This window comes from Molossus molossus, unplaced genomic scaffold, assembly GCF_014108415.1.
Source record: "Molossus molossus isolate mMolMol1 unplaced genomic scaffold, mMolMol1.p scaffold_m16_p_15, whole genome shotgun sequence".
Classification (NCBI taxonomy): Eukaryota; Metazoa; Chordata; class Mammalia; order Chiroptera; family Molossidae; genus Molossus; species Molossus molossus.
Window position 1 is genome coordinate 70,509,772 of NW_023425350.1, and position 71,894 is coordinate 70,581,665.

General features: G+C 43.4%; 2 protein-coding genes across 5 annotated transcripts; one reads left to right on the forward strand and one right to left on the reverse strand.

The window, feature by feature from the left end:
* Positions 1–765: 765 nt before the first annotated feature.
* Positions 766–34,523, reverse strand: MRPS5 (mitochondrial ribosomal protein S5). 3 transcript variants are annotated; one of them, XR_004959736.1, is made up of 13 exons: positions 34,466–34,523; positions 32,467–32,547; positions 27,556–27,693; positions 23,203–23,328; positions 21,549–21,782; positions 19,846–19,880; positions 18,161–18,251; positions 15,105–15,151; positions 14,598–14,655; positions 14,235–14,297; positions 3,864–4,000; positions 1,390–1,497; positions 987–1,103 (listed from the first exon to the last, which is right to left on the reverse strand). XR_004959736.1 is itself a non-coding variant. In XM_036263475.1 (12 exons), exons 1-12 carry the CDS (start codon positions 34,521–34,523, stop codon positions 879–881), a joined length of 1,293 nt encoding a protein of 430 aa, XP_036119368.1. In that variant the 3' UTR covers positions 766–878. The 3 variants fall into 3 exon arrangements, 2 of the variants coding, with proteins under 2 accessions (XP_036119368.1, XP_036119369.1); XM_036263475.1 differs by lacking the exon at positions 1,390–1,497 and having other exon boundaries at positions 766–1,103; XM_036263476.1 differs by lacking the exons at positions 1,390–1,497; positions 32,467–32,547; positions 34,466–34,523 and adding an exon at positions 28,165–28,217 and having other exon boundaries at positions 767–1,103.
* A 24,009-nt stretch (positions 34,524–58,532) lies between these two features.
* ZNF2 (zinc finger protein 2) lies at positions 58,533–70,992 on the forward strand. 2 transcript variants are annotated; one of them, XM_036263183.1, is made up of 5 exons: positions 58,533–58,579; positions 63,562–63,633; positions 66,504–66,630; positions 68,535–68,648; positions 69,360–70,986. In XM_036263183.1, exons 2-5 carry the CDS (start codon positions 63,580–63,582, stop codon positions 70,448–70,450), a joined length of 1,386 nt encoding a protein of 461 aa, XP_036119076.1. In that variant the 5' UTR covers positions 58,533–58,579; positions 63,562–63,579; the 3' UTR covers positions 70,451–70,986. The 2 variants fall into 2 exon arrangements, with proteins under 2 accessions (XP_036119076.1, XP_036119077.1); XM_036263184.1 differs by lacking the exons at positions 58,533–58,579; positions 63,562–63,633 and adding an exon at positions 68,094–68,136 and having other exon boundaries at positions 66,517–66,630; positions 69,360–70,992.
* Positions 70,993–71,894: the final 902 nt, after the last annotated feature.

Genomic DNA, 71,894 nt, shown 5'->3' on the forward strand with positions numbered 1-71,894 from the left:
AAATCAATGGGAAAATATCCTCAGGTGAGGATTAACAACAAAAAAGTGTTGTGAGCGTGACAGTAGTGACAGTAAAGGAGAAATACAAAACTGGTTTTTTATCTTACTCAAAATGATCAAAGGACTCCTGGAATAACAAGAGGAAAGGAAGAGCAATTGAAAGGGTGAAACTATGAGTAAATACGATGGGCTTTGTTTCTTCTTGAGTTTTCTGTATTATATCTGATGCTTGAAGCAGGAATATCACACTGTGTACAGTTTTCAATGCAGGCACAGGGAATTTTAAATTCCGTCAGAAACAGGGAGGGTGAAGGGGTTTAAAGGGAGGTAAGGTTCCCATACATCACTGGACTGGTAAAAAGGCAGCATCAGGAGACCGGTGAGAAAGTGACACATGTACAATGTCATACCTGCAGCAGCCACTGGAATATCTCTACAAGGAGGCTGAATAAAAATAAAATTTCTAGGCGGAAAGAACAAGGCCCGCCCGCTTCCCCACTTCCCGCTGTGTGACCACAGTCCAGTGCTACCAACCGACTGCGCATCACTTCTGCGTGGGGCCGACGGTAGGCCCCACCTCCCTCACTCTTCTCATTCTTTTATTTCTCCTAGTTTCATGAGTATTGCAAGTAGTCTTAAACAAAGATATTATGTAAAGTTCCTATCATGGTAACTGATATACAACATGTGCTCAGTAAGTTAAAACTGTAATTATTTATTATTTGTAAATAAAGAAATTAAGATTGGTCTTTCCTTTTAAAAAAACAACAACAACAAAAAAACCCCAAAAAACAAAAAACCCTGACGTTCCAAGGTGTGCGCTGTGTCTCCTCCAGGTGCTGACCTGATCACATGTGGTGGACGAGGCCGAGGGCAGCTCAGGTAGCAGCTCTCTTTAACCCTGACCACACGGAGCGCTTCATTCCCTGGGCTGCCTTCACCTCCTCCCAGTCCAGCTTGATGTCTGGAACCTCATCTTCAGGCTCTGGATCCTTTCTCAAGGCTCCCTGGGGCGAGGCGACCACGATGGGCAGAGGGCCGCATTCCTCCCGGAACTCCACAACATGGAGACCCTTCTTATCAGCCAGCTGTTGGTGGGTTTCCTGGGCAAGACCGAATGGAGAACAGCAGTTAGGTCTGTGAGGCACAGCTACAATTCAAAAGCAGGAACTGTCTTCAGCCAGAGGTAAGTCAGCAGTGACAACACTGTACCACTTAGGGGACTTAAATACCCTTTCAGTTGATCCTGGGGTGACCTGCTATAGGTGGAATCATCTCAATCCCACCTCCCCACCCCCAACTGGGATAGAGGCAGGGGCCTTGGCCCCTGGCCTTCTAAGCCCTGCCAATCATGTGCCATGCTGTGCCCAAAATCAATCTGAATCTCACCAAGCCCCAGTCTAGCTCCCAATTCACAGGACATGAAGGGAGAGAAGCTGTGAAGGACCCACAGACACATCATCAGCACTGGGGAACCACAGGACCAACTGGTCTCTTCTACAAAACAAACGCAAGGAAGAACAGGGGGGCCTACTCATTAAAAGTGAGGGAGAAGACAACAAAAACTTACAATGTACTGACCCATCTGCAACCTGATCCAAACAAACTACACAATTTTTAAAAATCTGACAAATGGACATTCCCATGAACACTGATGAGATGTGTGATAATACTAAATTCCTACTAATTCTTTGGGTAAGATAATAAATAATATTGTGAGGTACTTTCAAATCCTTATCTTTCAGAGATACATTTTTATGGGTGAAATAAAATGATGTCTGAGCGTTGGTTCAAAATAACTGAAGCTGTCTGGGGTGGTGCCAAGAAATAAACTGACCACAAGCTGCTGCCCATGGATGTGGACAAGAGCCAGGGGGTTCATGACAGAAAGCCATCCAAGTCTCGAAACAGGCAAATACACTTAGTGGATGGTTTAGAGATGGTTTATTAAAATACTGGATATGTTCCATCTCATGTTTCCAGACTCTGTCCACCTCGTAGTATTCTAATTCTACACAACTGAAATTAGAAAAGAGATGAACCATCTCATAAAAACAAAATCACTTAGCCCTGGCCGGTTTGGCTCAGCGGTTAGAGCATCCGCCTGCGGTCTGGAGAGACCCGGGTTCGGTTCCCGCTAAGGGCATGTACCTCGGTTGCAGTTTGTCCCCGGCCCTGGTTGGTCGTGCGGGTGGCAGCCACTCGATGTGTCCCTTTCACATCGATGTTTCCCTCTCTCTCTCTTCCTCTCTCTCCCTCCCACTCTATCTGTACAAAAAATGGAAAAATGTCCTCGGGTGAGGAAAAAAAAAATAAAAAAAAACAAAAATCACTTAAATTGGTGTCTTATTATCAACAGCACTTTATTTAACTTGGTGGCACATTAAATAATGCAACTCTTTTTTTTTTTAAATCCTCACCCGACGATATTTTCCTATTTGTTGTCAGATAGAGTGCGAGGGACAAAGAGAAACATCGACATGAGAGGGACACATCCACTGGCTGCCTCCCACACAATCCCGACCAGGGTCAATGACAACTGCAACCAAGGTAGGTGCCCTTGACCAGAATCAAACCCAGGACTCATTGGTCCAGGACTCAGCGCTCTAACCGCTGAGCAAACTGGCTGGGCAATAATGCAACTCTTTTAGAGCTGATGGCATCTGAGGTGCTTTGTATGCTACACAGTAATTACATCAGAAGATTCAAAATATAACAAAACAAAAATATCATACCAGTGAACACGTGTACTCGATCACACATATGACCTATCTAAAACCAACCTTAGTCACCCAAAACAACCTCTAACAATGAATTTAAATTGAGAAGTACTTTTGAAGGATGTTTTCCATAGCACGCCCCCCCACACACACAGCTCTTCAAAAAAGATCCTTTAACAAAGCTTTTTCTTTTAATTAATTTTCCTATTTTATTTATTTTTTATTAATTTATTTTTGTTACAGATGTTTCTCCTTTTTTCTTCCCATTGACACCTTCCTCCCCATCCCCCTGACCCTGTCCCCAGCTTTGTTGTCTGTGTTCATTGGTTATGCTTACATGCATATAAGTTCTGTGGTTTATCTCTTCCCTCCCCCTACCATCCCCTCTTCTGAGATAATTTTCCTATTTTAAACAGAAAGAGCTACAATTATTTCATAGGTCCATTAAACACTCTGTCAGGAAGCCTGTCAAAATCCTCAACAAATGGAGGCCAGAAAAAGGAGCTTCCTGAACCCAGCTGTCTTTTCTGCTCATCCAGCTCTTCGAAGATCTACCCACCCTTTCAAGGGACAGTCAGCCCTTCCTCTCCACTGGAAGCAGAGTGACTGTGAGCCCACCGGGCTGAGGGGGCAGGTGGCAGTGGCCCAGGGATCCCATCTATGTGCAGAGATAACCTGGCATATTAGTGTTCATGGCTCCTCCTAAGTCAGGCATCTGTCTGAGCGACCTATGCAGAGACCGTGAACACTAGCTTCTCCTGAAGAAAGCTCTCACAAATGGCTCGGGGGCCGAGAGGCTTCACCCCAGTCCCAACGGAAAGAACTAAATTAGGAAATGGACTTTCTCTTTTTACTTTCATTTCTATATTGTTGGAGATTCAGAATAAGCATGTATTCTTTCCATAACAAAACACAGACTGTAATTACTGGCTTTTAAAAATGCTTAATTTTGAAAGTTCAAAACACCCATGAAGTATTTTTTTAAAGGTTAATCTTCATGTACTAACTCTTCAGTTGGATGAACTACCTGACTGACGCAAGCACAGAACCTGTGTCCTCAGGTGGCCCCAGGACATGGTGGTCTGAGTACACACAACTGAGATGCAAACCAGAACTCCTGTTTCTGACCCCTGGCATGGTTACCTGGCGAGAGAGTGCATGGAAGAGGCCCCGGGTGAGGTTGAGCATGTTGAGAGACCCTGACACCTTGGCGTACATGTCTTTGATGCCAATGAGACGGCAGATGGTGATGATGGCCCGGTGGCAGTGGAGACCATAGCCTAGAAAAGGGAAGGAATGCAGTCACCCTGCTGGCTTTCACACAGTTTCAGGCTCTGGGTTTAGGAGACTCCATCCAGTTCACAGTCTGGCTTCATCACTTCCCAGCTGGGTGACCCTGAAAAACTTAGGTAACTTCCCTGATGACCCTTATTTAAATGAGACGTTATTCAGATTAAGGGAATAATATAAATTTCTTAAGCACATGGGCAAAACAACAGAGCTGTTATAAAGATTAACTGAGCTGCCTAAAAGTTCTTGGCATCCTGCTGAGGACTCAGGACTGAGGGACATATCTGCTGTCACCCCTTGACTACACTGAGCAGAGATGTCTGCCTTCTCCTCCTGGAAAAACTCTTTGGCTTTGGTATCATATTCTCCCTGATGTTCTCCTGGCCTGTCCTTCTCACCTCCTTGCTGGTCTGCCCTCCAGCCATGTGCCCTACTCATGTTTACTTATAATACCATCTCTAGGAAGAGGCTTATTTATTTATTTATTTAAAATTTTTTTTTTTTCCTTTACTGACTTTTAGAGAGAGGGAGGGAGAGGGAAAAGGAGAAAAAAACACAGACAAGAAAACATCAATTAGTCGCCTCCAGCATGCCCCCCGACTGGGGATTTGGCCCACAACCTGGGCACATGCCCTGACCGGGAATCAAACTGGCAACCTTTTAGCGCATGGGCTGATGCTCAACCACTGAGCCACACCGCCGGGCTCCAGGAAGAGCTTTAAAAACACAAACCACCATAGAAGGTTTAATACCAACAAACTGGAAGATGGCGGCAGGCAGGACTGAAGCAAGGGTGAGTGTGTGAGCGAGTGTGAGAGTGTGAGTGAACATGAGTGTTGACAAGCAACCTTGAGCAGTGCAGAAACATGGGGCAGAGGGTTCCTGTGCTGTGGAGAGAAAGCAGCTGGCTACTGTGGTAAGTGGCTTGTCAGGGACCTTCTCCCTGCACGGCCGGGAGGCCCTGTGTTTTGGAAGATCCCTGGTCTTCTCTGGAAGAAGGCAGTGGGGAGCAGCTAGGGCCAAGTGCTCTGAGTCCATCAGAGCGCTTGCACCATCGGACCAGTGGACCCCACTGTGTTAATGCAGACCAGCGCACAGTAGTGGCATTATTGAGGTGCCTGCTACAGCAGCTGCAACTGGCAGGGAGCTGAGCACCATCCCCCACAGCAGCAGCCTGGTTGGAGCCCAGTACCTTCTCCCACAGCAAAGCCTAACCAGAGCCCAGCACCTTCCCCCACAACAGTATTGAATAGGCAGGAGTGGAGCCCCACCCCCAACAGCAGCTGAGGCTCAGGAGCTGAGACACACCCCCAGCAGCAGAGGCTCGGGAGCAGACATCCATCCCCAGGCAGCAGCAGCATGAATCAGCAACTGAGACCCATCCCCAGCAGCATCAGCAGAGGTTAATCAGGAGCAGTGCCCCAGTCCAAGCAGTGGCAAGACTCGGGCAGCCGAGACCTGCCCCTGACAACTGCAGCAGCGGATTTGGAGTGGAGCCCCTCTCCTGGCAGCAGCAAAGTTCCAGAAGCAGAGCATCCTCAGCCCCCAACAGCAGCAGAGGATTAGGAGCTGACAGAATCCCCTGGCAATAGCAGCAGCAGTAGCAACAGCAGTGCAAACTGGGAGCTGACAATTGCCCCCAGCAGCAACTGATCAGGAGCTGAGCCCCACCAGGCAGCAACAGCATACCACAGCAGCACACCAGTGGGACCCATGCACTCCAAAAGCACACGAGCTGGACCCACGTACCTCAACAGTGCACCAGCGGGACCCATGCACCTCAGCAGTGTACCAGCAGGACCCACGAACCCAGCAGGATACCAGTGGGATCCACGCACCCCAGGCAGCAGCAGCATAGATCAGCAGATGAGACCCATCCCCAGTGGCACAAGCAGAAGCATCCGGTGCCCAAGCTCACGCAGCAGCAAGACACAGGCACTGGAGACCTGCATGACAGACCAATACCGGCCACCAGTTGTTAATCCTACAGGATCCACAGCAGGCAAGAGGCGCCATACACCAAAATAGTCTGGGAGACACAGCAGCTTTATTTGATATATACCAACCTGCCTACACACTCCAACATCCCTCACCAGCCTAGAACTACCAGACTGCTAAAATGGTGAAACAAAGAAACAACACCCACATGAAAGAAAAGGAGAAATCACAAGAAAAGGAACTACAGGAAAAGGAAGAAAGCAATTTGTCAGATAAAGAGTTCAAAGCAATAATTTTAAGGATGCTCAAACAATTTAGTGAGAACCACAAACAACTTAATAAGAGTTATGAAGAGCTCAGTGGGAACTACATCAGCTTAAAACAAGAGGTAGAAGCTATGAATAAAAATCAAGAGGAAATAAAGAATGACATAGCTATTATGAAACATACCTTAGAAGGATTCAATAGCAGATTAGAAGAAGCTGAAGACCAAATCAGTGACTTAGAACACAAGGTAGGAAAAAAACCCAAATAGAGCAGCAAATGGGAAAAAAACATTAAAAACCAGAAGGAGAGTTTAAGGGAGCTTTGGGACAATACAATATGTAACAACATTCACATCATAGGTGTACTGGAAGGAGAAGAATAGAAGAATATGTAACAACATTCACATCATAGGTGTACTGGAAGGAGAAGAATAGAAGAAAGGAACAGAGCATCTATTTGAGAAAAAAATGACAGAAAACTTCCCTAAACAGGTGAAGGAAAAGTCACCCAAGTCCAGGAAACACAGAGAGCCCCAAGCAAGATGAACCCCAAAAGACTCACAGCTAGACATATCATAATAAAAATGGCAAACATTAAAGACAAAGAATCTTAAGGAAAGCAAGAGAGAGACAGAAAGTTACCTACAAGGGAGCTCCTATTAGACTGTCAGCTGATTTCTCAGTAGAAACACTGTAGGCCAGAAGGGAATGGCATGAAGTATACAAAGTAATGAAAGGCAAGGGTCTGAATCCAAAACTACTCTATCCAGCAAGGCTATCATTCCAAATTGAAGGAGAAATAAAGAGCTTCACAAACAAACAAAAAAAAAAGCTAAAGGAATTTACCATCATCAAACCAGCATTGCAAGAAATGCTGAAGGGACTGTTGTAAGAAGAAGAAACAGAGAGACAGAGAGACAGAGACAGAGAGACAGAGGGGAACACAAGCATAAAATAAAAATGGCAACAAATAAGTATCTCTCAATAATAACCTTAACTGTAAATGGCTTAAATGCTCCAATCAAAAGACATAGGTAGGGTAGCAGATTGGATAAGAAAACACAACCCATATATATGCTGTGTACAAGAGACCCACCTCACAATAAAAGACTCACACAGGATGAAAGTGAAGGGATGGAAAAAATTTTTCCAAGCAAATGCAAATGAAAAAAAAGAAGCTGGGGTAGCAATACCCCTATCTGATAAGATAAGCTTCAAAACGAGGGCTATAATAAGAAACAAAGAAGGTCCCTACATAATACAATCCAACAAGAGGACATAACTCTGGTAAACATATACACACCAAATATGGAAGCACCAAAATATATTTAAAAACTTCTGGAGGACTTCAAGGGAGAGAACAATAGCAATACGATCATAGTGGGTGACTTTAACACCCCACTGACACCACTGGATAGATCTTCTAGACAAAAAAATTAACAAGGACACAGAGTCCATAAATGACGAACAAGATCAGTTGGACTTAATGATATTTATATAAAATTTCACCCCAAAGCTGCACAATATACATTCTTCTCAAGTGCACATGGGACATTCTCAAAGATAGACCACATGTTAGGACACAAACTAAGTCTACAAATTCAAGAAAACTGAAATCATATCAAACATCTTCTCAGATCACAATGGCATGAAACTAAAACTCAATTACAACAAAAACACACAAAACCATTCAAACACTAAAAGGCTAAATAGCATGTTATTAAACAATGAATGGGTTACCAAGAAGATCAAGGAAAGAAATTAAAAACTTCCTGGAAACCAATGACACAAAATCTATGGGACACAGCAAAAGCAGTCGAGAGGGAAGTTCATAGCACTACAGGCCTACCTCAAGAAACAAGAAAAATTCCTAATTGACTTTCTAACTCTATAACTTAAAGAACCCAGAGCCAGAAGAAGGAAAGAAATAGTAAAGGTTAGAGCAGAAATAAACGATATAGAACAATTCAAAAGAAAAATGAAACAAAGAGCTAGTTCCTTGAAAAGATAAACAAGATTGATGGACCCTTAGCCAGACTCACCAAGAAAAAAAAAAAAACCAGAGGACCCAAATAAACAAAATCAGAAACAAAGAGGAGCAGTAACAACTGACACCACAGAAATACAAAGGATCATCAAAACATACTATGAACATGCCCTGGCCAGTTTGGCTCAGCGGTTAGAGCGTCGGCCTGCGGTCCGGAGAGACCCCGGTTCAGTTCCCGCTAAGGGCACGTACTTCGGTTGCAGTTTGTCCCCGGCCCTGGTTGGTCGTGCGGGTGGCAGCCACTCGATGTGTCCCTTCACGTTGGTGTTTCTCTCTCTCTCTCTCCCTTCCTCTCTCTCCCTCCCACTCTATCTGTACAAAAAATGGAAAAATATCCTCGGGTGAGGATAAAAAAAAAAAAACAAAAAAAACATACTATGAACAATTATACGCCAACAAATTGAACAATGGAGGCGAAATGGACAAATTTCTAGAAACACAGTCTCCCAATACTGAACCAGGGAGAGATAGAAAATTTGAACAGAGCAATCACAACTAAGAAAATTGAAGATGTAATCAAACTCCCAGCAAACAAAAGCCCAGGCTTGGACAGCTTCATGGAAGAGTTTTACCGAACACTCAAAGAAGATCTAACACCCATTCTCCTCAAACTATTCCAAAAAAAACCCAAGAAGACGGACCAAGTGAGATTCATCCCAGGGATGCAAGGATGGTACAATGTTCGCAAATCAATAAATGTGATACACCACATAAAGAAAATGGAAAATAAAAAGCATATGATCTTATTAATAGATGCTGAAAAAGCATTCAACAAAATCTAGCACTCATTTCTGATAAAAAACATTCAGCAATGTGGGGATAAAGGGATCATGTCATGATGTAATAAAGGCCATATATGAAAAACCTACAACCGCCCTGGCTGGTTTGGCTCAGCGGTTGGAGCATCGGCCTGCGGTACAGAGAGACCCGGGTTCGATTCCCGCTAAGGGCACGTACCTCGGTTGCAGTTTGTCCCCGGCCCTGGTCAGTGCGGGTGGCAGCCACTCGATGTGTCCCTTTCACATCAATGTTTCTCTCTCTCTCTCTTCCTCTCTCTCCCTCCCGCTCCACCTGAACAAAAAATGGAAAAATGTCCTCGGGTGAGGATAAAAAAAAACAACAAAAAACCTACAACCAACATCATACTCATTGGGCAAAAACTAAAAGCTATTTCCCTTAAGAACAGGAACAAGACAGGAATGCCCACTTTTGCCACTCTTTTTTTTTTTTTTTTATCCTCATCCGAGGACATTTTTCCATTTTTTGTACAGACAGAGTGGCAGGGAGAGAGAAGAAGAGAGAGAGAGGGAAACATCGATGTGAAAGGGACACATCGAGTGGCTGCCACCGCACGACCAACCAGGGCCGGGGACAAACTGCAACCGAGGTACGTGCCCTTAGTGGGAACCGAACCCGGGTCTCTCCGGACCGCAGGCGGACGCTCTAACCGCTGAGCCAAACCGGCCAGGGCTGCCACTCTTATTTAACATTAGTACTGGAAGTCTTAGCCACAGCAATTAGACATGAAGGAAAAATAAAAGGGATCCAAATTGGAACGGAGGAAGTGAAACTGTCATTATTTGCATATGACATGATATTATACATAGAAAACCCTAAAAACTCCATCAAAAACCTATTAGACTTAATAAATGAATCTGGCCAAGTAGCAGGATACAAAATTAATGTCAAGAAATCAACAGCATTCTTATACACCAACGATGAACTCACAGAAAAAAAAAACTGAAAAAAACAATCCCATTTACCATTGTGGCAAAAAAATTAAAATAACTAGGAATAAATTTAACCAAAGAAGTAAAGGACCTCTCCACAGAAAACTACAGGTCATTGAAAAAAGAAATAAAGGAAGATATAAAAAGTGGAAGCATATACCTTGTTCATTGATTGAAAGAATTAACATTAAAATGTCCATACTACCCAAAGCAATCTACAGATTCAACGCAATCCCCATCAAAATACCAACAACATATTTCACAGAACTAGAATAAATACTCCAACAAAAGTTTATATGGAACCAAAAACAACCCCGAATAGCCACAGCAATCTTGAAAAAGAATAAAGTAAGAGGGATCACAAGACTAGGTTATCAGGTTATACTATAAAGCCACTGTAATCAAAACAGCCTGGTATTGGCACAAGAACAGGCATATAGATCAATGGAACAGAACAGAGAACCCACAAATTGACCCAAGACAATATGCTCAATTAATATTTGATAAAGGTGGCAAGAGCATACAGTGGAGTCAAGACAGCCTCTTCAATAAATGGTGTTAAGAAAACTGGGCAGCTACATGCAAAAAAATGAAGCTAGACCACCAACTTACAACATACACAAGAATAAACTCAGAATGAATAAGACTTAAATGTGACTAGTGAATCCATAAAAATCCTAGAAGAAAATGTAGGTAACAAAACTTCAGACATCACATGCAGCAGAATTTTCAGATAGAAACGCCTAAGGTAAGAGAAACAAAGGAGAAAAATGAACACATGGGACTACATCAAACTAACAAGCTTCTGCACAGCAAAAGAACAACCATCAAAGTGGAAAGAGAACCCACTATATGGGAGAGCATACATCAGATAAGAGGTTAATTTCCGAAATATATAGAGTACTCACACAACTCAACAAAAAGAAGACAAAGAACCCAATTAAAAAATGGGCAGAGGACCTGAATAGACACCTCTCCTAACAGAACATACAAATGGCCAAGAGACATATGAAAAAGTGTTCAACGTCACTAATCATCAGAGAGATTCAAATTAAAGCAATAAGGAGGTATCCCCTCACACCTGTCAGAATGGTTGCCATCAATAAATCATCAAACAACAAGTGCTGGCGAGGGTGTGGAGAAAAGGGGACTCTAGTACACTGCTGGTGGGAATGCAGACTGGTGCAGCCACTATGGAAAACACTATGGTGTTACTTCAAAAAGTTAAAAATTGGCCCTGGCCAGTTTGGCTCAGCGGTTAGAGCGTCGGCCTGCGGTCCGGAGAGACCCGGGTTCGGTTCCCGCTAAGGGCACGTACCTCGGTTGCAGTTTGTCCCCGGCCCTGGTTGGTCGTGCGGGTGGCAGCCACTCGATGTGTCCCTTCACGTCGATGTTTTTCTCTCTCTCTCCCTTCCTCTCTCTCCCTCCCACTCTATCTGTACAAAAAATGGAAAAATGTCCTCGGGTGAGGATAAAAACAAAAATAAAATAAAAAAAGTTAAAAATTGAACTACCATTTGACCCAGTGATCCCACTTCTAGGAATATACCCTGAGAAGGCTGAAACACCAATCAGAAAGAATATTATGTACCCCCATGTTCATAGCAGCACTATTTACAATAGCTAAGATCTGGAAACAGCCTAAGTGTCCATCAGTGGATGAGTGGAAAAAAAAGCTGTGGTACATATACACAATGGAATACTATGGAGCTGTAAGAAAGAGAGATCCTTATCCTTTGAGATGATAAGGAGGGACCTGGAGAGTATTATCCTAAGTGAAACAAGCCAATCAGAGAAAGACAAATATCACTTGATCTCACTTATTTATAGAATATAATGAACAAAATAGACCCAGAGACATAGAAGCAGGTACAGACTCACAAACCTCAGAAGAGGGGGTAGGGGGCGAGGGAAGAAATAAACCACAGAACTTATATGTGTGTATGCATAACCATGAACAGAGAGAACAATGCTGGGGATGGGGCGGGGGGATCGGGAGGAGGGTGTCAATGGAAGACAAAGGAAAATAACAAAAATAATTAAAAAAAAATTTTTAAAAACACACAAACCAAACACATCACATCCCCCTTAAAGCCCTTAGTTCCCTCCCATTGTTCTCTGAATTAACATAAATAAAATAAAATACTCCACCCCGCAGCCCTGGCTGGTTTGGCTCAGCAGTTAGAGCATTGGCACGAGGACCAAAGGTCTTAGGTTCAATTCCAGGTCAAAGGCATGGTCAAGGATATGAACCTGGGTTGCAGGTTCCATCCCAGCCCTAGTCGGGGTCATGCAGGAGGCAACCAAGCAATGTGTCTTTCACATCAATACTTCTATGTCTCCCTCCCTCCCTTTCAGTCTCTCTAAAAAAATCAGTGGAAAAATATCCTCGGGTGAGGATTAACAAAAAATAAAACTAAACAAAAACACACAAAAAAAACTCCATCCCCTACAAAGCCCTCTATGACCTGACATCTCCCTACCTTGCAGAGACCCCACCCTCTTGGTGCTGGCTTTCCCACCTTGGGAACTTTTTCTGCCTGTTCTCCCAGTATGGCTACTCCTCATCTTCAAGGCTTCACTCAACACCTCCTCAGCAAGATCTTTAATCACAAGATTGAAGGTGACACCCTTCCTTCCCAAGGTCAGGATCTCCCCAAACCAGCATCCTGACTGCTGCTTCAGGCTCTCACAGAACCTGTCCATCTGATGTTCCCCTCCATAGAATTTGGGCTCCAAGAGAGCTGAATATGGTTTACTGCTGGGCCCCGAGCCTGGCAGTACCTGGAATGCAGGTGGGAGTGAGTGAGAAGAGCCCCAATTTTAAATGCTAACATTCTGATTAGCAAGATTGAAGAATGGGAAAACTCAGCAACCTACACACTCACTTGAAGTCGTATTTTTCTTGGTGATTCAATACATATGTGTAAAAACTATATTCTTACCTAGAATTGTCCTTTCTATTTGAAAGAGAAAACTGTGGATTCTATAGCTATGCCCGATCATTTGAGAACTGAGGGCTTTAGAGGGTGGCTAGAGACAGACTCACATGTTAACAATGGGGTGGTATGTTCTCCTGTGTGGAGTTATACACACACAGAATATATGTGTTTGTGAATAGTGTATGCATGCGTGTGCTGATGTGTAAAGACCTGGAGAGGTGCACATACAAGGAGGTACAAGGCAGATGTTTGGAGGGGCCTCAGAGGCAGACCCTGCCATGCCACTGCTCACTGGATGACCCGGGCACGATGGGGAGCACTTGAGGGAAGGCATGCATGCTGCACAGCACCTGGACCACACGAGATGCTCCACCAGTGGTAGCCAGTTCTGCAGAACCTATCAACAGTGTTAAGTGAGGGCTTACTGCATGGACTTTGATTGTGAAGACTTCCAGGCCGGGACTCTGTAGAAAACACTTGTTTAATAAAAGCTAAATCCACGCATGTGTGTGGTATGAGAAATGATTTGTAGTGCAGCCAAGGCAGAAGCGCCCATGGTTAAAGCCTGGAAACTTGGCATTCTCGGTCCCCAGGGGAGACACCATTGTCCAGAGCATATTAAGATGACGACATTCATAAGGATACACAAACACCTTTTTGACTTTCCTCAGTCCAGTTTTCCTACTTGGTGTTCTTTTTGAAGTAACACCTATTAATATCTTCTCCCAAAAATAGTGATGCACAGGAACATACTTTGGGAAAAACTATCTATAATGTATCATTACTGCTTTGGCTTCAAAAGCAGAATATTTAACCCCAATGCACAGGTAATAGGTTAAACTATATAGAAACCTGAAAAATACAGTAGGGGTTAGAAGACAGAAAATAAAAAATGGGTAACTTCTAAAATTAAATTCAAATTGGGGCAGTCTTTCTTTTCTTTTTTAAAATTGATTTTAGAGAGAGAAGGGAGCAGGAGGGAGGGAGAGAAAAGAGGAAGAAAGATCTATGTGAGAGAGAAACACTTATCAGCTGCCTCCTGCATGTTCCCCAACCTACAATCAAACCCACTACCCCGTGGTGTATAGGACAATGCTCTAACCAACCCAGCCACACCAGCCAGGGCAGGGCAGTCTTTCGAAAATCATTTAGGTATATTACTCAGCCTTCTTAAAAATCTAACTTAGGCCTTTCTGTTTGGCATTTTACTTTCAAGTAAAAGTGAGCAAAATAAAAGATGAAAGAACTAGTATAACTACTCTGCTTTAACTTTAAAAAAGTATGAGAGTTCTTTTAGTTACCTCTGGGTTGTTTCTTCATCTTGATATGTGTCCTTTTAAATGTTAAAGAGATATCATGGAATACTGGAGGGTGAAAACATAAAGATGAGCAAGGTTAGATGTGTAGCTTTAATGCCCCTGCAAATATTACAGAGCAACTAATACAACCCTAAGCAGCTAGCACACACTGGGCACGGATGAGCAACAAAGTCTGATTCACCCATCACTACCTCTCAAAAGAGAAAGTATGTTTCTGTATTTTATATGTTTATTTTAAGAACATAGCAATAAGCAGAGAAAAACAAAGTTACCACAGAGATATATTGCCACTCACAACTAGCAAGCACAACCCTGTAAATTCTAAAAGATTAACACAACACTCACTTGTATGGTCTTCATATCGTTCTATATAATGCAAATAGTGAACTGCTCTGTTCTTTGCCTGAAAGACAAAAAATACTTTCCTTAAATCTATTGTTTAAACTTACATTTTCTCAGAGATTTCATAAAATAGCTTTCATAAAGTATTTTATTGTAGAAAATTTCAAACTTACACAATTTCAGTATATATTTCTAGCTAAGGATTTAATAATAATAAAAAACTTAACCACAATATCACTATCACACCTCAAAAAATTAATATTTCCTTAGTGTCCTTGAACATTCTGTCAGTGTTTCCCAGTTACCTCATAATTTTAGTAACAATCACAAGTATGATGAAAACCATTCAAAAGAACAAAGGTATTTTAGAAACTGCTCTTTGTGAGATAGGGAAACTCAAATAGGAAGCCTCAGGGGAGGGTTCTTATTTTATTTTTGTGTGTGGCTCTCATCGTGTCTAGCACGTAGTCTATTGATCTCTTACTGTCAACAAAGGAAAAATGTACGTACTTTTCTGAAGGCGTCCATCCGTTCAGTGGCTTTCCCAATAGCAAAACCTTTAAAGGAAAAAGCCGAAGTATGAAAAGGGGCATACACTGGGCTCTTAATGTTTTTCTCCACATTTCCAGTCTCAGTTCCCACAATATTTCATAGCATTTCATTTCTGTCCTGCCCACAGAAACCTGCTATCCAAAATGAATGACAAAGCATGAGGCTACAGAGATTTGCTGGTCTGTCTCTTCTGGGCATTTGGGAAATAGTACATTTGGATATCTACAAAATCCACATTACCTTTCATAAATCTCTACATAAATCTACTCAATTAAAAAACACACACACACAAAACCATGCCCTAAATTAACAAGGTACATGATTTTTGAATACTTGTGAAAATATCCAGAAAGTTTGGGAACACATATACTGCTATAGAGTTAAACCATGATTTCAATGGAACTTTCAAATGCAATTCAGATTTCAATGAACTAGGAGATAAAATCAATGATTCTTGAGCTTGTGAGTGCTTAACCCCATGAAGTGAGGTTTATCACACATTACCAGAAATGCCTCCACTGTCTGCTGTCACCATTAATTAAAGTAACATAAGACAATACTGCTCCATGAGAGATGTAAGACTTCTGAGAACCTGGGACAAACAGATTCCAATTCCCAGTTTAAATATAACAAATTAAACCACAAAAGTCCTAGAGGAAAGTATTTATAACCTTCAAATGAGGGTTTTCTAAGCACAAAACCAGAAAACTAGACACAAAACCAGAAGTAAAAAGACTGATAAACTTGCTACATAAAGACCTAAACTTCTGTGGACTTAAAACTTACATGTGGAAAAAATAAAAACTAAGTCAAAATGTATGATAGACAAAGAACCAATGTCCTTAACTTACAAAGAGCTACATAAAGAGAACAATCATCCGACAGAAAAATGGGCAAAGCAAATGAATTGACAGACCTCAAAGAGGAAAAAATAATGGATAAACATTTTGTAAAATGGTGTCCAAACTCTCATAGTTAAAGAAATAGAAAGCAAAACAAAGAGATCGGTTTTACTATATGATATTGACAATCAGTAATGTTTGATTATATTCAGAGCTGGCAAGGGTGTGAGAGCACAGATGACTATAAATGATGCAACCTTTGGGAGGCTTCTGGCAATACTTATCAACATTCAATACTTATCAACATATAATTTTGGGGCAGCAATTTCAGTGTAAGAAATTTTCCCTACTGACATTCTTGCCGAAGTACAACAAATTACATGTACAAGCTGTTAAAAAAAAAAAAAAAAAAAACTACAAAATTGCAAACATAAATATTCAGCAATAGGAAAAAGGTAATAAAAATTGTATTTACCCACATAATGAAACACTATGCAATCAGTACAAAGAATGAGAGGTATTTTGTTTATGCTAATACAGGAAGATCTATGGGTAATGCTGAGAAAAGGTGCAAAATTATAGATATATTATGATCCCTTTGTCTATATTTTTAAAAAGATATTTGAATAAAGAATTTCCGGAAAGATTGGTTTCCTTTGGCAACATACTTCCATATGTATGACTTGTTTCAAAGTGTCAATGTGGTTAAACAGGCAGTTTTCTTTCCCTTACACATTCAGGTACACATTTCAAGAACAGGCATTTACTATGGAAACTTTATAGAAAAGAAGAAAATGTAATGAGTGGCAAACTTATGAATTAGAGTAAATGTTATTAACCTTTTCAGTGTATATCCTTCCAGTCTTTTCTTTGCATATACACAATTTTTTTTTTAATTTAAATAAAAAATTTATTGGGGTGACATTGGTTAATAGGATCATATACTTAAAAGAAACACAAAAATTGGGATTATATTTGGTCTTAGATAAAATTGTTTTTTTTTGTTTTTTTTTGTTTTTTTTGTTAATCCTCACCCGAGGATATTTTTTCCAATGATTTTTAGAGAGAGTATAAGGGAGGGAGGGAGGTGGGGTAGGGGGGGAGAGTGAGAGAAACACCAAGGTGAGAGAGACACACCAATTGGTTGCCTCCCAAACACACCATGACTGGGGCTGGGGATTGAGCCTGCAACCTGGAACATGTCCTTACCCAGGAATTTAACCCGTGACCCTTCGGTGCATAGACCAAAGCTCTAACCACTGAACCACACTGGTCAGCGCTGAATATGTGTTTTTTAACTTAGCATTATTTTGTTTTGTTTTTTTAAATCCTCACCTGAGGATACTTTTTCCATTTATCTTCAGATAGAGTGGGAAGGGGAGAGAAAGGGAAGGAGTAAGGGAGAGGGGGAGAGGGAGGGAGAGAGAGAGAGAGAGAGTGATGTGAGAGAGACACATTAATTGGTTGCTACCACATGAACTCAACCAGGGCCTGGGGACTGAACCACAATTAAGGTACGTGCCCTTGACCGGAAATGAACTCGCAACTCTGGTCCTCGAGCCAACACTTTAACCGCTGAGCCAAATTGGCCAGGGCTACTTAGCATTATATGTTAAGTTTCCATAACTCTTTAGTGGCTACAAAATATTATGATGTATGGCTATATTCTTTTTGTAACTGTTGAACATGTAGTGGTTTCTTTCCCTCTCATTTTCCACTGTTACACATAACACAATAGTGTTTTTAAAATACCCACTGGTGCCCTGGCTGGTGTGGCTCAGTTGGTTGAGCATCATCCCATGCACCAAAGGTCAACGGTTTGATTCCCCATCAGGGCACATGCCTGGGTTGTGGGCTCAATCCCCAGTAGGGGGTGTGCAAGAGGCAGCTGATCAATATTTCTCTCCCTCAAATCAATGCAAACATTAAAAAAAAAAGACCCATTGGTCCTCACAGGAAAAGGCAGATGTGGGAAGATCTATTCTCTCTTTTCCCTCTAAGGAATTTCATGGCTTGATCACAAGGTTTGTGAGCCCAAACCCTAAAGGATTTCATTCACCAGTAGAAAAAGTCTGGCCAGCAGCATGAACCCATGGACTCAAAGCCTAGTACAAGCCACACCTACCCCTACCCGTGCCACCAGCACCAAAAGTGTCAATACACCTCATTCACCTGCGGCTCCTTTGCCATTCCCCACGGCGACCAGGACACGGACGGATTTCTTTCTTCCCTCTTTTGCTGTCATATTGAAAACATTTCTTACCTAAAAGACAAAATATTTCATAAATATCACACCTTAAGAAAAATCTGAAGTAGGGAACCGGAGCAGCCTCCTTACACGTGCACACACACCCACACTCATGGTGAACAGAGACACGTCATCCCCAAGTCCACTACACAGCACAAACAACAAACTTCCCCACAGGAAGCCTCTCCCTAGACTGTTCAGGAGTAAACTGGAAATAAGACTCTCTCCTACTTCTAGGGTTGTTAGCAGTTCAACTGGGGTAACTTAAAGGAATCTGAAACTACACAACTCAATGTACCCCATTTTAATGAATGTATACAAAGGAAAAGAGTTGCTGATTAAACGTTGACATGGTTTATAACTGGTGGCTATAAGACACATCTCAATATCAGGTATGTTGAAATATGAAAAAAAATGTGTATTTAGAAATAATAAAATGCAGTATACAGAAAGAATTAGTGTAAAACTGGACCTCTACGCTAAGGATTAGGCTCATCTGAAAATAGAAAATTTGGAAATACCTGTTTATTATAAATGATAGGAAAATTGAATTTTTGTGTGTGTATATAAAAGGCCAGGAACCACCTGGCCAGTGTTGCTCAGTGGTTGAGTGTTGACCCATGCATCGGGGGATCGCCAGTTTGGTTCCCAGTCAGGGCCCATGCCTGGGTTGTGGGCCAGATCCCCAGTGGGGGATCGTGTGAAAGCCAGCCAATTCATGTTCTCTTTCATCAATGTTTCTGTCTCTCTCTCCCTTTCCATTCCCCTCTCTCCAAAATCAATAAAGAAAAATTATTTAAAAAATAAAAGGCCAGGAACCATGAAACTGTTAACTAAACTGCTTACATAGGAAAAGGGAGCTGGAGTCCACCGCTGTGGATCAACTTACAGAAAATCACTCACATATACAAGAATTCTTCAAAGGAAATAAATTCCAAAAGGTATACACTAGGACCCAAAGATAAAATACCTGTAACCATATTTTAAATTCTATAATACAACTGGTATTAATTAAAGAAACAATAAACAAATTCTATCACAAACTCAATAATTACTCCAGGTCAATTAACAGACAAGCCTGCAGCACCAGCTCTAAGGGAAGATGCCCACTTTAGGGACTGCCCTGGAAAGCGACTGAAATCCACCTGGTACAGGCTTCAGTTCCAAAGGCCTGCTGGGTGATTTCCCATTGAGAGCTGCACATTCACAGCAGTTCCACGCTTCCCAGTCCTGCCCCATGGCTCCTGCAGTCTCTGCTCCCTGAACTGATGCCAGATTCAGCTGGTTCTTATTTGAGGACAGATTGCTAATGCTACTTTAGCGTTAGGAAGAAAGAAATCTAACTGTAATCTGTTATCAACACCACCAAAGTTGCCTTGTCATGAGACCTCAACTGGTAGCCCCCTCAAAGGACAATAGCCAGGAGAACCCGTATCAAGTGACTGAAACTCAAGTTTCATTATTTTCTTACCTAAATCAGCTCTGTGTCTTAGAAATTGTCAAGCATCAAGGCTTTTCCTCAGTCCTCTTGCCCTATCCCCACTCCATCCACCCCAACTTTCCTAACTTCTCCACAGGACTAACTGGGTACTGAATTAAGCATGCCTACCTCAAGTATCCTGGTATCAAAATCATCATATGTTTCTGTAGAAAGAAAAAAAACAGGCATACAGACACGTGTTGATACAATTAGTATACAAAAGCATCTTCAACACAGGCATGATTGACGTTCCTGTGAGAAAGAACTTGAATCTTTTGGTGCCGCCTCTCAGGCCGTGCCCTGATCCTCCACCATCACCAGACCGCTCCACCCTTCAATTCATAAACTTGGCCACCACCTCCATGATTGCGTCCTCCCAGCCCTCCAGCTCTCACTCGACGACTCCCTGGGCGATGACTCTTGGAGCTCCCCAACACCTCCAGTCTCCTGACCACGGTTTTTCCTTCCCACTCACCGGCTCTGGTCTACTCAGCTTCTCCCACTCAGCCAACCCCCTAGAGTCTATCCTTTCCACCACCTTTTTCTCTCCACCATACTGTCCAGGCCTGAATCAATGCAGCTGTCTGGCCACACCTGGCCTGCTGGGTTTCACTGAAGACAAGTCAAAGTATAGTACACACATGGACCCCTAAACATTCATGGTCTCTAACTCAATCAAGTGCTCCCTGCCACCTGTCAGTTTTTTATGCCCTTTTACTTAGGCCTCTCTCTACTCACCATACAGCCACTTCAAACTCTCTATGTTCCTTTAACTTTTTACTACAGAAAATTTAAACCATATACACAAAAACAGAACAGCAGAATGACAGCTTATATACTCATTAGCCAGCTTCAACAATTATCAACTCAACTCATGGTCGGTCTTCTTTCTTCCAAACTGTTCAATTCCTACTCCACTGGATAATATGGAAGCCAGTCCCAGATACCCTACTTTTCATCAACATATTATGGTGGCCATGCTCGTCAGTGCCCCACCCTCCCTTCAGCAGATGGTCCCCTCCTCCTCAGTCTAACTGAAGCCACCAGACAGACATCTCTCACAGACACTGCCCACACACATTTCCAAGACCAACAATACAGGCTCACCCCCGAAGCTTTCGAGTTAATCCACTTATCTCTACTCTGAATCTGGGCCCCCACTAGGAACAGGGCTGACCGTTTTTTCAATCTCTCCCTTCCATACCTTTTTCTTCCCATTGAAGCTTTTTGTTCAGTTCAAAGCATGTTGGCCAGAGTCTCTCCATCTCAACCTCTGCTCTTCTCTTTAAGCCAAACTTAAGAAAGCAGCCACTCTTATTTCTTTAGCTCTTCCTCAAGAATAAATTTTTGAGATGATTTTTCTCTACATACATAGAGCCTGAGGGGGTGTGAAGGACTTCGTTTTCTAATTTGGCCTAGTACGTATCATCAATTTTTCTTTCATGTGTGCCTTTATAAGGCTTAATGACAACCATCGGGTTTATCCTGTTTCGGAAACAGTACCCACACCATGTTCTCCACAGGCACCCATGACAGCTGTGCTGGGGAAACTGCATGGATGGATCCACAATGCACACCACATTTAAGGCTCCGAGAAGCCACACAATAACAATGTCACAACCCAGTGCTCTGCACCCTGTTTGTGGAACACTTCTTGGTTACAGACCTCTAATGTTCCATAAAATATAGCTGGATTATTATGTGAAGTTATTTCAAAGATGTTCATATCCTTTTTTCAAGAAAAAAAAATCTAAATAAAATCATGTTAAGGAATTCTAGAACTACAAGTATTCTCTCTGTCCCAAAGGTAAGGAAAACCAGGACTTTGCTACCTCCGTTGGGACCAGGGTCTGGGGGGCCAAGACTGACACCTCCCCAGGAATTTCCACTCCAGCCTCGCTCCCGCTTGACCTTCATCTTCCTCTTCCGGTCCCACTCTTCTCTCTGCTGGATCATGTCAGTTACCACCTTCTCCTGTTCTTCCTTGCTTCTTTGGGCAATGGTCTGCACAGCTCCATCCCTCATAAGAGGGACATTCAGACCAGGCCATAGGAAGCCACTACGCCCTGAAAGTTTAAAAACGTACATAAATAGGAATTTCTTTAAGCATTCATTTCTTGAGTGTTAAAGGCAATGGGTGTACAGATGATAATGCTGGTAGTTTAAACTAACAGAAGCACTTGGCAGGCCACTTGGCACATCTATTAAAATGTTCAATGTACATACTCTAACAGTAATTCCACTTCAGGGATTACCTAGAGAAATACTCCCACACAGGTGGGAGGCATACGTGTGCCTGGACAAGGATGTCCACTGAGAGTTATCTGTAAAAGCAAAAAACGAAAACAATGTGCTCTCTGCCCAGCACGACTGGAGCGGTTAAATAAATAGTGGCACAGCCAACCATGAAATCTTCTGCCCTTAAATGAACAATAAGGTAATTCTGTAGGTTCTGATGTGGAACAATTCCCAAGACCTATTATTGAGTGAAAAAGGTAAATTATAAGACAGTATATAGCACAAATAATTTAATTTATTTTTTTTTAGAAAAAGAGAACCTATATTTTAGGATATATAAATACATACATACATATATACATATATATATCTGTATATAATTTTTTAAAAGCATTAAAAAATTCAGAAGGAAACACACCAAAATGAGATCAGTAGTTTCCTTGGGGGTGGCAACTGGGAAGAGGGGTATTGAAAGGGCACAAGGACTTAGGTTTCATTTATGATCTGAAGTTTTTACTGAGAAGTATGCATATGTGATAGTTACAATATTTTAAGTGTTAATAAAATAAAATACAAAATAAGTAAAAAAAAAATCCACGTAGACGTGTAGTAACTATAACAATGAAGGCGATTTTTCCATGCCTGAAAGGCTATTATTATCAATGATAATTTGTCAGCAACCACAGTACCAAATGCCAATTCAAGTACACTATACTATTTTTATCCTTCAAAAAACACAAGAATAAACAATCATGTGTTCCCAGGGTTGGCAAACCTAAGGACTACGGGCCAAATCCAGCCCACCACTTGTTTCTGTAAAGAAAGTTTTATTGGAACAAGCTATGCAATTTGATTATGTCTGTTTTGTGCCCCAATAGCAGAGTTGAATGGTTGTAACAGACCATTTGGCTCACAAAGCTGAAACTATTTACTATCTAGCCCTTTGCAGAAATAATTTGCCAACTTTCTATTTATTCCATCTTTTATACTGAATCATAAGGACAGGAACCATCAAAGCAGATGCCACACTGGCACAGAGGCCTGTTGAAAGAAGAAATGAAGAAATGAATGAATGAATCTCTTTCTATGAAATCTTCCTCCCTCAAAATCCTAGGACAATAAGTAAGCAGCAGATCCTAATGCCCTTCAAGAGAAATGTTTTAATGCTTCTAGACTGCAAAAATATCTATTAAAACTTGGGGGGAAAACCTTAAAAAGCACATTAACTGTTTTGTTAAGTAAGTTTACCTTCACCAATGATCTGACCCCTGTTCAAATCCTTTCTTCTCTTTTTCTTAGTTCTCTTGCCTCTTCCCTTTCTTGCTCCAGCACCAGTCTCTGCTAAAGCACCTTTCCATAGCTCATCTGCGGTCACTGCAAAGAAACAGGTTTTAATGTAGTATGTATTTATTTTACTTTTTAGCAATGATCTATGGTCTCCTATTGAACAGAAAAGGTCAGAAGACACCAGCTTCACTTGCACCACTGCAGTAAAAGTAAAATCATTCTTTGCACATATCACATGGTTACATTTGGAAAGCCCAAAAGGAGATGATTCTGGTACTTTTCAAATATGGCTATCCTTCACAAAAGAAAGCCAACATTTAAATCCCACTCACCAGGTTTGTTTCCCAGACATTTTATCAACTATATTACAGGCCACTTTCCTGCTCTCTTGCCTCCATTATAACCACTGTGATAATCAATAACTATCCTTCTTAAATATAGACTTTTTTAACCTAAACAAGAATCAACATGTCCATCTAAACCCATAATTTTTTTTTTAAATCCTCACCCGAGGATATTTGTCAATTTAGCTTCAGATACAGTGGAAGGGAGGGAGGGAGAGAAAAACATCAATGAGAGAGGAACACAATGACTGGTTGCCTCCCACACGACTCTGTCCAGGGCCGGGGACAAACCACAACCGAGGTACGTGCCCTTGACCAGAATCAAACCTGCAACTTACTGGTCTGTGGGCCGACGCTACAACCACTGAGCCAAAACCCATAAATCTTAATAATTTGGATATTTTGTTGTATTTTTCTGTGAATGACCTAAACATCTCTACATAGCCTTCAATATTAAATGCCCAATTCACCTTCAACTCTGATTAAAGTCTAATCAATACATAGGAAAGAACAAGCGAGGAGGGGTCTGATAGTTAATACTTGCATCTGAGTGTGTGTCTTTCCTAAAACATAAGTAAACTTGTCTTTTACTTTATGTACAGACCCTGACACAGCTGATTTACTTCCAGCTGTGAATTTCTAGGATCCCAAAATCTTTTTCTATTATACATTTCAATCAGTATTTCCCCCTTTGTGTTTGTGAAATGTTCAAATTCTTTAGTTCTGAATTTTATTGGTGTAGCTATATCATTTATTAGATTTAAATTCTCTCTTCCCGAGGACTTCCAGCCTTTCACTGTATCACCAATTGATTTTATAACCACAGATTCTGTTTCATTATCAATTTATTTAATAAAGAATCAGAGCCACACTAATGTTAACTAGTCTAAGGTTGGTAATTTTTTTTTGAACCTGTGGGTCTTTCAAATGAATCAGTGTCATCCTAAAGTTTGAGCTCAACCTAAACCCTTTACTCTGATCAGGGATATAAACACAGCAGCATGTGATGTGGATTCTCACTTTTCTGGCCTTCAGTTGTGGAGATTAGCTGTAATAATATGTGTGTATTTTGAAAAACAGCATACTGTGCAGGTAAATGCATCTAACAGTATTATAAATCCAAAACATTTTTCCCTTTCCACGTTATCTTCCCTGAGGGTCAAGGTAAGGCTTTTCAGGAAGGAAGCAGGTAGAACTTTTAAACCCTAAGAGCCCCTAAGAGAAAAGGATGAAGATGCTCGCTTGTCTTCTAGGTGATGAAGATGCTCGCTTGTCTTCTAGGTATGTTTAGTACTTCAGGCAGGCAGCTGTATGTAGCTTAGATTAAATTCTAAACATTTGATTATCTTTCTTGACTGCTTAAAACTTATGCTACCTACAAATGCCACCCAAACCTGAAAGTTCACAGTGAGAGCATTTCTACTGGGGGCATATTAAGAGGTCAATCAATTACACAGTTTTTAATCACTTAGAATCAGAATAAGCAAATTACTCATTAAGACTAAAAGGGATTCTACTTTATAGTGTTTCTTTTTATTAATTTATTTTTGTTACAAATGTTTCTCTTTTTTTTAAAGGGAATTCTATTTTAAAAATAACTTGATATTGAGACAAAGATGTAAAAGACTAAAAAGTTTAGTTAATTTTTTTTTTTTACATAAGGGGAAAATAAAATTTCTAACTTCCTTTGAAAAAGACAGCACCTTTTGAATGGCATTGTACTATTTTAAAATAGTTTTAATCTTTTTAAAGATTATTACAGAAACATTTTTTTAATCTGGAAAATATAGACAGTATGAAGAATATAAAAAACAATCAGAATCCCATCACCACTGTTAGATCAGAATGTATATACATTCTTTTTCTTTATTCCTGCATGCATATGTAAATGTATATATATTTTTGTTTTAGACAAAATTGAAATAACATATGTACAATTTTGTATCCTATTTTTTTTTTTACTTACTACAATGGGAGCCTTACCTCATATTCTTAATATTATTCACAAACATAACTTTTTAATGACTACAAGATGAATTGTTTTGAAAGATATTTTATTTTAACATCAGGACACTACTGATCTAAGATTCTAATTACCCTAAAATGCAATTTAGATTTACTGTTATTTCAACTCTTTCTGTCATTTTTGTGGTAGGGCATAGGTAGGTTAACATATACTCCTGTTAATTACCATAGTAAAGTACAACATTAAATATTCTTAGGAAATCTACACCCTGGCTGGTTTGGCTCAGCGATTAGAGTGTTGGTCTGCGGTCTGGGGAGACCCGAGTTCAGTTCTCGCTAAGGGCACTTACCTCGGTTGTAGTTTGTCCCCCCAGGGCCGTGTGGGTGGCAACCACTCGATGTGTCCCTTTCACGTCGATGTTTCTCTCTCTCTCCCCCTCCCACTCTATCTGAACAAAATGTCGAAAAATGTCCTTGGGTGAGAATAAAAAAAAAAAGAAAATCTTAATAAATTTTGAAAAAATGTTTTTATTTTAAATTTCTTGGAGATTTGGAAAATCAAAGACTATTTCCTACTGAAAAAGCAAAATCTAGCCCCATGCCAGTTTCAACTGAGTTTGACCAATGAAGCTAACCTCAATGACTTGGGAGCAATAAACTCATAAGGGTACAGAGTCAGTCCCATAAGTGAGAAACAACATAGGCTAATGCACAGTCAGAGGCTGGCGGGACAACATGCAGGGATGGGGCCTACACTGTTGGCACCTCTAGAACAAGAGGAGTTAGAGAAAAGGCCTTTTAGAGCAGGGCAGAGACTATTTAAAAACATTCCCAAGGCTTCTGAGTCTGATATAGCCCCTAAAGTACAAAGTCAGCTCTTAGAATCACTTAGGTCTAGGGGTACCAGGAGACTCCAACTCCATCCACCCCTCTTTTCTCTTTGGACCCAAATCTGCAGATACAATAAAGCCTATGCTACTTATGATGTCCCCACCACCTGGTCCTCTTTCCTGCATTGCTACACAAATGACCCAATTATACAAGACCTCCACATTACAGTGAACTATACCCACACAGTGAAATACTCATCCACCATAACACTGTACTGGAGTAATCTATGAACTAATGTGAAAATGTATGAAAAGTACACTGCTGCATGAAAAGATGGCAAACCCAGGATTTCAGGGCAGTAGGGTTATAGGTGCCCCCCCCTTTTTTCTTTCTGTATTTATAAAATAGTTTAAAATAAATTGGCTGTAGAATTCTAATTTTTAAAAATTTGCCTAATGCTGAATTGTAACTTCAATCTCCATTTATTTCAGTTCAGGTTGAACTCTTTCAAATTCTATCACGAGTAAGAGTTGTGTTAACAAAATGTTTCCTTAAAATGAACTTTTTCTGATTAGATGTCCTATCTCAACTAAAGCACAACTAGAAAGACTCTGAGTAAATTCTTGGTGTGAATCTAAATCAGCCTCAGGTGCCCCAAACAAGGGCATTAAAGTAAACCAGTGGTCCCCAAAGTATAATATAAATACGGCTGGTAGCATGTGAGATCATTCTACAAGGTACATAAAGGAACATTTTTATTTTATTTTATTTTTGGTTAATCCTCACCCGAGGATATTCTCCATTGATTCTTAGATAGAGTAGAAGAGAGAGAGGGAGAGGGAGGGAGGAAAGGAGAGAGAGACAGAGAGAGAGAGAGAGAGAAACACCCACTGATGTCCTCCCTCACAACCCCCACTGGGGCGGGGGATCAAACCTGCAAACCAAGTAAACACCCTTGACCGAAATAAAACCCAAGTGCTCTTGGTCTGCAGGCTGATGTCCAACCGCTGAGCCAAACCAGCCAGGGCAAAAAATGTTTAATAGTACATCACATACTCATCACCAAGGTGTTAATTCATTTAAGGAAGGGGAAAAAAAAGAAAAAATTAAGATATAAAAGCACTTTTCACTTCCCTGTTTTATGAAATGGGAACTTTGTGGCCAGTCTACATACATTTAGTGAAGAAACTATAAGATCTATACTGTTGGCCCATCAAGCTGCCGGGAGAAGAAATCCAGCACTGTGTCTGTAGCGCACGGGTCAGGCTGCTGAAATGACAATTGTCTCTGGCTCCTGGAGATGACAAAGGACCTGTAGGTGGATAGAATAAAACTTTGAGTTAGATGCTCCAAAGCTGTTAAGAAACATTGCTAGCACCAAACAATTAATTGTTCCTAATAAAAATAAGTAACTAAAATCCCAAACCTTTAAGAATCGTTATTTTGAGGACAGTGTTTCTTTGAAAACTAAAACAAAACGTTGGACCGATAACCTAAATGGCCATTCTAACTGGATAATTACAGTTTATTCATACAATGGATGGAGCTGTCTAATGAAGGAAGCGGACCCACCCACACACAGCAGGGTTGCTAGGCTGCAGGACAGGACCCCTTGCTCTTTGCTATCTACTACCAGCAAATGGCGCCCTCTGCTGTGTGCAGCCAGACAATGGACATACCCATGTGGAAAGCAAAGGCCTGGTTAGAAGAGTAAGGTGCGGAACAGTGCGTGGAGCACCCTATCCCACTTGTTGAACAAATAAGGAGTGGTGCATGAACTTACTTTACAGACTAACTCCAGAGGCATATACAAGATACTGGTAACAGTGGCTGTCTCTGGGGGAAGAAAAGGGATACATTTGAGACGGGAGATGAGAGAGACTGGTTTTGTTGTGTGTGTGTGTGTGTGTGTGTGTGTGTGTGTTTTAATTTGTTTTTTTAACCATATACATGTATCACTTTTAAAAAGTTTTTTTTTGGTTATTCCTCACCTGAGGATATTCCTCCATTGATTTTTACATAGAGTGGAAGGGAGGGAGGGAGAAACATGGATGTAAGAGAAACACATTGAATGGCTGCATCCTGTATGTGCCCCAACTGGGGCTGGGGATCAAACCTGCAACCGAGGTATGTGCCTCTGACAGGGAATCAAACCCACGACCCTTTGGTGTGTGGGCTGACGCTCCCACTGCTGAGTCAAACCAGCCAGGGCTGTGTTGTGATTTTTATTTTATTTTATTTTTTTCTTACATATTTTTGTTCAGATAGAGTGGGAGTGAGAGAGAGAGAGAAAGAGAGAGAGAGAGAGAAAGAGAGAAACATTGACGTGAAAGGGACACATCGAGTGGCTGCCTCCTGCCAACCCAACCAGGGCCAGGGACAAACTGCAACCGAGGTACATGCCCCTAGCGGGAACCGAACCCGGGTCTCTCTGGACTGTAGGCTGATGCTCTAACCACTGAGCAAAACCGGCCAGGGCTGTGTTGTGATTTTTTTTTTTTTTTTTTATCCTCACCCGAGGATATTTTTCCATTTTTTGTACAGATAGAGTGGGAGGGAGAGAGAGGAAGGGAGAGAGAGAAACATCGATGTGAAGGGACACATCGAGTGGCTGCCACCCGCACGACCAACCAGGGCCGGGGACAAACTGCAACCGAGGTACGTGCCCTTAGCGGGAACCGAACCCGGGTCTCTCTGTACCGCAGGCCGACGCTCTAACCGCTGAGCCAAACCGGCCAGGGCTGTGTTGTGATTTTTAAAATAGGAGATGGCAGCAGCTGCTAAGTCATATTCTGAACCTCAATTATAAATAATGACCCACTGACAATCAATGGTCACTTTTTCTCTGATCCTCTGAATTTTTCATTAATTTCAAACCATGATGTCCCTGTCTCAGGAAACAGCCACTCTGGAGTCCACAGAAAGACAAGCCCAAGAAGACCCTGTGGGTAAACCTCTTCAAAGACCCAGATCCTGTCCCTGAAGGTCTTACTTCATTGTCTGATAGTTTTCACCATGAAGAATTTATTCCTTCTAAGTCTCTTCTATTAAGTCAAACTGGTTAACTAGGGATGTTTGAGAGATTTTTAGAAAAATCATGGCTACGTTTCTGACCAATCTGTTGAGCATTTAGAAAAATATTGCAATAGGTACAAAGAAAACAGCAACTTTTAAAAATTAAGGCAATCATTAACTCTAGGAGAAAGAAAATGTTGAAGAAGAAAATGTAATGACAGAATACTAACTAGCTTGGCTGAAATAACAATATACACATAACCTTAATAACAAAAACACCATCCACAGATTCCATCAAAATTGTGCATACAACTATATTGGGGAAAAGAGGGTGGAGGTATAAGAGTTAGCTCTTCAATTAGCAGAACAATGTTAACAGAGACCAAAACAATAGATACGATCTATTTAGAAATATAACCAGACCTACCAGAATGGCTACTGTCAACAAATCAACAAAGGAAAAGTGCTGGTGAGGATGTGGGTAAAAGGGAACCCTAGTACACTGCTGGAGGCAATGCAGACTGGTGCAGCCACTGTGGAAAACAGTTGGAGTTTCTTCAAAAAATTAAAAATGGAACTGCTGTTTGACCCAGTGATCCTACTTCTAGAAATATATCCTAAGAATCCTGAAACACCAGTCAGAAAGAATATATGAACCCCTATGTTCATAGCAGTGCTATTATAATACCTAAGATCTAGAAACAGATGAGTGGATAAAAAAGCTGTGTACATTTATACGATGCAATACTATGCAGATGTAAAAATGAAGGCTCTCTGGCCCTGAGAGATAGCATGGAGGGACAGAGAGAGTAGTATGCTAAGCGAAATAAGCCAGTATCACATGCCCTCATTTACATGTGGAATCTAATGAACAAAACAGATTCAGAGACATGAAATCATGGAGCAAACTGAGGAATCTCAGGGGAGGAGGGGGTTAACTAAAGAACTTACATGCATATATGCATAACCCATGAACACAGACAATAGTGTGGTGAACGCCTAGGGAGGGGTGGGGAGCAAGGTGGAGGGGGTCAATGGGGGATAAAAGTGGGGGCATCTGTAATACTTTTAACAATAAAGATAAATTTTAAAAAATAAGCTAGACAAAAAATAAATTAAAAATATATATATTTATATATATATCCAGAAGAAAACTGAAAGAATTGAAAGTATCTGACAAGATGGAAGATGGGAAGGAGTAGGAAAGGGAACTGGTTTTGAGATAGAAACCTTTTAGTATTCTGTAGAAATACAATATTTTAAGAACTAATACAACAATCTTCAAAGCAGGCCTTACTGTCCCTATTTTATAGATATGGAAACTGAGGGTCTGAGGGGTGACATTTGCCAATGTTTGAAAAGGTAGAAAGTGGTGGAGCAGAGAATTGTGCCGTCATTCTGCCAGGCACCCTTCTCCCCTACTTCAGGGCCTTCCGCAGGGCTGTCCCCTCAGCCAAGAGTGCTACACTCTGGCCTTCTTCACACCAGCTCAGGTTGGGGACACTGCCTGGTTGATAAAGGGCTGAGTAAGTAGCTTATGAATGAATGAATCACCCTACCAACAAATGAACAAATAAAGGGAAGAGCCCAGGTCCACCACATTCCTCTGCTGGACCTCTCAAACAAGGCATATAGGCATCTTGACAGGTGGGGTTAATATCAAAAGGGAATAACACCAAAAGTAAAGCCCAGCACACAGAGTTCCAGAAACTCAAGGACACAATGAGATTTCAATGCTGCCCTGAGCATAGTCCATGTGGAAGAGGCAGGATTTAACTGACCACAGGCACAACATGGGCTCAGCAAGGCTTAGCTTCCTCCCCTTCTGGAGAGTGACTAAAGAAGAGCCCTGTACCATGTTTGTGTAGGAGCAGAAGTCCTAAAAGACGGTTAGGAGGAGGCATCACAGTATCCAGACAGCTCAGGCCCCAGTCCTGCCATTTACTGTCTGTGTGACCTTGTCTAAGTTACATCATCTGTAAAATGGCAATAACAACTTCCACATATACACTGGTGTGAGGATTAACCAAGATTACATGTTATAAGCCTGACACAGTAATTGTTCAATAAATTATAGCTATTTTTAAAGCCCTGAACTATTACAACTATCATAAATAATAGTCTTTAAGGACATATGAAAAGATGCTCAATGTCACCAATCATCAGAGAAATGCATATTAAAACCACAATGAGAAATCATCTCATAATTGTCAGAATGGCTATCATCAATAAATCAACGAAAAACAAGTGCTGGTGAAGATGTGGAGAAAAGAGATCCCTCATGCACTATTGGTGGGAATGAAGACTGGTGCAGCCTCTGTGGAAAACAGTATGAAGTTACCTCAAAAAACTAAAAATGGAAATGCATTATGACCCAGCGATTCCACTTCTGGGAATTTATCTGAAGAAACACTAATTCGAAAGAATATATGAACCTCTGTGTTCATTGCAGCGATATTTACAATAGCTAAGACTTGGAAGCAGCCCAAGTGTCCATTAGTAGATCAGTGGATAAAAAGGTGTGGTACACTTACACAGTGGAATACAACTCTGCCATAAAAAGGAAGAAAATTTTACCCTTTGTGATAGCATGGATGGACCTGGAGAACATTATGCTAAGTGAAATAAACCAGATAAAAAGACAAGCACCATATGATTTCACTCATAGGTGGAATTTAATGAACAAACTGAACTACCAAGCAAAATAGAGACAGATTCATATATAGACAGCAGGCAGACAGCTCTGGTGGTGGTGGCGGACGGGGTTGTTGTTTGGGGTCTGGGGGATTGAGCAAAAAAGAAAAAAAAAAAGAGAGAGAGAGAGAACCCATGGACATGGACAACAGTGTAGTGATTGAGGGGGTGGAAGTAGAAGTGGGCATAGAGGGGATAAATGGTAATGAAAAATAAATAAATAAATAAATAAGAAAAAATAATAAATAATACTCTTTAGACCCTATGCATTTCCATTATAAAGAATGGGCTTTGTTCATTCACATTTCTAAAAATAACATAAAGTACTCTAACATTAAATCATATAAGAGAAGGTAGTTAATTAAATGAATCTCACCATTGCTGAGAACAGTTTTCAATGCCAAAGTGGAAGCTGTCGGAAAGCTGTTTAGATAAAGCTGCCTGGACCATAAATGACCTGTAAATTTAAAAGATACATTTTACATGAAAAGGAGCTTTAAAAACAGTAGAACTCACATTAACATTAATATCAGTATCTATTGAACAAAAGAACCAAGACAAGTAAATAAGTAATTTCTGGGCTCCATGACCACCTGCCCAAGTCACATCACATCACATCTCTTTCATTCTCACAGCCAACCGGTTACCAAGCCATATAAACTCTCCTCAAAAACCGATCCACGTGTCAGCTGTACCGTACGATCTCAATGCCCCTTCTAAATTCAGGTCTCATCATTCCCCAGCTACATAGCAAACAACAGTCTCCCACTAGGTCTCACTGCTTCTGGTCTGTCCCCCTATAATTCACCACTTGTGGTCAGGCAGGCCTTTCTAAAATAACAGGTGTGGTCACTTCACAGTTTAGATATATCACTCTTTGGCTCCCTACTGCCTATAGAACAAAACCAGAACTCCTCAGCATAGCCTACAGGGCTGAAACTTTGCCTCCACCTTCCACATCAGCCTCATCTCCCTCTATCCTCCCTTAGCGACACCAGACTCATTGTCTCGAACACACTCTGCTCTTGCATCCTTTCCTGTCTCTGGCATGTTCTCTGGTTTGTCTGGAACAGCACCTCTTAGTGAAGCCTCCCTGATTCCCACAGTGCTCCTCTCTTCCCCCTGGAGACCCTACATCCCCGGGCTGTAACTGTACTGTGTACCAGTTGATACGGTACAGTGCTTCACAACAGGCTCTATCAGCATTTGCCAGCAATTGACTTTAGAAAAGAGTGCTAATGTATACGAATGGGGAGAAAATAATCTTTTCAACAAATGTTGCTGGGACAACTGAATAGCCACATGGAAAAGAATGAAGGTGGAGCCCTACTTCACATCATATATAAAAATGAATTCCAAGTGAATCCAAGACCTAAAGGTAAAAATAGAAATTATAAAACTCAGAAAAAAACATAAGGGTAAATCATCATTACCTTGGATTTGGCAATATTTCTTAGATATGACACAAATAAGCATAAGCAACAAAAAAATAGATAAATCAGATTTCGTCAAAATTTAAAACGTTTATGCTTCAAAGGGCACTATCAAGAAAATGAAAAGACAACTCAAAGAATGGGAGACGTTTTTGCAAATCACATATCTGACAAGGGACTTGCATCTAGAAAATTAAAAAAGTCCTACAATGCATTAATAAAAAGACAGCCCAATTTAAAAATGGACAAAGATTTAAATAGACGTTTCTCCAAAGACCATTTACAAATGGCCAATGAGCAATAAGAAGAGATGCTCATTATCCATCAAAAAAATGCAACCCAAAACCACAGTGATACCACTTCACACGCACTAAGATGACTAGACTCAAAAGGACCGACAACAAATGCTGTCAACGAAGTGGAGAAATAACCCTCATGCGCGGCTAGGCGATAGAGCAAAGGGCCAACTGGGGTGGGGGTGGGGGTGGGAGGACAACGAAACTGACATTGGAAACATCCCTCTTTTTAGTAATGGCACTGGCCAGCCCCGAATCTAACTCGACTGACACTAACCCCTGCGACTCAAACTGCACAACGGCCTCGCCCCCTTAAGCTTTGCTGGACACCAGCCACCTCGAATCGACACCCCCGAGTGAGCCGATTGGTCGTGCCCGTCAGTAGGGCGACACCTGCTCGAGATTCCAGGCCCCTCTCTGCCCAGCACGCACGAGCGGTCTGGAGAACTGGAAGGGTCCTTGGGCCGCGTCCAGACCTCCCTCACTTTACAGACTGACCCTGCGACCCAGAGAGGGCGAGGGCGCGCGCAAGGTCACACAGCGGATCCGGGACGGGGCCCGGCGTGAGGGCCCCTCGCTCCTCTCCGCCCGGGCGAGCTCCCTTCCCCGCCCCGCTCGCAGCCCCGCTCCTCGTCCCTGCTCTCACCCGCCGGGGCGCTGCACAGCGCAGGGAGGCAGCCCGCCGCGCGCACCGCCGCCGCCATGGTGGCGCCCCCCACTGCGCGCGTCCAGGCAGCCCTCCCCACCGCCTGCCGGGACTGCAGCTCGTCGCACTGCGGGCCTCTGCTTCCCGCGCCTCAGTTCCCGAGGCCAGACGGCCGCGCCGCAGCGCAGCCCAGGGCGGGAGACTGTCCGAACTTGTACCAGGTGGAATAAGTCCGGCGCAGCTGCGGACAGCCTCGCCGGGTCCTCGCGTGAAGACCCGAGGGCGGGATTTGGGCTGGCCGCCGCGGTGGGGGCGGGGCCAGCGCTAGCTCAGCGTCCTCTGGAGCGAGGAGGCGGGACCAGCCAAATCTCTAAGGTGATAGGTGCGGGCAGGTGACCTCCTCTCCCTTCCACTAGCGCTGGGCTGGGCCGGGCCGGCCGGGCGACCCTTCATCTGGGTGGGCGAGGTACAGACGTCAGGGAAAGGGTCTGAATGGAGGTCCCCCAGGTGAGCAAGGCAGACAAGGAATGTGGGGGAAGGCGTTCATATCCACTCCAGTAGCGCTCTGAAGTTCTTTAGCTTTATTCTGATTCCAAGGTTTGCCCACGGAGTCCCAGGTGTGGGCTGCAGTTTCTGCTAACCTGGGCCTGCCGGGATGACGCAAGTGCCCTGGACATCTTGTACGAACCTAGGACTCCTGCTCAGACAAACCTACGGTTTTCAAAATTAGTGTAAAATTTTCAAATAGACAGAAAAGCAAAAATAGTGACAAGGTAGAGTCCGGGATTATCAAGATTGATACAGTTGCTTCATCTACTATTTTTTCTTTGCTGAACTAAATAAATGGTTTCACTTCTGCCTATTTTATAATAGATCCCATTTAAATAGGTGTTTTTTTTTTAATCTTTACCCAAGGATATTTTTCCATCGATTTTTTTTTAATGGTAAAGAGAGAGAAACATTGATGAAACACATAAATTGGCTGCCTCCTGCATGCCCCCCACTGGGGATTTGGCCTACAACTTGGGCATGTGCCCTGACTGGGTACCGGACTGGTGACCTCTTGGTGTATGGGTCCAGCCAGTCTCAAATGGGCTCATTTAAAAGGAAAGAGAATGATCACACCCAGTGCAGGCAGGGGTTTGGGAAACAGGCACACAATGATTAGTTGGGGAGAGTTGCTGCCTAATTAATAATTCATATATAGTAGGATGCCTGCAAAGATGGCCCCCCAAACTTCCTTCTCTTCCAGTATTTGCATGTCATTTCTTTGCCAAGTAGCGGAGTTTATGTCCTCTTCTTTGAATCCAGGATGACCTACCACTGCTTTGATCAACCAAAAGTGGTTGCAGGGCCTCCTCAGGAGGCAGAAGAAAGAACCAGTGACCTTGAAGATAACTGATGGGCTTAGGCATCAATTCAATGCCTACAAGAATCCTCAATTTGAGGTGTGGTGAAGAAGGGAATTTTATTAAGTGGAAAATAGCTCAAATGTGATACAACATGGCCGTGAGGCAGGCCTGGGGTCAGGCCTCTTACCAGCTAGACACTCCACTCTGCTCCTTCTGCTCTTCAGTGGTTCGCTCTGCTCTGGTGAGACATCTTGGGTGTTTCAGCTCAGCCAGGGAAACACAATCTTCACCCTTGGATGGAAAGGGAAGCAGCACTCCTAGAGCCAGAGAGAAGCTGGTTTATAGGGACAGGAGGTCCCTGGTCCCTGATTGATCTGTACCATGTAAATGAGGACTCCATATCCTCTCAGTTTGATTGGTCCAAAAGGCACTGACCTGATTGGTCAGAGTAGAGTCACTCTTGTTGGTTGGTGCTATGCAGCTCTGATTGAAGGGGAAAGCCTCAGTCCTATGGGTTGAAATAGAATTCCAGGAACTCCTTTCTAAGAGGTGGCTCCTGGTGGCAGAAACACAGCTCAGGCAGGCAGTTCAGTGCGGAGGCAGGTGGTTCAGTGCAGGCTTCTTCCTGAAGTGCAGTTTGCATGTAGTTTGTGTAGAAATGGCTGCTAGGGTCTGGTTTGTTGTTGTTGTTTTAATTTAGCCCAATTAGCCACCAGGAGTCCTTAGTAGGTGTCTTCTTTCCCAGGGTTCACAATAGAAATCACTCAATTCAAAGAACAAAGAAAAAAAATGAACAAATCCTCAAAGAATGGTGGGACAATGTCAGGCATTCCAACATACAAGTAAAGGGAGTCTCAGAAGGTGAAGAGACCAAGAAAGGGACAAATATATGAAGTATGCACTGGAAAGAAATGGTGTTTGGGGACAATCAACCAAGGCCTAAAGAAGACTGGCAGCTTCCACTTTAATCCATTTGGTATCCAGCCACTATATAAAGACATGTAATTCAGCCTAACCAAGTTGACATATTTTACAGTCTTAACAGTCCATCCCATGTCAACTTGGCATCCATATACACCTTCTTAAACTATACTTAATCTTGAAATAAAGAAAAAAATCATGCTTGTGCCTTCCATGATACAACCATCCTGTGGACAATCAAAAACAAAAACCTTTTCCCCAAAAGAGGATACAAAGGCTTTTTTTTTGTCCTGTGTGATGTTTATTCTTCCTGATTATTATTCTAGCTGATTCATACTCCCCTTTTATATCCTATAATTTAAATACTGAAATATCTTATTAGTTGTTAAGGGGGTAAAAGAAGGAAATCAAACAAAATATTTTGTTAGTTTTATGCAGACACCAAAATAAGGTGTCTACCATAATAACTACCATAATCTCATTTCTGTAACTGGTCATGTGGTCATAGCAAGTATCTACAATTACTATCTTCTACCCATTGCATGTTTCCTTTGCCTTCAGCAAGTATCTCAACTGGTCATGGTTTCTTGCTGGTGGGTTGACCCAAAACTTCATTCCTGAAGAGTCTAGATCATTAGAAGTTCTGACTGGATTGCATTGTTATAGTTTTCCACCAACTTGAATTGCAGGATTTGAGGGTACTAAGTCTCCTAGGGGTCTCTTACATTCCACACACACGCCTTTGTCCTCGTTGTATAGCAGTAACCCAATTTCCCCTTGAGAGCCAGGACCAGTCGCCCCAGCCAGAAGAAACCATTTATTGTTTCAGTGGCCGCAGGAGTCAAAAGTGGCCAGGTGGCAATATCAGCTTCCAGTTGGATGGAATCGTTGTTGTGTCACCTGGTAGAAGCACGACTCCCTTTAGAACTGAGATCTCTAGATAAGCAGGGACAGGAAGCAAAAGTTTTGCCAATCACTAGGGATAATAGTGAGAGGAGGCACTCCCATTCCAAGCCCTTGATAACTGGACCCGTAAACCCCAGCTGTGGGAGAAACCATCGTATATTGGATGCTGATTTAGAGTATATACCATGTCCTGGAGGGCCTTGCCCCAGGATGTCACCATCTACCTAACATATAACCAAGCCTTCAAAAGGCCATTCCACCGAGAGGATTTCCCTCCACCACTGCACTTCCGGGTGGTGCCTGAATATCAAGCAGAGCCCAACTTTTCTTAAGGGAGCTGGTCATGGAACTTCCCATGGAGTTGTGGGTGGGGATGAGAGGAAAGACAGTGTAGCAGGAGTAGAGGTCGTGGCCATGGGGAAATCACGTAGTTACTTATGCCTTCAGGATCTGCTTGAGCCCACGTTCATATAATCGCTTCCATTTGATGATGGAGTACTGCTTGTGCACCCAACTTCATGTCGCGGAGGAACAGACAGTGCGTGATGGAAAGCTCAGGTCACATGGAAGCATGCTGGCCCCCGTCAAGCATTCAGGTTGTGGTTAGTGTGTTTCTTATTTGTTTCTGACTTTTTATTTTATTTTATTTTTTAAAGTTATTTTTAGCATTGAATGTATTACAGATGTCCCCCTTCCCTCCCTGTGACCCCTTCCTCCCCACATTCGCCCCCCTCCTGCCTTCCCCACACTATTTTCTGTGTCCACTGGTTATACCTGTATGCATATAAGATCTTTGGTTTATCTCTCCCTATCCTCCTCCCCAAAGTTGCAAAAATAGTACAGAAAGGTCGGATACACTCTACCCAGTTGTCCCAATGGTAACAGATAACAATCATATAATAGCAAAACCAGGTGATTGACATTGGTACAATCGACAGAGTTTATTTAGATTTTATCAGTTTTACATGCATTCATTTGTGTGTGTGCGTGTATGTAGTTCTATACAATTTTGTCACGGGTAGATCTTTGTCACCACCACCAGTAAGATACAGAACTGCTCAGCACAAACATCTCGGTGCTTTCCCTTTATAGTCATGTTTGCCCCTCCTCTCTCGCTTCCCCCTCCATCCCTACCCTCAGCAACCATCAATCTGTTCTCCGCCTCTATAATTTGGTCATTTCGAGATTGTAGTAAACATGGAATAGAATCTTACAGTGTGGCCTTTGGAGGTTGTCTGTTTTACTCGTCAAGTGCCCTTGGTTTCCGTGCAAGTTGCTGCAGGCAGCGGTCTTTTCTTCCTTTTTGTTTAACCACTCACCCCAGGGAGGACATTTAGTTTGTCTCCAATGTTGGGCTGTTTCAAACAAAGCTGCTATGAACATCCATGTACACTTTTTGACTCTAAAATTTTTTTATTTGTGATAAAACACACATAACATAAAATGTACCAGCTTAACCTCTTTTAAGTGTACAGTTCGGAGGCATTAAGAACATTCATGTGGTTGTGCAACAGTCACCATCATCCATCTCCAGAACTTTTTTTTTAAATCCTCACCCAAGGACATTTTTTTCCATTTATCTTCAGACAGAGTAGGAGGGGGAGAGAGAGTGAGAGAGAAACACCGACGTGAGAGAGACACATCAACTGGTTGCCTCCCACCTCCCATAGGAACCTGACCATGGCCGGGGATGAACCATAATCAAGGTACGTGCCCTTGACTAGACTCGAACCCACGACTCTTTGGTCCGCAGGCCAATGCTCTAACCGCTACAAACTGTCCAGGGCATCTCCAGAACTCTTTTCATTTTGCATAACTGAAACTCTGTTAAACAGTAACACCCCCTTAATTTTTCTCTCCCATCTCTGGCAACCACATTCTACTTTCTGTCTCTATGAGTTTAATTACTCAAGGTTCCTCATATAAGAGGAATCATACCATTTTTGCCCTTTCGTGACTGGCTTATTTCACTTAGCATAGTGTCCTCAAAGATCATCCATATTTTAGTCTGTGTCAGAATTTTCTTTCCTTTTTAAGGCTGAATAATATTCCATTGTATATATATACACATTTTGTTTATCCATTCATCTGCCAAAAGATCTTTTGTCTACTTTGAATGATGCTGCTATGCACATGAGGTACAAATACCTTTCTGAGTCCCTGTCAGTACTTTGGGGTATATACCCATTGCGTACAAGTTTTGTGTGTGCATATGCTTTCATTTTTCTGGAATGTATACTAAGCTGTGAGATTGTGATACTGTATGGTAAGTGTGTGTAGTTTTTGAGAAACTGCCAAACTATTTTCCAAAGTGATCATATTTTATATTCCCACCAGCAGTGTGTGAGGGGTCTAGTCCCTGTGCAGTCTCAATAGCACTTGGTATTGTCACTTTAAAAAATTTTTTAGCTGTGTTAATAGTTGTGTGGTGATATATCATCATGGTTTCAATTTACCCTTTCCTAATAGCTAATGATGTTGAACTTCTTTTCATGTGCCTGTTTGCCATCTATATGTCCTCTGGTGAAATGGTTGCTCACTCTCTAGTTGGATTGTTTGGTTTTATTTACCATTGCTTTGAGAATTCTTTCTATAGTCCAGATATGAGTACATTTTCAAACAGGTGTTTGCAGATATTTCATTCCAGTTTGTAGCTTGTTTTTTTATTCTTTAAACAGGGCCTTTCATCAAACAAAAGTTTTTAATTTTGTTGAAGTCCATTTTGTTGATTTTTTTTCTTTTATAGATCAAATACAGAAATATTGATTTTTGTATATTGATCTGATTGTATACAGAAGCTTTGCTGAACTCATTCTAGTAGGTTTTTAGTATATTTCTTAGGACTTTCTATATATATGGTCATGTCATCTGTGAATAGAGATAGTTTTGCACTTTCAGCCAGCTAATTAACATCTTAGAATAATCTGTTACTCTTGCTCTCACACACATTTCTGCACATTGCTGCAGCATCCTGAATCCTGCCACTCACTTGCTCCTAACAGGAGAACCTCACAATTGTCTTACCACAGCTACGGAACTTTCCATACTGTGCTCAGATTTACTAGAGACTCCAGTGAAAATCTCTGAACTAATATATTTCTTTTATTGAGCAGAGAGAGAGAGAGAGAGAGAGAGAGAGAGAGAGAGAGAGAGATTGGGATTTGTTCCACTTATTTACGCATTCATTGGTTGATTATTGTATGTGCCCTGCCTGGGGATTGAACCTGCGACCTTGACATATTGGACAACACTCTAACCAACTGAGCTACCACCAGGACCTGAACTAATATTTTTTTTAATGAATCATATCTCAAAAATGAAACTAGAGGATATCAAGCAGAATTTGCTAATACTAATTTACATTCTTTTTAGAATATAGTCCTCTATATGAGGTAAAAAATCAGCCCAGGTGGTAGAATCTATTGCTCTTACTGTACATAGTTTGTATAGTAAAGACCAGAGAATATCAAAAACCAGAGAATAGGCATGTACACAGATGACAGATGTACCTGAGATCAGTACATGACTTTGAGACACTTTGAAAACAAAAATGATTTCCTGGTCTCTGCTAGAATCCCCATCAAAAATGACTACAAGCTACAGAGCTCAGATTCAGCCCTACTTCCTAGACAGGTGGTTTAAGGGTGGAGGCTCATGCCCAAGAGACACGGTGGACGTGAAAGGAAATGCTCTAGCAGATCATTATGCCAAGCAAGCAGTCCCAAGGTGAGGCTCCTAACCGGAAGAATTCAAAGAGGCCATTATAAGGTACCAGTGGTAGCCCCTGACTCAGAAAACACTGTTAACAATGGCAGATGTCCCTCCCCACTTCACGCTTGGACTTTCCGGCTTCACTCTATCGCGTTTTTTTCAGATACTATACTATATTTGAAAACACCGCGATAGAGTGAAGCTGCGAAAGTCAAAGTGAGACGTGGCGAGGGACGACTGTATATAAATAAAGAATCCTATTTCGGGGAAATCACTTACCGCGGTAGAGTGGAACCTGTTATCCGGGATAAACGGGGCCGACTATGGGCCCTTTCACTCAGGTAGTCTCTGGTATTCCCAAGATGACCACTTGGTGGCGCCAGATGACTTCAAATAGATTATCAGCTCACTTCCATGAAACTACTTGTTATGGTACAAATTGATTACTATCTTAAATTTACATTGGTAAATAAACTTTTAAAAGACATATTTTTAACAGGTTATTTTTAGGTCATGTGTCACCTATAAACAATCCTGGAAAAAAAAATTTAAAGGTGGGACATGGTCAGGAACAAAAGCCTCAAGGGTCCTTGGACACCTCCAGATGAATTTTTTTGTTAATCCTCACCTGGGGATTTTTTCCCATTGATTTTTAGAAGGTAGAGGGAGGGGGGAGGGGGAGTGGGGGAGGGGAGAGAAAAGAATTGATGTTAGTTGCCGCCTGCATGTACCCTGACTGGGGCCAGGGATCGAACCTACAACCCTTTGGTGTGAGGGCTGATGCTCTAACCATTTAGCCACACCAGCCAGGTCCACCTTCAGATGAATTCTATCCAGCTTCCACCCTTCATGAAATTTGAATGTATTTTAGTTATTATATGTCTGTTTTGAGGATGGGTTGAAGCATTTCATTGCTGAAAAACTATAGTCCTTTAAGCACTAAAAGCTGCTTGATTTTGTGTTTCCAGCCTGGGGCACGCACTTTACAGGAGCCATTTTAACAGAATTCCATAAGGCACTAACCCTTACTCAAAAACTGTGTTGCCTTTACCATCCACAATATTCTGGAACGGTTGAAAGAACCAATGGCATTCTTAAAATTAACAAAACCTTCAAAAACCCTAAGCTCCCTGGCCAGAGGTACTGCCAGAAACCCATATGGCCATAGGGTTCACTCCCTTGAGGATACATCAGTTACCCTCCTAGGAAGTGATAACTGGAAGGCCCATTTATTTAGTCATTATTTCGCTTTCAGTACTAAACTCTACCCTGCTGCATGCAGACATGCAAAATATTGCCAGGGATTCATGTACTACACCTAGTGTTACCATCAACAGGTGAAGGCCACCTTCCCACAGAACCTTCCTAAATAGCCTCTTTAAAATCTTCAACCATGAGATTTTGTTTATTGGGAGAAACATCTGAAAAAAACTACTCTTGGACCTCATTGTGTGGGACCTTATCAGGTACTACTCGCAAATACAGCAGTGAGACTCTAGGCAGTCCGTTTTCAGTATGTATTTCACAACTAAAGAAGTTCAGAATCAACATGACTGGAAGCCTACTCCAATAGAGCACTCCAAACAGAATTCTCCAACATACTCTGGAAGCAACTGATCTTCAGAAGTGTACAAACCATAAACCTTTGGAACAAACAGATGACCTCAGATAGTGGATAGCTTCTGCCCAAGATGCCAGACCAAGACCTGTGTCCAAGTCCTGTGTTGGTCTTCATCTGCTTGCTTAGAGTTACTGTTCTCATTTCTATGGATCCCTGGTTGTCATCACCTATCCTAATGGCCCCTTTTCCCTTTTCTTTCCGCTTTAGTATAATTGTTAGGTCTAAGCACACTCATTCTGACTATTCTTAGGTCGTTCCATACACTGGCCCCTGCTCTCAGTCTTACCAGCTCTGGGTATGCCATCCATTGCCAGACCACCATGACAAATATATGTGAACAGTCCTGATCTCATCCAATGAAACTATAGGAGCCCAGCTGGTGTGGCTCAGTGGTTGAGCAGCAACCCATACACGAAGGAGTCGCCAGTTCGATTCCTAGTCAGGGCACATGTCCAGGTTGTGGGCCAAATCCCCGTGGGGTGGGGGTGGGGACAATACAGGAGGTGGTCAATTGATTTTCTCTCTCTCTCTTTCTCTAAAATCATAGGAAATTACAGCTAATGGCTTTTTCACTGTACCTGTGGGGACAAATGACCTTAAACAAATCAACCTGTGACTAGTGTCTCTCCAAAAAAAAAGAGCCATTACAATCTGTTGATCAGACCCCAGGTAATTCTAACTTTGAACTCAAGTTTCACAGGGTAATGGGTCAGTTATCATGTGAAAGAAACTAACAGGGACCCAGATATGTCAGAAGGCTCATGTAAGGCTTTGGTTCCCATCTCACACGAACAGCTCTGTTCCTGGATGTCTGTGTGCCCCCAATGGATTCCGCTTCCTTGCAGCCAGGCCAGCTGGTCTTGCTGTCCTCAAACTAGAACCTCATGCAGTTTACGAATAGTCTTTGAAGGCCTGTCTGTGTAGAGAAACCCTGACTCTGAGTCACCACTGCTGGAGATCCTGACTCAGGCAGAGCTCCACCATGAACCACCCTGATGCTCAGGCCTTGGGGAACTGCCGCCTCGTTCATGTGGACAGTCGAGCAGTATTTCCCAGCTGGAAAGAAAGACTGTAAGAGACCGGTCACTGCCTCTGGCAGAAGTTCTCAATGACGCACCTCTTCCCTTGACGGAAGATGTGCGGATCCCCTTTAGCTCACCGGCATAAGCAGTTATGGGCAGTTGCAAAAACTTCTTATTAATTAATTGTGGTAGCATCTGGGCCATTGCTATGTCTCGCTGTGTGTGGACCCATGGAACAGGCATGGTAGAACAGGCTCCATAGCACCTTAGAAAATGCCATTTGGCTCAGTGATTCTGTACAACTGTCGTCAGATGAGTGCCATGAGGATGCAACAACATAAAAGATCCAAAGGATCTCATGACAAAATCAACTGTGGGACAACTGAACAGTCCCCAAGTGGTAAAGATCTGGATCTCTGAATTGGTCAGTCTGAGAATAGCCAAGAGAATAGCCAAAAAGGGGAACTGAGGAACTTAACATACCAGTGGACAATGGGTGCACCACACACGACAATGGAACTCTGATCCGCACCTTTGCGGCAAACGGCCTGAGAGCCAAACCACGGCCTCTGCGGCCATCAGCTCACAAATGCCACAACTCGGTCAATGACAGCTAGTTCCCCTATTTTTTCCCCCACTTCCAACCTGCGACCAATCATAAAAAGCCAAATATGTTGCCAAACCAATCAAATACGATGTCCTGCTCCCTCCAGCTTTCCCGGCCGACAACCTGAACTGGGGCGACCTGAAGCTTCCTTCCTTTTCATTTGTTCTCATTATAAGGCTTTACTACTCCCTGCATGCCTTTGGTTCTCTGCCAAATGCAGGTGATAGTGGCTGGTCCTTTGCTAGAGCAGGTTCTGAATACAGAGCCTCTTTCGTTCTCATTTGGGGCTCTTCATTTATTTCCTCGAGTGCGAAGCCCTTTGTCTACAGAAGACTGAGACCCAGAGAGTGTCATGCACGAGGCCTCACTCCCAGATGGCTTTGGAGTCTTTGGGTCTTGAGGCGCAGATTCCTGGTCTTCTGTCAACACCCATCCTCCGTTCTTTAGTAATAGAACCCCCAAATTTTAGCTGGGCCGTGGCTGCCCAGGAAAGACCTCGATCTCCAGCTCCCTTGTCATCAGGCATGGATCTATGTCCAAATTCTGCCAGTGCTCTGCAAGCAGAGTGCTATATTGCAGTTATTTGTTAAGGAATGTCTAAAGTACAGTCTTAACATTGGTGACTTGTTTATTTGAACAACTGAAGAAGCATTTTCACATTGATTTGAGTGTGTGCTTATGTAATGACTTGGCAGGCCTTTGACCCTGGTTCCTGGGAGGTAACCTCTAAATCCTTGGAATTTCCTGAGTAACATTCCTAGTGGGTCCCTGGGACCATACCTCATAGTTTCTGCTAATGAGGTGACTCAGGAGGGGAGCTGGCCAAGCCAAAAAGACAAACCAGGTGTATAGGGCTAGGACTCTGGGCCATGTACTACCAGCCCAGAGAGGGGAGGGGCACTGGAGATTGAGTTCAACTGTGTGGTCAGTCACTCATTCCAAGATAGTAAATTGCCAATAAAAACTGGATGAGCCCAGCCTGTGTGGCTCAGTTGGTTGTCACCCGATGCAACGGATGGTCACTGATTCAATTCCCAGTCAGAGTACATGCCCAGGTCTCAGGCTCGATCCGCAGTAGGCGGCAGCTGATTGATGTTCTCTCTCTCTCCCTCTAAATAGATAAATAATACAGTCAGTGGCATCTTTAAAACACACAAACTCTGGACGAGCCTCTGGTGGGCTCCCCTGGTGGGCAGCACTCTGCACGTTGTCACATATCCATCTGCCAGCCGCTAATGTGTTCCTGGGGAAGACAGAAGCCTCACATTCGGGGCGGCCCCAGATCTCACCTGGTGTCTGCTCCTCAGGCTGGTTTGATTTGTATCTTTTTGCTATAAAATTATAATAAATATAGTGCTTTTCTGAGTTCTGAGAGGTGTTCTAGAGAATGAAGAAACTCCCACGTTTGTAGCTAGCTGGTCAGGAGCCCGCCCGGGCCCCAGCTGTGGCTGGTGTCCGAGGTGAGCGCGTCTCGTCTGGAGCTGCGTCCTCACCGCGAGGCTTGGCCGACTGGGTGGTTGGCACGGGGAGTCCTGGCAGCGCCACAAAGTGAAGTAGCAGTGGATTCCCATGTACGCACCCCCGGCCCACTCCTGGAAGAGGGAACAGCGGCACTCTATCTATGAATCTGAAAAAGAATTACAGGAAGCGACATAGTACGTTTTTCTAAGAAAATATTTCATTGGTAGTTTTCTGGAAGGAAAGCGTTTCATCTAGGATGAAAGTATGAAGCGGTCAGAAGCACAGAGAAAACCCGGGCAATACAAATTGTTTTTCAAATCGATACACGGTTAGCGAGCACACGCTGGGTGCTCCTTTCCAAGTAAGTAGGAGAACTGACCCGAAGCAGCTGACAACTTGGCTCAGAAGATAGTGGCAAGATGACACACAACAAATGATTTAGAGATCAAGACAGTGATGAGAACTATCCCAAGTCCACATAGCTTTCATTAAAAAAAAATATATATATATATATGTTTTTATTGATTTTTTAGAGAGAAAGATAGAAACCTCGATATGAGAGAGATGCATTGATCCGCTGCCTCCTGCACGCGCCCCCCCCCCCCCCGGGGGGGGAATCAAGCCCACAACCTGGGCACGTGCCCTGACAGGAATCGAACGGGACGTCTCAGTCCATGGGAGGATGCTAGAGCCACACCAGCCAGGCAAATAGCTTACATTTTTAAAAACATACACAAACAACAAATGCTTTTTCAATTGCAAATAAAATAGGGCTTCACATCTGTGTTTAAGACTTGTTCCCCGAGGAGGGGCCTCTGAACAGGTCTGACTATTAGGCTTCAGGGAGTCGAGAGGGCGAGCGTCTGAGGCTGGGAGCGTGGAGGCCCGTCTGCAGGCTGGGAGCGTGGAGGCCCGTCTGAGGCTGGGAGCGTGGAGGCCCATCTGCAGGCTGGGGGCGTGGAGGCCCGTCTGCAGGCTGGGAGCGTGGAGGCCCGTCTGAGGCTGGGAGCGTGGAGGCCCATCTGCAGGCTGGGGGCGTGGAGGCCCGTCTGCAGGCTGGGAGCGCGGAGGCCCGCCTGCAGGCTGGGAGCCTGGAGGCCCGTCTGAGGCTGGGAGCATGGAGGCCCGTCTGAGGCTGGGAGCGTGGAGGCCCGTCTGCAGTATGGCAAGCAAGCTCCTTTGTCTGAAATAGCGGCTCTTGTCAGGGGCAGAAGTTAGAGTAGACTTAAGAGGGTGTTAAATGCCAGACCGAGGGGTGAGGATTTATCCTGTAGGTAGTCCGAAGGCTTTCAGAGGGGCCGTAGGTGCACAAGAATGGTGAGGTGGCTCCTATGCACCCCACCTGCCTTGGCCACCCTTTTGGACCCCTAGATCCTGCCTGTCTGCATGGACCCACTTTGAACTGGTTCCCTGGATTCTGGGCTCGGCCTTCTCATCTGGACTTGAAATGCTTGAAGGACTGTCCCAGTACAAGCTGACTCTTTAGTCGAGATGTCTCTGGTCTGTGCCAGCTCCTGGTCTTGACTTCGACATAAGTTGCAGAGGCAACATGATATGAACTTGAGACCCAGGAAGCTCAGGGGTAACAATTACAGACAATAAAATGTGATACCAATGGTACACAGATAGATCCAAGGAACAGATGAAACAGGAAACTGAGTTTAACACTAGTTGGTGTATCTGTACATTGGATTTTTTTTTTAAGTTGTATTTACATACCATAAAATTCCCCCCATTTTATATGCACAGTTCAATGATTTTTAGTAAATTTACCAAACCATTCAACCATCACCATAACCCAGCTTTATGACACTTCACCAAGTAAGACTTCCCTGGAACATGTGCAGTCGCTCCCACTCAGCCCCAGGTAGTCACACTCTACTCGGTCTTGGAAGACTGGCCTTTTCTGACATCTGATATAAATGGAACTATGCAGTATGTGGCCCCTGGCATCTGGCTACTTTCACTTAGAATAATGTTTTGGAGGTTTGGAAATTTTTATAATACCAATATTTTAGTGATTTTAATACTTAAAAGGTTTTCATTTCAAAAATTCCAGTTTGGTAGCATAAAGATCTAATAAAAAATGGTGTTTTTCCCCCCTCAAATGTAAAAATACCACTGCGCTGCATCTGAGAGGAAGGTAACATGCATGAGAGAGAGACAAGTGCACGGGGCTTTTGTGCAGGGAGGGCCTTCAGTTTCTTTGTCCCCAAACAACAGCTGTGAACCAGCCCAGTGCAGGCCAGCGCGTGACTTTCTGAAGATCACTTCCCTTAGCTCTAAAATACGCTTTGGCTAGCTCACTGGTAGATCTCTCGGCCTCCATTTTTGTCCACCACACAGTAACACCCCAGTCCCATCAGTGACAGGGCGGGAAGGCAGGGCACGAGTGTATTTATAAAAACAGTCTCCACCAGGTGAAAATCTCCACTTACTTTCAGCTCTACTTTCATCAATCCCCAGCCTGAAGGAACGTTCATTCCTCACATTCATTCAGCTCCCAGGGTTTCTCTTCTGGGTGAAGCCTGAACATACTGGGGCCTGAACTCCGCTAGTGGGTTTTCCCAGTTGCACTGAATTCGAAGTCACCCTAGTACAAGTTCCCTGATGTGCAGAAAGGGTGGGAAGCCAGCAGGGGCTCCCCTCCGCGCATTCCATCCCAGGGTTTCTAACTTGTGGGGCGAGTTTGCTGTGTTTATCGAGGGAAGGGATTTGGCTGAGGGCTCTCACATTCACCGTGTCCATAGGGTATTTCTTTTTCTTTCTTTTTTTTTTTTATCCTCACCCGAGGACATTTTTTTGTTCAGATAGAGTAGGAGGGAGAGAGAGAGAGAGAAACATCGATGCGAAAGGGACACATCGAGTGGCTGCCACCCGCACGACCAACCAGGGCCGGGGACAAGGTACATGCCCTTAGCGGGAACCGAACCCGGGTCTCTCAGGACCGCAGGCTGATGCTCTAACCGCTGAGCCAAACCGGCCAGGGCGTCCATAGGGTGTTTCTCAAGAATGAATTCTCTGATGATCAGTGAGGGGTGAGCTCTGACTGAAGGCCTCCCTACATCTGCTGCTTTCACAGGGTTTCTCTTTCGTGTGTGTTCCAGGGCTTAGTAAGGGAAGGATGGTGAAGTCTAACCATACCTGCGGAGTTCCTCTCCGGTCTGCTACCTATTTCTTTTTTTCCCTAAGAACAGTAAGTGACTGAAGGGCTTCGCCCCAGTGTGATGCTGAGTAATGTGTATCCTCTAGCTAAAGCCTTTTCAGATTCATCGCATTCACGTGGTTTCTCTGACTTCATTCACACGGAGTCTCTGACGCTTGATGAGGGAAGAGGTGTGACTGGAAGCCTAACCTCTCTCTCGACATTGACAGCACTTGACACGAAGGGTCAGGATGTACAGCTGAGGTTGAGCAAGATGTGACCTCCAACCAAGTCTTCCCTCACACACGAAACTTACAGGATCTCACTCCAGTATATATTCTCTGAGGTTTAGCCACATGTGTACTTCAGCTGAAAGCCTTCCTATATTCGCTGAATTCATCGTGTTATTTTTCCAGTGTGACTTTTCTGATGTTTAGTAAGGGATGCAGTGTGAGCAAACGCTTTCCCACACTTATTACACTTGTAGGGTTTCTCTCCAGTATGAAACCTATAATGTACCACAGAGACGAGCTCTGGCTGAAGGTTCTTCCACAGGCGCTGCACTCATAGGGTTTTTCTCCAGTATGAGTTCTCTGATGTTTAATAGGGATGAAGTGTGACCAAAGGCTCTCCCACATTTGTTGCACTTGTAGGCTTCTCTCCAGTGTGAAACCTATAATGCAGGACAAGAGACGAGCTCTGGCCGAAGGCTCTCCCACATTCATGGCGCTCATAGCGCTTTTCTCCTGTGTGATGACGGTGCCTGAGTTCTGGCTGGAAATGAAAGGACTTCCTGCATTCATCACATGTACAGGATTTCTTCCCTGGCTTGGTTCTCTGAGAGTTACTTCTCCCTGAAGTCGGTCTGAATTCTGTATCACATGTGTAGGACCCTTTTCCAGTAGGAATATCACATTGGTTAACAAAGACTGACCTTAAGCCTAACCCTCTCCCAAATTCACTCCATTTATAAGCTCTCCTAAGGGCGGTAGCAGATTTGTGAGTGAGTGGCATTTCTTTCAGATGTGTCTCCTGTTTTTCCAGATGTGTCTCTAACTGGTCATCACAACCACAGGTTGCTTTCAGTTTGGAGGACCAGAGTTCATCTCTACTGCGTTTTCCCACGGATGCTACCTGGAACAATTCTTCTTTGGAATTTCCCTGACTTTGCATTGACTCCTTGGCCATAGGCCTTCTCTCCCAGTCCAGGGGGAGAAAAAAGACATTCTAGTATTACCTGTTTTCTGTGCCAAGAGGAAATGAAGTCTTAGAATGGATGTAGGATAATTAACCTTTAAAATAATATCTAAAAGGTGTTCAGTTTCTTCCAAGAATGGTGTATGTCTGAGGAAGGTTTTGGAGGTGTCAAGCATAAAAGACAGGCAGGTGACTGGAGATTAAGAAAACCTGTGAGAATACTGTTTGGCATCTAGTATACAAGGTAAGTCCAAAGATTGTAAAGAGGAGAGATGGGTAGGAAGATGCCCGCCCAAGTCTTCCCTCAACACCACAGTTCACACTGTACATTATTACATGCACATACATATGACACATACTGTATTTCTGCACATAATATGGTAGAGGCAGAATAATTCTCCCTAGAGATGTCCCTGCCCTAATCCCAAGAACCTATAAGTATGTTACCTTACATGGCAAAAGGGACTTTGCAGATGTGATTAATCCTGGGTCATTCAGGTGGGCCCAATCTAATCACATGAGCCTTCAAATGAGAGAACGTTTCCTGGCTGAGTCAGGGAGGTGTGGCGTGAGAAGGACTCGACCCATCATTCGTGGCTTTGAAGGTGGAGGAAGCACACATGCGACAAGAAGTGTAGCAGTCTCTAGAAGCTGGGAGCACCCTTCAGTTTACAGCCAGCAAGACAATGAGAACCTCAGTCTGACACCTGCAGGGAATCGGTTCTGCCAACAGCAGAACAGGAGAGACTGTCCCTACACACTCCAGGAAGGAGTGCAGCCCTGCCGGTACTCTGGTGGTGACTGTGTGAGACCTGTACTAGACTTTTGACGTAGGAACTGCGGTATAATTAACTGTGTTGTTTGAAGTCAGTGTGATCATTTCTTTCAGCGATGATAGAAAGCTGATACGATGATCATGACCCTTCCACAGAGGGAAATGCCTGGTGAGGCCTCACCAGTGCTCCCAGCAGCCAGATTCTGCCCAGTTGGTCTCATATGGCTCCTGGGGATCTGACTGTCTAACGAGGTCCCCAGGATTCTGAAACACAGCCACATTCATAGACCAATGTAAACAGACATACTGATCATGAGACTAGATCCAGATGTCAGACCCTTGCTCTCATTCTGGAAGGAAAAAAGATCAAGAAGGTATCAGTACAGAGATCAGCAGAGATCGGTATCTTCCCTCTCCGTCTCTATTCTGTTCCTGTGAAGAGGCTCAGCCTGTGCTCTCGAGACTTGAGCACCGCGTTCCTGAGCTTTGGTTCCGGGGCTATGATTCTGCCTCAGATATGAACACATGCAGACTGTCATCCCCTCCGGTATGCTTGGGCTACACACGGCAGTCTGGAGAGCTTTGAGTCCAGAATTCTGCCCCAAGGAATGGAGCCCACTGGGCACTCTCAAGTCACCTAGGAATAAACAGTCTCAGAGGGATGCCATTAACAGCTTGCAAGGAGCAGCCCTTATTCCTAGAAACACCTCTGGTGCAGCTCAGCTTAATCAAGCTTGAAGTGTCCTCACCATGATCTTCCTGACATCACCTGTCTGTCCTGGTCTATGACCCTTTAATTTCTGGGCTACTGAGTTGTTCTGTCTGATCCCTTGCTACCTCCCTTTACCCTGCTAATATGGGATTACCTGGCCACTTACAATGACTGATCCTTAGATTCCACCTAACATTGACTATGTGACATCCAGTGATGATGTGTAGCACCAAGAACCCAGAAGAGGTGGGCAGAGATGGGTACCAGGCAGGATTAACACTAGAGGGAAAAATGAACATCTCTTCTTCTGACACCAGAGACAATTACAAACACCTACAAGTATTCAAAGTACTGGAGTTAAGGATTCCTGGCAAATGGACTAATCTTCTCAAAGGAGAGCTCCTGATGAAGGTTCAGGGCAATTTCCCATCCACAGCTGGTCCTTACTATGTGTAATGCAGCTTAGGTCTCACTTACTCACCTGAGTGGGCACCTGCTAAGATTTCTCTTTCTAATATGCAAGGCTCTTCCCCTTCCTCCAACTGGCAGATCACATGTGGGTTGGCCACTGGAAGCCATGATAGTAGAGAAAGAAAAATGGTGCCAGTGTCTGTTAGCGGCAAGGCTTTGGCCCTTGGTTTTCAGGTGGGAAATGTCGTAGGTGTGGACAGCCTCCAAAGAATGGGCAATGTGAACTATCCTGGGGAAGAGTCATGAAACTTCAACTTTGTACGGAGCAGGACTTTTCCTAGGAATAAGCAGCAAAAATATGGAATATCTAGGCCCCAAAGATAATTGTAAATGTCTGATTTCAGAACCCCAGGGCAAAACTCAGTCCATAGGCCTAAGCACCCCGAGCTTGTAAATATCATGGTAATAAAGATGGCCTGATGGGCAGGCTTTGGGCTTTGGAGGGGCCGAGCTCACCCAGGGAGGCCAGGTTCTTGAAGTTCTCCAGCATGACCTCCCTGTACAGGTCCTTGAGAGCATGGTCCATCTGTCCCCCTCCCACCAGGTGAATTCCACAGCCACATTCTCGAATGTCAACAGGTCCTGAAACACAGAACACACTCTTGCACCCTCGGGACCGTACCTGCGGCCCTGAGAGAACAGTAGCCAGTGTCTGAGCAGAACCTTGGGGTGTGCAAGAAGGGATTTTGAGAGTTCCTGGATAGCCCAGTGCCCCATTTTTTGCTTTGTCATGTCAAAAATAATTTAAGCTACTCCAAGGATTGTAGCATCCCATTTAATGCCCACTCGTATCAATATCAAGCTGCTCTGAAATGTAATCAGAGAAGCAGACCCACAGAGACATTCTGCTTAGGTGGATAAATGCAATCCATTTTCTCATGAAGTTTACTCTCAATTTAGTTGCATTTAGTTAGAATCAATTAAGCAATAGACATCAATACTAGTGCATTTTCTAATGTAAAGAATATTCTAGTAATTTGCATTCTCAAATGCACTAGTATTAATAGTCTTCTAATTAAGTATTTTTAAAACTTGTGACCTATGATTTTAATGACAGTTCTTACTAAGGCCAAATCAAATAATTTGGGGTTACAATTTATCCCCATATCTGCTGGCCAGCACAGTTCAGCTAAAGTAAAACAAGTAGCCACCTGGTGAATCAGTAAGACTTTTGTGAGTTTGATTAGCATGACTCCTCCCTGCCAAAACCTAACTGTTTTTCAATTCCTGAATGTGAGACCCTGAGTCCCAAGTCACCACAAGATACAACCATTCTGGGGGCCCAGCCAGAACTATCCTGTCACCCTCTATAATAGCAGTAGAACACCTCCCATTTGACTTAAATTGCACAGTAATCTGTATACTATGAACTAAAAAGTAGGTAAGTGAAGGCAGTATAAACTACCACTACTTTCCCCCAAAAATGTATAAAAATCAAATCCCACTTAGGCACTAATGATTCCATAGAATAAATCAAAGTAACAACTTTACATTAACAAACAAACAAACAAAAATCCAAAATAATCAATTGAGGAAAACTCACTGCCATAGTAACCTCTTGTGGAAAAGTATTTGTTCAAAATACCTCCCCCCCCCCCCCCCCCCCCCCGCCCAAGGATACAGCTTTCCATCTCACTGACCCAAGTGTGGTCAAATAATTATTCACAAATGGAATGTGGAGGAAGCAACATGTACTACTATGAGCGAAAGCTTTCAGAGCCCGAGGTGGTTCTGCAATTGCTCTTCCCCTTTGCTCTGAGAATGGCGAGGGATCCCAGAGCGAAGGGGTGTGGGCAAAGTCCCCCTTGCATGTTATGTGGGTGTAAGTCTCTGAGAGTGAGCCATTAGCATAACTAGCTTAAACTGACTCATTACAAAAACAGGTGCTCAAACGGGTTCTGCCCTAGCAGAAAGCCTAAAATATGTGACATTAGTTTCAGGGCCAGGCAGTGAGGAAACCACCTGCAAGATGGCAGCCCCTGTAATTGGGTGGTTAACTCTTTGGTAACACGGTTGCTTACGATCAGTTCAAAGATGAACAATGTAAGCATGGACTTGTGGTGTTATGAGAAGAGGCTGGAAATACCAGTAGTGTGAGTTGGTTGTTATTGACTACCAACTATTGATTACAAGAGAAAAATTGAGCTCAAGAGTTTGCAAAATAAAAATGAAAGGCAAAAAGAAAATGTCCAGAAATTCCAGGACTTGCAAGGTTGGACACTGAACCAATTCTCACTTCCTACTGGTCAAAGACAATCTAGATAAGATTTCTGCATGACACCGGTCAATTAAAACTCAGCCTAATGGCAAGGATCAAGTCATGAGTGTGCTTGTCAAACCTTTTGTTTAAACTTCTGGATAATTTCAGATGGCTCCCAGTAAATCTTTTCAGTGGGACCAAATTGCTTAGAGTGACCAAAAGTATGGCTTTTCTAAGGAAATCCCAAACGCTCCACAATTAAGTCTAAAGCAAAGGGAATATTTCAAAAATAACTGTGTGTAAAGCTACTGATACATGAAGCTGATGGAATTAAATACATAAAAAGCTGATTAAGTTTTTGAGAGTTACACTTGAATGTTCATAATCCGACAAAATTCCCTGGGCCATCGACCTACCCAAGCAAGATGAAACAACTGCTTAGCCCTCAAGAGAGCTTCTAATCTACCTTCACCTTCGTCTGTGACCAAGGAGGATACTGCAAAAGGAAGTGAATTCCAAGGGCAGAGCCACGAGCGCAGAACTCTGGACTGAGAGCTCCACCCAGGGAGCAGAATCAGGCTAGAGCCAAAGATGTCCCCACTCCCAAGGTCAATGAGCCTCACCACGTCTGCCCAGTGGAATTTCATAACTGTCATGGCCCTGGGACTGCTGAGCACCCCCATGCTTCCTCTTTCTGAACTGGAGTATTGATTGTATGCCATGTATATGGACTCAAGCAACTTGTCCTTTTAGTTCGTAGGTCTCCACACCCAGAGGAGAAACATTCAGACCTGATGTTAAGACTATCACACCACCCAGGACTTTGATCCTGATGTTTTGATAGGATGGAGCTTTAGGGTTGTCTCTTGGGGAGAGATTTTATGTGGAGTGGGGTAAGTGAATATCATAAGAACATAGGGGGAGACTAATTATTTGTTCAAAATAGTCACTGCCCCTCCTTTTGGGTCCCTCACTATAGGAGGCTTATACTTCCCACCTCATGGACATGAGGCTTGGACACATGACCTGCTTGGGACAATGGCTTGTGAGCAGAAGTGACACATGCCACTATGAGCAGAAGCTGGAAGAGCTATTTCCTGCTTCTGATGTGGCGCTGTCCCCCTGCCACAAGAACAGTATTGCCCAGAACAGGGTTGATTCTTCAGCCCAAATCCCAGAGGGAAGACAGTGTGAAGCAGGGTCACAGCCAGTCCAGTGCTGATTTGTTAAAGAAGAAATACACCTTTGTTAGTGTGAACCACTGAGATCTGGGGGGCTGATCTAGACTAAGCTGTCTGGTATACCTGTCAGTGCTGTACATCAAGGTCAATGGTGTATATCAAGGCCAAAGAGGTTTAAACTATTACTCCAATTACTTGGGAGGATTCCTTATTGGTGGGGTTTCTCCCATCCCCTAGAAGATTAAATGTGTATTATCAACCTAGAATACCGCTAAACTACCATCTTGGGTTCATTCACAGCCCTCCACCTAGTGCTCCCTCTTCTTCCAGCCTACCACAGCCAAAACTAAATCCACCTCTGGCATCAATTACCATCATCACCATCATCCACCCCCCTCATTGTCTATGTCAACTGAAACTGACAAGGATGACGCAATTCCATTTGCTAGAAGACTCCAGCAACTACCCGAGGTAGTCATATGATTGACTGAGGGGTTAGGATGTTGAAGCCAGACAACCTGGTTGTAGAACTAGTATCCCTTCCTCACTAGCTAGATAACCATGAACAAGTTACTTTAGCTCTCTGTGCCTTGCTCTCCTCAGTTTACCTCTGTGTGCCTCAGTTGCCAGTCTTCAAAATAGGAATGTTTTAAAGATGAAATGAGTTAGTATAAATAGTAGGATAGTTATCAACACATATTTGGTTGTCAGTAAATAGCAGCTATTATTATTTTCATCGTTATTGTTAATAGGATTATTCACCTCTTTTTAATGTTGCCAAAACTAATGCATAGAATTTATGTGATCTGTCTAAGGTCACACAGCCAAAAAGTAGTGAAGTCTGACTCCTCACTAATCCGGGAAGGTAACATTTGAACAGGGATCCAGCCTCCAACAGCCTCCTCACCCATCCACAACCTCAGAACTGCCTGGTCCCCTCTTCTCCATAAGCCTTCCCCACCCTCTCCAGCACAGGCTGGTTCTCCTTTCCCCAAACACTAATGGGAAGGGTAGCTTGTGCCACTCCATCTGCCATCGAACCATGCAGATCCTGGGTTAGGCTTCATCCTAGGTGCCAGAGTCCTCTCTCCTCTGTGATTGTGACACCATCAAGGCCAGGGCTCTCTCATGCTCCTTGGTACCCACCACAGTGCCCATTACAGAAATAAACCAAAGGGTCTGAGTGTGTACTGAGAAGGGAGGAGAGAGCCCCAGGCAAAGGGCAGAGATGCCAGCATCCACCTTGATGGGCTGAACCTCCTGCAGAGTAGGAACTGGGGTCAGTTTCCTTTGGCAAACAAAGAAGCTCCAGAGAAAATGAGGCAAAAATGTCCATAGTTCATGCTTTGAGGAAAAATTAAGAGGCTCTCAACTCACCTGGGGCCTGGATTTCATGAATAAACTGGTTGTTCCCTCTTCTCCTGGGTCTCTCTCTGGAGGAGGAGCAGGGTCCTGAGAAGGGAGAACCAGGAAGGTAGCCATAAGGAAGGCTAACCCTTATGGCATTTATAGCTCCCAGACTCTATAAACAGTTCTCATGTCACCTCCATGGTTCTGGGGACAGAGTTCAGTCAAAAGGAGCTGAGAGGCAGCCTCTAGCCTGCCTACATCAGAGCGAGCACCCTTGTACACAGCTGCATGAGCCCCCCACCCCCTACACACACACACACACACACACACACACACTCCACAGGCTACAGGCCACTGCAGGCTGGAGGGAGCTGAAGTATAACCACAGTCTCGCTACTCCATCGGAGAGTTGCTTACTGGGCCTTCAATATGCAAATCCTGCACTAGGCCTTGTGAAAATATAGACATGGAGGAGACCTGTGGATATAAAACAGGTGAACAACACAAAGCAAGTCCCAGGGCAAGGCCATGGAGGGATGCAGACTTGAAGGGGAAGAAGTTATAGCTCTCCCCTCACCATGGAAACCCAGTACAGAGGCCACTCTTCCTGAGAAACTGTCCTTGCTAGTCCCAGGACCATTAGGTCTCAGCAGCACGTGGTGAGAGTCCCTCTATTATAAGGTTTTGTATCATTAAAGCCTTAAACAAAGAACCAACTGCAACCAGCCAGAGACGTGGTCATAGCTGCCAACAGAAGTGTGGAGGTGGAAAGGCCAACGAAGTCTGGTTAGTTCAGCACTTCTCAAACTTCAATGTGCATGTGGATCCCTGAGGGTATTGTGAGAGAGGCACTGGCTCAGTGACTGTGGGGAGGCTGCATTTCTTTCCTTCTATATTTTTGTGTGTGTTAATCCTCACCCAAGTACTATATTTTTTCCATTGACTTTTAGAGAGAGTGAAAGGGAGGTAGGGGAAGGGGCGGGGACATCTATGTGAGAGAGGCACATCAGTTGGTTGCTTCCTGCACACGCCACAACCAGGGCCAGGGATGGAACCTGAAACCCAGGTACGTGCCCTTCACCGGGAAATCAAACCCACAACCCTTCGGTCTGAGAGACAACGCTCTAACCACTGAGCTTACCAGCCATGGGGAGGCTGCATTTCTAAAGAGCATCCCTGTGCTGCCTATGCTGCTGGGCTACAGACCACAAGGCACGCCCGTTCCCTCTCTCTGTCGCGGCTACAGCATAGCCACGACCCACCCGCTTCGGCATTGCCAGCCCCTTCCAGGAGCGCAGGCCGGCGCAGCTTTCCTACATCACATTTACGCGCGCCGGCCGCTGAGACTTCTGGGGAATGCAGTCCGTGCGAAGGCCGAGCATTGATTGGGCACGCAGGCGTCAGAGCCCTTGGCGCAGGCGCATCGCTTTCCCGACCCGAAGAGGCGCCGTCTTCCTGGGTCCCCAGCGCTGAGTCCCGGAGGTGAGGGCTGCGGAAATGTGTCTTTGAAATGCCAAGTGAGCGCAGCGGCCGTGAGAAGGGGACACTGAGCACCTAGGGGAGGTGTTGTAGGAGTAGAACGGGGTGACACGGCAGAGCCTGCGTGCGTTGTGTGTGTGTGCTTCCAGGTACACCCACTATCTGTCACATGCCGATTTTCAGGTTGGAAGTTTGGAGTCTTGCTCCTGTCAACGAAATTTTTGGAGACCGTTCTGAGACAGAAGACAGTTTTGTTCAGAAGCGGTTTGCAGACGAGGCAGACAGAGCCTCCGGGTGCACTGCAGGGGCGGTGGGGCAGAGTTTTTAAAGGCAAAACCTGCAAGAATCTGACCGTTAAGTGGAATGGCTGCAAAGGGAAGCAAAGCCATACGCATACACTATACGTTTTCTGATTGGTTAGAGCAACTGGGCTTTCCAATTTCCGTTAATTCATGGTCAGCAGATAGTTATAAGATAGGGCCAACGGTTGTAGTGAGGAGACGTGGGCAGCAGGGGGTGTCACAAGACTGTGACCATTGCCTCAGTTTCCCTTGGAGCTCGTAAAACAAACTTGTAAAACAGGTACTGATTCAACAGACAACACGGGGAGTGCAGTTTGTCATGTAGCCTGAGTTCAAACTGCAAAGCTGCTTAGTCACTCACGCAGAGCCAGAGACCAAATTGCAAAAAGTTAACATATTTAACCACGAAGTTATGATGTTAAAATACTCCGTTCCTCCCTCCACTTCTTTGCATTATGAGTGCTTACTAAAAGTGGGTGGAACTGACACTACATCTAGGGTACCGCCCACTCCAGCCCCTCCCTCTTTCCCAGAAACCACCTCAGACTGACTCCTTAGCTCCTACCTTGACATCCCCATGAGTGATCGCGGTAGGGGGCGGCTTCATGGAGGAGGTTGAATGAGGATCAGGACTAGACAGATACACAAGGTGATTGTATGAGTCGGATCCAGGGACTGACAGAGATAAAACTATTTTGGGACAGATGTACTAGAGGTCACATCCAGGACTAGGGAGAGGAAGGGACTAGTGGCAGAGAGTCAGGAATGGTTGGTAAGTGATAGTCTTCCTGAAGCAAGCTGTTATGGACCTCAATTATGATGGTGTCAGTGTTAGAGAGAACACACATGACCTTGCAAGAGAAGACTCAGAAGGACCTAGTGATTAACTAAATTTGGGAAGAAAGAAAGTGAGGTAAGAGTTTGAATTTGGGGCACCTGGGAGAATACTAGAACATGTCATAGAAATGTAAAACCAGTGAGAGGAGTTGATATGGAGAATTGCTGAGGGCAGATGGTTTTGAGGTGCTGGCGGAATGCCTAATTAAAAATTGCAGTCATTTGGAAATGCAAGGTGACTTTGGAAGAGGGGTTGGGACTACACTGGGAACCATCTCTGAAGAGGTGGAAAATGGAGTGCCTGGTGTGAGGGATAGAAAGGAGAACGTTGTACAAAGACTGAGCCTTGGGCAGCATCTGTGTTCCCAGGGCAAGATTGGGAAAAAGTCACAGAGAGATGCAGTGTTAGTGGGAGGAAGAAAGTCAGACTAGTGCAGTATCAGCAAAAACACGTCAAAAAGTCAAAAGCTGCAGAAAAATATATAAGGAGAAAAGGATTATAGCTCAGAAAGGTATTGTTAGTTTTCAAGCATGCAGTTTCAGGTGTGTGAAGGATGGCAAGAGCAGAATAACAATTCAAGAATAGGTGGTGAGGATGAGGAATAGATAGGTATATACTATTCATCCAAGAAGTTTGGTCATGAAGGGAAGCCTAAATGAGAACTGTTTTGCTAGAGGGAGGCCATGGGATTCAGTGAAGATAGTTTCAGATAGTTTAAACATGGAAAGAAGGTACTGGAGAGATTGGGAGATGCTGGAGAAAGAAAAACGGGATAATGTGGGGAGCTGATTCTGAGCAAGAACAATAGTGTAAAAGAACGTAGGAGACAGTTGTGGGATACTAAGGTGAAGTCCTAGAGACACAGACATTTCTGTTTTGTTGACCTCACTCCCCTGCTGCCTAGTACATAATATTCATTGAATGATAGGATGAATGGGTTCATATTGGGTAGTAGAAAGAATAGGGACTCTCATTTACTGAACACACTGTAAGATAAATGCTTCACATTAATAGTCTATTTACAGCTGCATGAAGTAGGCATTAAAATAACGGGTCAGCTGTTGGCATAAGTAATCAGTTAATAATTCCAGGTCTGTGTATTGCTTTCTTCCTCATGATTCTGCCTCCCTTGGAACTCACTCTTGTGAAGCTCAGTATAAAAAAGATAGTGTTCTGCTAAAATTGAATGGTAGCCATGGAGGTTTGGAGTAGCTATGGAGCTAGGACTGGAACAGTAAAAGCTTTAGATAAGGGCTCACTTGAAGATATAGAATAAGATTTTGAAGAGTGTTTTCTCCTGAAACACTGTGAGATCCAGGGATGGCACTGTGCTAAGTACCCAAATGTTGAAAGCCAGATATCTACCAGGCCATGCGCTTTGTTAGGCTGAGGTAGAATTTGACCCAGGTCTGTCTAGCAGTTTTTAACCTCTGTACTATAATGATTTATTTTCATGAAAAGATAGCACAGTGCCTGCCTGATCAGTAGCAAATGCAGATGCTCAAAAAATGCTAGTTAATAGGATGTTTAATGGTGTTCCATTGTGTAGATGAGTTGGATCATCAATTAACCAAATCTCCTGTATTGTAAGGATTAAATGAGATAATACATACAAAATGATTGGAAGGTTTCCACATAAAATACTCAATAAAGGCTAGTGTTACTGATAATTAAGAAAAAGCTTTGCATATATTCTTATTTCCTTAGGATAAACTAAGGGAGAATCCCGGGTCAAAGAGTGTGTATTATTTCAAGGTCCTTGATACAAATTGCAGTGATCTTCCTAAAACCTAATAATGACACTTCCATGCTTAAATCCTTCAGTGATCCCCATGTCATGTATAGGAAAGGGACCACAAAAAGATCTCCTGGATCTAGCTGGTTTCTGCTTGCTTCTCCAATCTCCTCTTTTCCCACAGTTCTGTCGCACCCTAGACATCTGCCATTCTATGAGCTCTCATAGTTTGCTGTTCATATCTCTTTAAAGCACTTATCCATCCTGCAGTGAAATATTATTTTGGTTACTTACTTGTTCTGTGTGCTAAGCTATAAGCTTTTAGAGGACAAGGAAAGTGTTTTGGGGCTTGCTCAATAGTGCTGGACACATGTTGGTTGGATAAATGGATGAATGCAAAACAAGGATGGGTGAACACACTCCCTTGATTGCAGGAGAGCAGTCAGCAAGCCATACCTTTTCCTCCCTCCCAGGATCGCATTCTCTCCCCATCCCACTCATAAATCCCAGCAATGCTTGATTTAACTATGCTTTAATTAGAATCTTTTTAAAATATATATTTTTTATTGATTTTGAGAGAGAGAAACACCCATGTGAGAGGGAAACATCGATCAGCTGCCTCCTGAATGCTCCCTACTGGGGATCAAGCCTGCAACCTAGGCATGTGCCCTGACCAGGAATTGAACATATACCTTTTGGTATATGGGACGATGCCCAGCCAACTGAGCCACACTGGTGAAGGCTTCTTAGACTCTTGATTGTAAGAAATTGAATCATACTTAGCTAGAGAGAGGGTAGTGGTAAGAATTCACACAAAGCCTAAGAGTGTTGGAGTCTTATGGAAATCCAAGAATAGCCTGGCCAGTGTGTCTCAGTGGTGGAGTCTCGACCCATGCACCAAGAGGTTGATGGTTCGATTCCCAGTCAGGGCACATGCCCAGCTTGTGGGCCAAATCTCCAGTGGGGGGCATGCAGGAGGTGGCCAGTCAATGTTCTCTCTCATCAATGTTTCTCTCTCTCTCTCCCTCTCCCTTCCTCTCTCTCTAAAATCAATAAAGAAAAAAAAATTAAAAAAGAAAAGAAATCCAAGAATAAATAAGGCTGGTCTCTTTGCAAATTGGAGCCCAGGGGTAGTAGGGAAATGAAGGACTTCAGGGCCAGGAATTCTTGAATCTTTACTTCAGTGCTTTACCACTAATGGGACTGGCTACGCTTCCCCCTGACTGCTTCTAGTCCTACCTCCCACATACTCATGGGTTCTGCTTCCTGGTAACTGGTTCCTGTAATCCTCGTGGCTACTTCCGGCCATTATATTCTTTCAGCTCATCACCCACTTGTTGCTCTGACATTTCTTAGTTTACATTCATGAGGAAGGATGTCATCTCTTCAAGCCAGAGCACATTTTAGTCTTCCGGTCAGCCTGTGCATAGCCCACCTGTGGCCTATTCAAAGTGGCTGCCCATGGGCTGCTCCTTGAGCACAAGGCTATAAATAGGGTATTTTTCCTTTGAGGAAAGTTTGGGTGTCTGTGTAGTCATTTATAAAATTTTTTTTAATCCTCACTCAAGGATATTTTTCCATTGATTTTAGACAGAGTGGAAAGGAGAGAGGGAGAGAAAGAGAGAGAAACATTGATGTGAGGGAGACATATTGACTGGTTGCCGCCTGCATGACCCTGACCAGGGCCAGAATCGCATTGTACTAATTCAGGTACATGCCCTTGACCGGGAATCGAACCTGAGACCCTTAGGTCCTTGGGCCTAACTGGCCAGGGCTTCTTATGTTTTTAATGTGAATTTATAAGTACAGTATGAGCCTTAATCTGTTTTTGACACCCAGGAACCAAAACTTTGCCTCCAGGATCACAGTAAACCAAGCACCACATTGTGTTCTGAATAGCAATACCCGTGCCTTTTGCTCCAGTTCTGGGCAGAGTAGAATTGTCCCTGGCCTTGCTTTAATTTGCTTCCCTTTGTGTAGGGTATTGAATTGAGGACGGATATGTAACTCATGGGTATATGGAGATTTCTTGCTTCATGGGTCAGAAAACTACAAACAAGACTGGTCTTTCTCGTGCTTTCTTTCTCATCCCACACCTTTCCTTCATTAGGACTCTGTCCCTTCGTACATGGAGAGCACACGGGAGGGAATGGCTGCTGTGGCTCCGACGGCCAGATGCCAGGTGACGTAGACTTTTCTGTTTTTGAAATACTTTGTCTCCAGAATATAACCCCTTTTCTTTCTCTCTCCTGGAGCTTTTTTGATCAGACCCACCAGGTAGAGGAAGGATTCCACAGGGAGTGCTTCCTTTCCATTTGACTTTTGGTATCCTTCAGTGACCTTTTCTGGCCTTGAACACTTCACGTATGTGCTCACCAGCCTGTCGTCAGGCACACGGCCTCTGTGGCCTTCACTCTGATTTTACCTGAAAAATTATTGTACGTGTCTGATTAGAAGGTTTGGGGAACAGTGGGTTGATTTAGTCCTGACTTCTCCTTGTACATCCATTTATGGACTGAAAGCAAGCCCCAGATACTCCGGGGAGTGCTGGATTAGGCTGGGGAATGTGAGCACCTCAATGAGGTCATGAGCTTTCTGAGGACAGTTTGGTGGGCAGAGACCTCTGCTTGCCCCATTCCCACCCAAAGGAATTCCATGCTCTGGCTTAAAACTTCTACAGACACACTGGAGACTCAGCTGGGGTTTTAGGATGTGGGGTGAAGATGCAGTCTTACAGAATCACAGAACATTAGAGTAAAATGAGAGGGATCCTAAAGATGATCTAGTCAACATCATTGTGTCAAAAAGACAATGGGTGGAATTTGAATAAAGCTGTAGATCAGATAATAGTAAAATGTCAATGCTGTTTTCTTTATTTTCCTAATTATACTGTCATTATATAAGAGAATATCCTTGGCCCTGGCCAGTTTGGCTCAGTGGTTAGAGTGTTGGCTTGTGAACCAGAGAGTTCTGGGTTCAGTTCCAGTCAAGGGCACATATACTTTGGTTGCAGTTCGTCCCAGCCCTGGTTGGGTCGTGCAGAAGGTAACCAGTCGATGTGTCTCTCACATCAATGTTTCTCTCCCTCCCTGCCTCCCACTCTATCTGATGATAAATGTAAAAATATCCTTGGGCGAGGATTAAAAAGAAAATCTTTCTTTTTACAAAATATACATTAAAACATTAATAAGTAGCCCTGGCTGGTTTGGCTCAGCGGTTAGAGCGTAGGCCTGCGGACCAGAGAGTCCTGGGTTTGGTTCCTGCTAAAGGACACGTATCTTGGTTGCAGTTTGTCTCCAGCCCTGGTTGGGGTTGTGTGGGAGGCAACCAGTCGATGTGTCTCTCTCACATCGATGTTTCTCTCTCTCTCTTCCTCCCTCTCTCCCTCCCACTGTATCTGAAGATAATGCAAAAATGTCCTCGTGTGAGGATAAAAAATAATAATAATAAAGAAAATATTAATGAGTAAAGGGACATCATGTTGGCAAGTTACTCTCAAGCGCAGGAAGGACTTGCGAGTTGATGAACGAACACGTGGAGGTGCCCTTTCCCCAGGCCTTGTCCTATACATCTCCTCCATCTGCATGTTCTTGAGTTACATCTTTTCATAACACACTGGTGATCTATAGGAAGTAGTGGGAAAACACATGGGGAGCCTTGATTTTCCAGAGAGCTGTCACCAGGAACAGTCGCTACGGCAAGAAGGATCAGTCACTAGAGGCTAATGGAAGCTAAAGATCTCCAGATGGAATTCACCCTGGAATCTGGAGCAAAGTCAGGAGGCTGTGAAAATCCACCATAAAACACTGGAAAATTCTCACTGTGAACTGAAGATGACATGACCTAAGCACTGATCACCTCTATGGTACACAGACTAGATCAGAACAATATCAGGTGGCCGAGAGAACCAGGACTAGTGCTCAAGTCATGGGACACCAAGCATTATTCATGGTAGCTAAGACATAGAAACTAAAGCGTCCTTCAATAAATAACTGGATAAAGAAGAGGTGGTACATGCCATACAATAGAATACTACTTAGCCAGAAGAAAAGATGAAATACTACCATTTGTGAAAACATGGATGGATCTTGAGAATATCATGCTAGGTGAAATAAGTCAGAAAAAGTCAGGAATCATATTATTTTACTCATATGTGGAATATAAAACTGAAAGCAACAAATGAACAAACAAGAAAACAACAACTCATAGACGCAGACAGCAGTATTTTGGTCACCAGAGGAAAGGGGAGTGGGTGGGTAGTAAAGGGTAAAGGGGGCTAAATATGTGGTGACGGAAGATAATTTGACTTTGGGTGGTAGAGACACGATACAATACACAGATGATGTATCATAGAATTGTACACTTGAAACCTATACAAGTTTATTAATCAGTGTCATCCCAATAAATTTTAAAAAGAAAAAAAAAAGTCCAGGAAGAATATAGAAGAAGATGTATATACCAGAGAGACAGGAAGATAAAGCAATTATGGAAGATGTTAACATTTGGGGGGGCTGGGTGAAGGGTCCATGGGAATTCTTTGTATCTATCTTGCAAGTTTTCTTTTTTAATTCTCACCTGAGGATACTTTTCCATTGATTTTTAGATAGAGTGGGAGGTAGGAAGAGAGAGAAACATCGATGTGAGAGAAACAACTTGATTGGTTGCCTCCCACATGACCCTGACCAGGGCCGGGATCAAACCTGCAACAGAGGTACGTTGCCTTTGACCAGGAATCCAACCTGCAATTCAGTGTGTGGGCCCATGCTCTTACCACTGAGCAAAACTGGCCAGGGCTCTAGCAAGTTTTCTGTAAGTTTTGGGGGGAAAAAAGAGCCTTGATACTCAGAGGCTCAGCTGTGATTATGGTGGTGTGGGATTATCACCAAGGGGGATGACGCTACTTTTTCCAGGTGTGTCAAAGCCCTACTTTGTCAGAACCATTTTCCTTCCCCTCCCTTCACAACCTCCAGGGCTGTCATTGTTAGGACAGTTTTGTCTGGTCCATGTAAAGAGAAGGGTTACGAGTAAGGGAGAATGTGGTTGTGTTTCCAGGAATCAGTGACATTCATGGATGTGGCCGTGATTTTCACAGATGAAGAGTGGAGGCATCTGATCCCTATTCAGAGGGACCTCTACAAGGAGGTGATGCTGGAGAACTATGAGAGTATTGTCTCGCTTGGTAAGGAGAGCTTCCCATAAGTAACTGGACTCTGGACTGTGTTAATGTGGGGTTGAGGGGCTAATAAATGATACCTCTTCTCCCACCTGAGTTCTGAACCACTGAGAGACAAGATAGAAGAGTAGAAGGATGTGGCTTAGGTGTACAGCGACAGTGGCTTCCTAATCCTGATCTCCAGCATTGGACAGACTTACTCTTGAGCCATAAGCAGGGACCACCAGAGGCTCCCTTGCTCAGCAGCCTGGCCCTGCAGCACAGAGGGCCCGGAGGAGCAGAGCAGAGGTTTGCCTGCTGCAGGGACCTGGCTCTCCAGAGGGGGTGAGCAGAAGAGGCCGAGTTATTTATGTCCAGCTCTTCCCCCAACTCATCAGTCACTAGAAGCAGAGGAGGGGAGACGTGTTTCACTTTAAAAGAAGGTTGTGTAGGGATGGGAATACAAGGTTGTACCTCAGAGTAGGTCACTGGAAATGTGTTTGCTTTTGAATATTTGTCTTAAGTGCCTACAGAGGCGACTCTGCAGTTAGAGACTTTCATGACAAAGGGAAAATTAAGAGTTACTGCTGATGTCACGTATTCATGAGAAGTAAAGTTGGGCTCCTTAGGTAATGAGAACCTCTGAGGAGCCTCCAGAATTAGAGGCTGGGAGAGTGTGCAGATTCAGAACCAGGCCTCCAATAAGCAGCGGGTGGCAGTAAAATGAGTCACATTGTAGATTTCATGCAAGGCAGGTCAAACAAACAAGTGTAACACCCCCTGGATTAACTGAAACAGGACAAATAGGGAAACAGAATAATGTTCATGGAGCATCAAAGGAGACTGCTAAGCCTTTGTCACAGGCTTTGGTGGGACGAAATACTGTGATGCAGAATTTATCAGGTCAGAGACAGGAAGCCGCAGGGAGGTGATGGATGTGGCCTCTTTGTCAGCAGAGAATCAGCATACAACTGGAGAGAGGATCCTGGGGCCAGTAAGAAGGTGCCTCTCTTTCCCAAGTTGGGGGTTCAATGCAAGGGAAGTTTAGACCTTAAGACTGTTTCTAGGAGGGGAATTTGTATAACCAAAAATGGATAAGTTCACTTCTAGAAATTTGTCCCAAGGGATTAGCAGCCCATGCTGTATGTACATGTTCTTCATATTGTTTTTTAAATAGAAAAACGTTGAAAGCAATTTGAAATGTCTGTCAGCATGAGATTAAATAAATTAGATTATTCCATTCAATATAGTATCAGGTAGCCATTAAAATGGTGAGGTATATATGTGCTTATTTGAAATAAAATAATTTTTAAATTTGTTATGTGAAAAAGCAAAGTTTACAAATAACATTATTTAATTATCCAGTTTTTAGCAGAGTATATCTGTAGGTACCTTTCAGCATAGAAATAAATAGAAGTTTTAAAAAATGAATATAAAGTATAAAAGGTGGTTTTTCTTTTGACTTATACGTATCTCTAATTTTCCTGCAGTGAACTTGACCCACTTATTTAAATAAAAGCATAATACTAATGGGTAAGCAAACAAAGAAAAAAGCACTTTAATTACATGTTTTTACTCAAGGTGATATTTTTTTTCATATTTATCTTCCCTGAACCAAGGACTGTTCCCGCCCATCCTACCAGCAGTAAAGCCAGGAGCATCCCATTCACCTCTGGAGGACAAATAAACACATTCATTCAAGGGTTTTTGTCAACTTTTGACCAAGTGCTTCTTGTTCCTTTTTAGAACCTCAGTGTTGACCTCCATCCAGATATCCCTGCATCTTCTGCATTACTTTGTGTTCCACATTCTTGGCATGTATGATCTGCCTTCTGTATTTTCTCTCTGAAAGACCTAGAGGCTGGGATTAAGCTTTAGAGTGGTTGTGTATTTTTGTCATATACCTGGCTTGTTTCTTTCTCCATGAGCAGGACTTCCAGTTCCTCAACCTGATGTGATTTTCCAGTTGAAGAGAGAGGATAAGCCTTGGATAGTTGATTTTCATGGATCTGATGAGAGAAGATGGCCAGGGAACATTTCTCTAGGTAACTGCTTTGAACAGGGTAGGGCAGAGTTTTGTTCTGTGGTTATTTGGGGTTTGTGGGAGGGAGTATTAGTTATCACCTTTTTCTCAAATTCACATCTTCTGCTTTAGTGTTATTCTCTACCACCCACCAGCTTTCATTTTTTTCTACACCTAAAGGTATCATCTTTTTTTTTTATCCTCACCTGATTTAAGAGGGAAAGGGAAAGAAACATCAATGTGAGAGAGAAATATCTATTGGTTGCCTCCTGTGCACACCCTGACCAGGAATTGAACCCATAATCTAGATATGTGCCCTGATTGGGAATTGAACTCATAACCTTCTTGGTGCATGGGACGATGCTCCCACCTGGCAAGGACTGGTATTATTAATCTTTATTCACCAAATGCTATTCTCAGATCTGTCCTGTTGCCTGTTCAGTTTGATATTCCTATTTCTCACCATCCCCTTCACTTTGCATACTCTACTAATTATCCTAGCTATGCTCCCCATGGAAACTCTTTTCTCTTCTGAGATGTCCAATGTCAGTTTTGTTCCCTGCTTTCTTTATTCCCAAGTCTCAGTCTTTACCTGAAGTGTATAGCTGTTTGTGGGAGCAAGCAATGCAGTGACTGTATTACTTTCCAGATTTATCATAGTACCTCTTCTTTCCGCTGTAATATTTTCTATCTCAGGAAAGAAACTGCATCTGTGTTTTCTCTCCATTTCCAGACCAGGAGGCTAAGCCTGAGATTCAAGGTGCTTCAGAAGAAGAAAAGTCAGAAGGAATGTCGAAGGAAAAGCTTGGGGAAAAAGGTCCTCTGTGTCCTAAGTTGGAAGTTCATGCACTGGAAGGTGCGTTGGAAACAAAGAAGGAAAGCCCTGCGGTGGAGACTTGCAAGAAATCCCTTCCCCAGGAAGAAAGCTTGCGGCAAAGGTCATCCCCTCCCAAGAAACTTCTCACTAAAGACAGAGGCCAGGAATGCAGCGATTGTGGGAAGACCTTTTTTGACCACTCATCCCTTATCCGCCATCAGAGAACTCACACGGGAGAGAAGCCCTATGACTGCCATGAGTGTGGGAAAGCTTTTTTCAACCGTTCATCTCTAACTGTACATCAGCAAATTCACACTGGAGAGAAGCCCTTTAAATGCCGCGAGTGTGGGAAAGCCTTCAGTCACAGGTGCAGTCTCAGCAGACATCTGATGTCTCACACTGGGGAGAGCCCCTACGAATGCAGCGCATGTGGGAAAGCCTTTTTTGACCGCTCATCCCTAACTGTGCATCAGCGAATTCACACTGGAGAGAAGCCATTTAAATGCAGCGAGTGTGGGAAAGCCTTCTTTGACCGTTCATCCCTCACTCGACACCAGAGAATTCATACTGGAGAAAGTCCTTATGAATGCAATCAGTGTGGGAAAGCCTTTAGCCAGAAAAGCATTCTTACTCGACACCAGCTCATCCACACTGGCCGGAAGCCATACGAGTGTACTGAGTGTGGGAAAGCCTTCTATGGTGTCTCATCGCTGAATAGACATCAAAAAGCTCATGCTGGAGAGCCTCGCTACCAGTGCAGCGAGTGTGGGAAAGCGTTCTTTGACCGCTCATCCCTTACACAGCATCAGAAGATTCACACTGGGGACAAGCCCTATGAATGCAGCGAATGTGGGAAAGCCTTTAGCCAGAGAAGCCGGCTTACACGACATCAGAGGGTTCATACAGGAGAGAAGCCCTTTGAATGCAGTGTATGTGGGAAAGTGTTTAGTTCTAAATCGTCAGTTATTCAACATCAACGGCGCTATGCCAAACAGGGAATAGACTGAACTGAGTTAAGCTTTAGTCAAAGGACCTCCATGAAAACTTAAAATAGGTCTTCCCCATTTTAAATCCATCAATTAATCATTCTGCCTATTCTGGCTACTCCTCTCCTTTCCTGCCTCTGCTACCACAGTGTTTGAATCAAAACTCTGTTTACCGTGTTACAGAAGTGGGATGCTAGAAATTAGGGTGCGACTTTTAAGAGTCAAAATTTTGCAGGAGCTTCTCAGGCAATAGGATAAATGTTAGGAGTTGATCCTAAGACACACCTCTTATCTGAGGCCCCTGATATCACTGCACTTTAAATAACTGGAGGCTACAACAGGAGGAGAAAGGAAAAGTTCTATCAGCATGGGACTGTTTTTCCTAGATAGTTCTTTTTATAGCTATTAGTCCCTCTCTTGGAGCTTTTTGGGGCATTGACGTGTTTTGTATATCCCAGCTTTTAGATTTCTTGAATACTGCTACTAAGTACTAATAGCTAACACTTATTGAGCACTTATTACAGGGTTCAGGGGTGGGGAACATCTGGCCCGTGGACTACATAAGGCTCATGAAATCAATACCAGCTAATATCACACACCTCACCGAATTAGCCTGACCAAATATAGCAGGCTAATTTTTTTTCTTTATTGATTTTTAAGAGAGAGGGAGGGGGAGTGAGAGAGAGAAACATCAATGAGAGAGAATATCAGTTGACTGCCTCCTGCATGCCCCCCACTGGAGATCGGGCCCACAATTTGGGCATGTGCCCTGAATGGGCATCAAACTGGCACCTCTTGGTGCATGGGTCGACACTCAACTAATGAGCCACACTGGCAGCAGGCTAATTTTTAAGTTGATAATTTTATATGGCTTGCAAATGATGTTCTGAATATCCAAATGGCCCTTGGCAAAAAAATGGTTCCCACCCCTGGAAGCACTCAGCTAGGAGTTTTGCAAGGAGATTATTTGGTGCTCTTAACTGCCCTATTAAGTAAGTTACTCTTACTACCTGAATTTTACAGGTGAGCAAACTAGAGTTTTAGAGGGACTAAATAAGTTGCCCAAGATGACAGCTAGTAAAAGGTGAAGCCAGGTCTTGAATACAGGTCTACTTCAAAATCTATTCCCTTTACCAGTATGCTATGAAGTTGGTTTTATAATTTATGTACATGTATTATCTAACTAGATTATAAGCACCTGGAGGCATGATATATCTTTGTAGTTCACACAGTGCCTTGGAAATAATAGGTGCCCAATAAATATCTATCTGGATTAATGACTTTTCTTCTTACCCAGTTTTATTTAAAACACGTCTTGGATTCATATTCTTTCTCTGAATTCTTAGTCTAGCCCATACCTTTATCATCAAAGGATCCCATTATTGCAGTAGTCACTTTCTGATTCCAGTTCTTCCCTCTTCATCATTGAAGAGGGACATGCTAAGCTATGATGTCACAACAAGTA

Bases quoted from the DNA above. Each gene is read 5' to 3' on its own strand.
- ZNF2 (XM_036263183.1), top strand. From the start codon at position 63,580: ATGGAGAGCACACGGGAGGGAATGGCTGCTGTGGCTCCGACGGCCAGA. The intron at 63,634-66,503 runs GTGACGTAGACT...TTGTGTTTCCAG, and splicing joins CTCCGACGGCCAGATGCCAG to GAATCAGTGACATTCATGGA. The intron at 68,649-69,359 runs GTAACTGCTTTG...CTCCATTTCCAG, and splicing joins GCCAGGGAACATTTCTCTAG to ACCAGGAGGCTAAGCCTGAG.
- MRPS5 (XM_036263475.1), bottom strand. From the start codon at position 34,523: ATGGCGGCGGCGGTGCGCGCGGCGGGCTGCCTCCCTGCGCTGTGCAGC. The intron at 19,881-21,548 runs GTAGCAAAGTCC...TTCTTTCTACAG, and splicing joins AGACCCTGGTCCCAACGGAG to AAACATATGATGATTTTGAT. The intron at 14,298-14,597 runs GTGAGTGTTGTG...TTCACCCTCCAG, and splicing joins ACGATATGAAGACCATACAA to TATTCCATGATATCTCTTTA.